Below are 64466 nucleotides of genomic sequence, written 5' to 3' on the forward strand. Positions count from 1 at the left end.
GATAATGCGGGGGCTGGATAGGGTGGAGGCGGAGAGATTCTTTCCACTTAGTAAGGAAGTTAAAACTAGAGGACACAGCCTCAAAATAAAGGGGGGTCGGTTTAAGACAGAGTTGAGGAGGAACTTCTTCTTCCAGAGGGTGGTGAATCTCTGGAATTCTCTGCCCACTGAGGTGGTGGAGGCTACCTCGCTGAATATGTTTAAAGCGCGGATGGATGGATTCCTGATCGGTAGGGGAATTAAGGGTTATGGGGATCAGGCGGGTAAGTGGTACTGATCCACGGCAGATCAGCCATGATCTTATTGAATGGCGGGGCAGGCTCGAGGGGCTAGATGGCCTACTCCTGCTCCTATTTCTTATGTTCTTATATCCCATCTGGCCCAGGGGACTTATCGACTCTCAAGTTTTCCAAAATTGCTAATACATCTTCCCTCAGAACATCTACCTCCTCCAGCCCATCAGCCTGTATCACACTCTCATCCTCAAAAACATGGCCCTTCCCCTTGGTGAACACTGAAAAAAAGTATTCATTCATCGTCTCTCCTATCTCTTCTGATTCCATGCACAAGTTCCCACTACTGTCCTTGACTGGCCCTAACCTCACCCTGGTCATTCTTTTATTTCTCACATAAGAGTAAAAAGCCTTGGGGTTTTCCTTGATCCGACCTGCCAAGGACTTCTCATGCCCCCTCCAAGCTCTCCTAAGTCCTTTTTTTTAGCTCATTCCTTGCTACCTTGTAACCCTCAAGCGACCCAACTGAATCTTATTTTCTCATCCTTACATACTCTTCCTTTTTCCTCTTGACAAGACATTCAACCTCTTTTGTGAACCAGGGTTCCCTCACTCGGCCATTTCCTCCCTGCCTGACAGGGACATACCTATCAAGGACACGCAGTATTTGTTCCTTGAACAAGCTCCTCTTTTCATTTGTGCCTTTCCCTGACAGTTTCTGTTCCCATCTTATGCGCCCTAATTCTTGTTTAATCGCGTCATAATTACCCCTCCCCCAATTATAAACCTTGCCCTGCCGTACGGCCCTATCCCTCTCCATTGCAATAATGAAAGACACCGAATTGTGGTCATTATCCCCAAAGTGCTCTCCCACAAACAAATCTAACACTTGGCCCGGTTCATTACCCAGTACCAAGTCCAACGTGACCCCACCTCTTGTCGGCCTATCCACATATTGTGTCAGGAAACCCTCCTGCGCACACTGTACAAAAACTGCCCCATCCGAACTATTCGACCTATAAAGGTTCCAATCAATATTTGGAAAGTTAAAGTCACCCATGACAACTACCCTGTGACCTCTACACCTATCCACAATCTGCTTTGCAATTTCTTCCTCCACACCTCTATTACTATTTGGGGGCCTATAGAAACCTCCTAGCAACATGCCCGCCCCTTTCCTATTTCTAGTTCTTGTATAGTAATCATAGTTCTTGTATAGCTGAAGGTGACATCAATACTATCGCAAGTTAGTAACTGAATACACACCAGCATTAGCGGATACCTCAATATTTAAACCTGTGTCACACCAGCTGCTATCATCACTTATTGCTGCTCTTCCAGTCACTTGTTGTACTGTCTCAAATCAGAGCAGTGCTCGGAGGAGTGACTGATTCTTGAACGCAACTCTATAAAACATTAATCCCTTCAGTGTCTGTCTGGTAGCCTTGAAGGTAATCTCCTTTTTGTAATTCTTTACAATCCCTGGGCGGCATGGTGGCACAGTGGTTAGCACTGCTGCCTCACAGCACCAGGGACCTGGGTTCGATTCCCAGCTTGGGGCACTGTCTGTGTGGAGTTTGCACATTCTCCCTGTGTTTGCGTGGGTTTCCTCCCACAATCTGAAAGACTTGCTGGTTTGGTGCATTGACCCGAACAGACGCCGGGCTGTGGCGACCAGGGGAATTTCACAGTAAGTTCATTGCAATATTAATGTAAGCCTTACTTGTGACTAATAAATAAACTTTAAAAACTTACTCTAACTAGTTTGTTCTAAACCTCTGTTTCTATTCCCAGTTGGCCAGTTCCTCTAAAACTTGTGTCCGTCTTGGGGATATCCCTATTGATTATTATTTTCCTAGCCTTTCGACTGGTTCCTTTCATTTTGTTTTGCTCCCTCTAATTATTTATTGTTGTGTTAAATTTTATCCCAATTGTTGTGAAACTAGGAATTATATGTTAGTATCTTGATGATTTAAAATGTCCATTTCCATTCCATAACTACCAGATGACTACCGAGAGTAAAAAATTGTATTATCACTTCATTGATACTCCCCAGATTTAACACCATCTGTAGGTTATCTCACTCGATGACATTCAAAGAACAAAGAACAGTACAGCACAGGAAACAGGCCCTTCGGCCCTCCAAGCCTGTGCTGCTCCTTGGTCCAACTAGACCAATCGTTTGTATCCCTCCATTCCCAGGCTGCTCATGTGACTATCCAGGTAAGTCATAAACGATGTCAGCGTGCCTGCCTCCACCACCCTACTTGGCAGCGCATTCCAGGCCCCCACCACCCTCTGTGTAAAAAACATCCCTCTAATATCTGAGTTATACTTCGCCCCTCTCACCTTGAGTCCGTGACCCCTCGTGAACGTCACTTCTGATCTGGGAAAAAGCTTCCCACCGTTCACCCTATCTATCCCCTTCATAATCTTGTACACCTCTATTTGATCTCCCCTCATTCTCCGTCTTTCCAGGGAGAACAACCCCAGTTTACCCAATCTCTCCTCATAGCTAAGACCCTCCATACCAGGCAACATCCTGGTAAACCTTCTCTGCACTCTCTCTAACGCCTCCACGTCCTTCTGGTAGTGCGGCGACCAGAACTGGACGCAGTACTCCAAATGTGGCCTAACCAGCGTTCTATACAGCTGCATCATCAGACTCCAGCTTTTATACTCTATACCCCGTCCTATAAAGGCAAGCATACCATATGCCTTCTTCACCACCTTCTCCACCTGTGTTGCCACCTTCAAGGATTTGTGGACTTGCACACCTAGGTCCCTCTGTGTTTCTATACTCCTGATGACTCTGCCTTTTATTGTATAACTCCTCCCTACATTATTTCTTCCAAAATGCATCACTTCACATTTATCCGGATTAAACTCCATCTGCCACCTCTCCGCCCAATTTTCCAGCCTATCTATATCCTGCTGTATTGCCCGACAATGCTCTTCGCTATCTGCAAGTCCAGCCATCTTCGTGTCATCCGCAAACTTGCTGATTACACCAGTTACACCTTCTTCCAAATCATTTATATATATCACAAATAGCAGAGGTCCCAGTACAGAGCCCTGCGGAACACCACTGGTCACAGACCTCCAGCCAGAAAAAGACCCTTCGACCACTACCCTCTGTCTCCTATGGCCAAGCCAGTTCTCCACCCATCTAGCCACTTCTCCTTGTATCCCATGAGCCTTAACCTTCTTAACCAACCTGCCATGTGGGACTTTGTCAAATGCCTTACTGAAATCCATATAGACGACATCCACGGCCCTTCCTTCATCAACCGTTTTTGTCACTTCCTCAAAAAACTCCACCAAATTTGTAAGGCATGACCTCCCTCTTACAAAACCATGCTGTCTGTCACTAATGAGATTGTTCCTTTCTAAATGCACATACATCCTGTCTCTAAGAATCCTCTCCAACAAGTTCCCTACCACGGACGTCAAGCTCACCGGCCTATAATTTCCTGGGTTATCCCTGCTACCCTTCTTAAACAACGGGACCACATTCGCTATCCTCCAATCCTCAGGGACCTCACCTGGGTCCAAAGAAGCGACAAAGATTTCCGTCAGAGGCCCAGCAATTTCATCTCTTGTCTTCCTGAGCAGTCGAGGATAGATGCCATCAGGCCCTGGGGCTTTGTCAGTTTTAATGTTCCCTAAAAAACCTAACACTTCCTCTCTTGTAATGGAGATTTTCTCTAATGGGTCAACACCTCCCTCCGAGAGACTCCCGGTTAACACGCCCCTCTCCTTCGTGAATACCGATGCAAAGTATTCATTTAGGATCTCCCCTATTCCCTTGGGTTCTAAGCATAATTCCCCTCCTTTGTCCCTGAGAGGTCCGATTTTCTCCCTGACAACTCTTTTGTTCCTAACGTATGAATAGAATGCCTTAGGATTCTCCTTAATCCTGCCTGCCAAGAACATCTCGTGACCTCTTTTTGCCCTTTTAACTCCCCATTTGAGATCTTTCCTACTCTCTCTGTATTCCTCCAGAGCTCCATCTGTTTTCAGTTGCCTGGACTTAACGTACGCCTCCCTTTTCATTTTAATCAGATCCTCAATTTCCCTGGTTATCCACGGCTCTCGAATCCTACCTTTCCTATCTTTCCTTTTTACAGGCACATGCCTATCCTGCAGCCTTATCAATAGTTCCTTAAAAGACTCCCACATGCCAGACGCGGACTTACCCTCGAACATCCTCTCCCAATCAACATCCACCAATTCCTGCCTAATCCGGCTATAGTTAGCCTTCCCCCAATTTAGCACCCTGCCCGTAGGACAGCACTCATCCTTGTCCATTACTATCCTAAAGTTAACAGAGTTGTGGTCACTATTTGCCACATGTTCCCCTACCGAAACTTTGACGACCTGACCGGGCTCATTTCCCAGAACTAGGTCCAGTATAGCCCCCTCTCTGGTCGGGCTATCTACATACTGTTCCAAAGAACCTTCCAGTACGCATTTTACAAATTCCTCCCCGTCCGGACACCCAGCTCTAAGCACTTTCCAGTCTATACCAGGGAAATTAAAGTCCCCCACTACAACAACCTTATTTTTTCTGCACCTATTCAGAATCTCCTGACATATCCGTTCCTCCACTTCCCGTGGGCTGTTGGGTGGTCTGTAGTACACCCCCAGCATAGTGACTGCACCCTTCCTGTTTCTGAGTTCCACCCACAGCGACTCAGTACATGACCCCTCTAAGTTGTCTACCCTCTGCACCGCGGTAATATGCTCCTTAACTAATATCGCTACTCCCCCACCTTTTTTTGCCCCTCCTCTGTCTCGCCTAAAACACTTATACCCCGGAATATTCAGCTGCCAGTCCTGTCCTTCTTTTAACCAAGTTTCCGTCACCGCAACCACATCCAAATTCTGCATAAGCATTAAGACCCTAAGTTCGTCTGTTTTACCCGTTACGCTCCTCGCATTGAAGCAGATGCACTCCAGACTTCCAGGCCCAGTCAGGTCCTCCTCCTCCAGAGTGCTCCTCTTCTTAGCTAGCCTTGCCCTGGCCCCCAGCTCAACCCCAGCCTCAGTATTTACTGACTTACAGTTTTGTTCCCCACCCCCCTGCCACACTTCCTCATTTTTTTTCAGGAGTGCTGTTAATTCTTAAACTAGTAGCACGTAAGCATTTACAATTGAAACAATAGATTATGTATGTTGGCTTATTCTTTCTCTGGATATCATTTTACTATTTATAGGTAACTTGACAAATTATACTGATAGTGGCTGGAATTTCCCGACCACGCCTGCGGCTGGGATTATCCGGTCCCAATACTGTGGACGGAGATTTGGCTGAGTGCCAAATTCACCATTTTCACTGGCAGCACAAGATGGGGACGCGAGATCGGAGAGTTCCAGCCATTGTGTTTATATAAGCCATGTATATTGTCTGAAATCCAAATAGTGGTATCATTGACTGATACCTTAAATTTATAAAAAAATGTCCTCAATACTCAAAAACCAAACAGATTGTCTTCCCGTTAACTTTTTTCTCAATAATTAATATTTGTTTATGTAATTGCATTCCTGCTCACCCATTCCCCCATCTCTCCCCCCCTCCCCCCCTCCCCAGTACACCACCTGACCCCGACCCCACTCACCAATGCTGAGATGAACAATGTACATCCACTTGGAAAAAAGGTCATGAATACAAATTTGGCTGAAGAACATCAAATGCAATGCAGCGATGAACAGCGAATTTTGGAATTGGAGGGGTGTAGGCGGCTGTGTTTACCAGGTTCAGAGGAGGACAACTGTCCTCCCAGAGGCAGAGAGTGGGTATAGATGGGTCTTTTTCTAAATGGACGTCGGTCACCAGTGGTGTGCCCCAGGGATCTGTTCTGGGACCCTTGCTGTTTGTCATTTTCATAAATGACCTGGATAAGGAAGCGGAGGGATGGACTGATAAGTTTGCCGACGACACGAAGGTTGGTGGGGTTGCGGATAGTCTGGAGAGATGTCAGAAGTTACAGAGGGACATAGATAGAATGCAAGACTGGGCGGAGAAGTGGCAGATGGACTTCAACCCAGATAAATGCGTCGTGGTCCATTTTGGTAGGACAAATGGGGTGAAGGAGTACAATATAAAGGGAAAGACTCTTAGTACGGTAGAGGATCAGAAGGACCTTGGGGTCCGGGTCCATAGGACTCTAAAATCGGCCCCGCAGGTGGAGGAGGTGGTTAAGAAGGCGTATGGTGTGCTGGCCTTTATCAATCGAGGGATTGAGTTTAGGAGTCCGGGGATGATGATGCAGCTATATAAGACCCTCGTCAGACCCCACTTGGAGTACTGTGTTCAGTTCTGGTCGCCTCACTATAGGAAGGATGTGGAAAAGATTGAAAGGGTGCAGAGGAGATTTACAAGGATGTTGCCTGGATTGAGTGGCATGCCTTATGAGGATAGGCTGAGGGAGCTCGGTCTTTTCTCCTTGGAGAGACGAAGGATGAGAGGAGACCTAATAGAGGTGTATAAGATGTTGAGAGGCATAGATCAGAGGCTTTTTCCCAGGGTGGAAATGTCTGCTATGAGAGGACACAGGTTTAAGATGCTGTGGGGTAGGTACAGGGGAGATGTTAGGGGTAAGTTTTTCACACAGAGGGTGGTGGGCGAGTGGAATTGGCTGCCGTCAGTGGTGGTGGAGGCGAACTCAATAGGGTCTTTTAAGAGACTCCTTGATGAGTACATGGAGCTTAATAGGATGGAGGGTTATAGGTAGGTCTAGAAGGTAGGGATGTGTTCGGCACAACTTGTGGGCCGAAGGGCCTGTTTGTGCTGTCGTTTTTCTATGTTCTATGTTCTATGTTCTAACTGGCTCAGACTCTAGACTGATGTAGCTCGCCAGACTCACTGAGAAGATAATTGGCTCTGGCACAAGGCAACTCCTGTATCCTGAATGTCACCCCAACCTTCCTCTTACTCCTCCTTCTCCCCTATTCCCCCCTTTCCACCCAGCTCCCCTCCCCCTTCTTCCCCTTCCTCCATTCCTCCCTGCTTCCCCACTCCCCCTCACCGCCTCCTCCCCTTCCCCCACTTTCACTCACCACCTCTCCCCCTCCTCCTCCCCTCCTTCACCCCTTCCTCTCCCTCCCCTCACCCACTCCCCCCTCCCCTTCCAGTTTCACCCCCAAATCCCTCCCAATCTCTCCCCTGCCACCCGTATCCCGGTAAACCTTCAAACCTCACCTACTCCCTTTAACTTGTTCCTTTAGACATCCCCTTTAAGGCAGTTACTCCTGCGATAAAGGGTGTGTCCTACTTCTGCAGGCAAATTACTCCTTGTCGATGCTGTCAGGGGTGCGATTCTCTGCTCCCGACATCTAGTTGAACTGATGAAGGTTGGGTGAGACAGGCGCTTTGGGATTTCAGTGAGGGTAAGTTTGTTCAGAATGACAGTCCCCTGCAGAATGTCATTCTGAGGAAGTGGCGGACATTAACTTTCGATATTTGGATGATTATCAAGTGTAACAACCTTTGGTCACATCCTCTGCGTTCAACTTGTGTTTCCTCATTGTTTAGTCTGTTTTTATTCTGGGTTATCTTCTTTCTTACTTTCCCTAAAGAGTGCATTCAGGTGGTTGCTCTGTAGCCATTCATGCATCATTTGCTGCACTCTATTTTTCCCTTTTTAACCAATCCTTTGGTACTCCTGAGCTGAATTTTAAACTCCTCCCAATCCTCAGGCCTGTTGCTTTTTCTTGCCAATTTGTATGCTTCTTCCTTGATTCTGATACTATCTCTAATTTCACTCAACCTTCTGGTCACCCTATTATAGAAAGGATATTATTAAACTAGAAAGAGTGCAGAAAAGATTTACCAGGATGCTACCGGGACTTAACGGTTTGGGTTATAAGGAGAGGCTGGATAGACTGGGACTTTTTTCTCTGGAGCGTAGGAGGCTGAGGGGTGATCTTATAGAGGTCTATAAAATAATGAGGGGCACAGATCAGCTAGATAGTCAATATCCTTTCCCAAAGGTCAGAGAGTCTAAAACCAGAGGACATCGGTTTAAGGTGAGAGGGGAGCGATACAAAAGGGTCCAGAGGGGCAATTTTTTCACAGACGGTGATGAGTGTCTGGACCAAGCTGCCAGAGGTAGTAGTAGAGGCAGGTACAATTTTGTCTTTTAAAAAGCGTTTATACAGTTACATGGGTAAGATGGCTATCGAGGGATATGGGCCAAATGCGGGCAATTGGGACTAGCTTAGTGGTTAAAAAAAAGGGGCGGTATGGACAAGTTGGGCCAAAGGGCCTGTTTCCATGCTGTAAACCTCTTAGTCATGGTTTGGCCACTATTCCCTTACCACTCTTGTGCCAAACAGGAATAAACAGCTTCTAGGGTTCACCTAAATGCCTACCTTTGTCTGTCCACTATCCTTTCTTTCAGTAACGTTTCCCAGTCCATCATGGCAAATTCATGGCTCATACCATCATAGTTCCTTTTATTAAGATTCAGGACCCTGGATCAAAATCAACTACATTAATGTCCATCTTGACAAAGAATCCTGCCGTATTATGGTCACTCATCACCAAGGGTTTTCTCACAACTGGATTGCCAACTAACCATTTCTCATTGCACAGTACCCAGTCCAAGATGGCCTGCTCCCTTGTTGGTTCCTCAATGTATTGCTCCAGAAAACCATCCCGTACACACTCCAGAAATTCCTCCTCTATTGCACTGTGACTAATTTGACTCTCCAATCGATGTGCAGATTAAAGTCACCCATAATCACAGATGTTCCTTTAACACATGCATCCCTGATTTCCTGTCTAATGCTTTCCCAACATTACCACTACAGTTTGGTTGTCTGTATAACATCCTTACCAATGTATTTTGCCCCTTGTTGTTTCTTAACTCGACCCACACAGATTCCACAGCATCCATGCTAATATTTTTCCTCAATATCGTATCAATATCATCTTTAATCAACAATGCAAGTCCACCACATTTTCCTTTAGGCCTGTCCTTCCTGAACACTGAATAGCCCTCAACGGTTAGTTCCCATCCTTGTTCACCTTGGAACCACATTCTATAATGCCAACTACTTTTACATCTATCTGTGCAGCTAATTCATCCATTTTGTTTCAAATGCTCCAATTATTCAGGTACAAAACCTTAAGGTGGGCATTTTTAACATTTCTTTTCCCTTTCCTACTACCTTCCTGATCTGACTCTGGCCCTTGATTTCTCTGCCTATCACTTTCCTTATTCTCCATATTGCCTTTTCCTCTTGTTCTAAATTCCCCCCGTTTTGAATCCTTGCAAAGATTCCCAGCCCCCTGCCATATTAGTTCAAACCCTCTCCAACCACTCTAGCAATTATCCCCTCCCAAGGACATCAGTCCCGCTCCTGCCCAGGTATAACCCGTCCAGTTTGTACTGGTCCCACCTCCCCCAGAACCAGTCCCAATGCCCTAGGAATCTGAAACCCTCCCCCCTCACATCATCTTTTCAGTCACGTATTCATCCTATGTATCTTGCTGTTTCTACTCTGACCAGCACATGGCACAGATAGTAATCCTGAGATCACTATGTTTGAGGTCCTACTTTTTAGCTTGCTTCCTAGCTCCCTATATTCTGCTTTGAGGACTTCATTCCTTTTTTCACTTATGTCGTTTGTATCAACGTGTACTACGACCACTGGCTGTTCACCCTCCCCCTCCAGAATGTCCTGTACCCGCTCCGAGATATCCTTGACCCTAGCACCAGGGAGGCCACACACTATCCTGGAGTCTCATTTGTGGCCATAGAAACGCCTGTCTATTCCCCTTACAATTGAATCCCCTATAACTATTGCATTCCCATATTTTTTACTCCTCCCTTCTGCAGCGGAACTGTTGTGCAATGGATTTGGCTGTTGCTGTTTTCTCCCAAAAGGCCATTACCTCAACAGTATCCAAAACGGTATATCTGTTTTCATAGAAGAAGAAATCATAGAAACCCTACAGTACAGAAAGAGGCCATTCGGCCCATCGAGTCTGCACCGACCATAATCCCACCCAGGCCCTACCCCCATATTCCGACACATTTTACCCACTAACCCACACATCTCAGGACACTAGGGGCAATTTTAGCATGGCCAATCAACCTAACCCACACATCTTTGGACTGTGGGAGGAAACTGGAGCACCCGGAGGAAACCCACGCAGACACGAGGAGAATGTGCAAACTCCACACAGACAGTGACCCAAGCCGGGAATCGAACCCAGGTCCCTGGAGCTGTGAAGCAGCAGTGCTAACCACTGTGCCACCGTGCCGCCCGTCTCTTTTGAAGGGGAATAGCTGCAGGAGATTCCTGCACTGCCTGTCTAGCTCTCTTGCTCTGCCGGGTGCTCACCCATTCCCTTCCTGAGCCTGTGTTGTGACCACCTCTCTATACACGCTATCCACGATACTCTCTGCCGCGCAGATGTTCCTTGACACCAATTCTTCCTCTTGCCACTATACAGTCAGGGTGACTGCAGCAACTTCTCGCAGAATGCTCCTGGGTGAAGTCTCTTTGCTGCCTCTGCTGGATAAAATCTAGTGTTGCTTAAACTCTCCTGCTCTCCGCCCAATCATAGAGCTTCTCTTATGTTCATCTACTGTTGCCAACTCTGGACAGTCATGTTCCAGGAGAGGTGAGCAGAGGAAGTGCCATCATGGAAAGCTAGAAGCGTGACGCGAGCATGTTCTTGTTTCTAAGTTGGCGGCACAAAGAGAGATGGTCTAGTACACAGCCTGTGCATCCTCCTCTTACTGCCGTCAGTGCACAATAACTGGCTGCTTACCTTGTCCCAGCTGTATCCAGCCATTACCCTCAACTTCATGTCAACACTCCCACCCCACCCTCCCCAACTCCGGCTGCAGTGTCCTCAGGCAGTTGGAGTCTGCTCTCCACCCAGTTCTTGTTCTCTGCCACGTAGAGCCTCTGGGCCCTCCTCCTTATTTCTGGGTGGGGTGACAAACCTTGTCGACCAAACTGCCAATTGCGGGGCGGAAGAGGTGGTAAAATTCTGGCCGTCTGTTACTCTTCACGGATGCTGCCCGTCCTGTATTATATGTTTTCACAACAGAACTCTCTCTTTCCTCTCCCAGAACCAGATGGATGAGCATCTACCCCCTGTAATTGCATTCCTCCTCACTCATTCCCCATCTCTCCCCCCCTCTCCTCCCCCCTCCCCCCCTCAGTACACCACCTGACCCCTACCCCACTCACCAATGCTGAGATGAACAATGCATATCTAACTGAACACAGACTCTAGACCGATGTAGCTCTCCAGACTCACTGAGAAGGCCATTGGCTCTGGCACAAGGCAACTCCTGTATCCTGAATGTCACCCAAACCTTCCTCTTACTCCTCCTTCTCCCCTATTCCCCACCAGCCCCCCATCTCCATCCAGCTCCACTCCCCTTCCCACCACTCCACTTGTCTCCTCTGCCCCCAGAAGTAGAAAACAGTACAACGGGAAAATAAGAATACTGGTCCAAAAATGTATTTTCCTTCTGGGCCCCCTATCTAGGATAAAGAAAACAATGGTGCTTGAATTACTCTCAATCCCCAACACAGAGTCAAAAGGAAACCATTTCATCATACCCCGACTGGCAAGATCCACAGTCCCTCTTCTCGTCCTCCTCCTCCCCTTCTTACTTCTCCTTCCGATCTCTGCAACTGCCACATCTGTCAACTCTCTCTCCATTTGCTTTCCTCTAATCAGTGATTACTGGGGCTGCTCGCCTGTATTTCTCTGTGATTATAGGATAGTAATTTACTAATAGCTGGAGTAAGACTGACTGGCCTTTAATGAACTGCCTTATCCCCGTCTCTTTTTTAACAGGGACGCCACGGTTGCCAGTCTTCAGTTCTCCAGCACAGTTTTACATGCCGGGGAATTCTGCGGACTTAGAGTCTGTAAGAGTTTTTACCCCAGTCCAACGCCGGCATCTCCACATCATGACTCAGAGTCTGCCAGGGTTCTCGACTGAAAGCTGTCAAGTTCCAGTGACTCCTTGATAATAAATGTACTTTTTTTGTGTGTGGCAGGTTTACAAAGCAAAAGTGGGAAACGGACTGATTATGGACTAGTGCACAGTGACGTTCTGGTATGGATGAACAAGTGAAAAAAAAACTTGTTCTTCCCTTCACCATAAATCGGTCCCATTTCATATTGTTGCTTCTATTGACATTGCTGCTACTGATTCTAAACTTGTACAATATAAAGGTATGTTGAGTGGTAAAAGCAACATTTTTAGAGTAAAATGAGAATATTCACCGAGGTTCAAAGTAGTGCTCTTTAAACATGTGCTGGTTTGTCACTCGTAGTGCACTTGCATCACTTGCCAATTATCAATATGATGGATGGGATTCTTCCCCCCAAAAAACTAAGTGCCCATCAGGGGAGATTTTCCTGCCCATTTTTTTGGATATACTTACATCAACACGGAATCAGCCCTGCCCCAGAAATCAGCGCGGAACTGATTACCAAATGGAAATAGCCGTTTCCATCTGATTAGCGAGACCCGGAGGGTAGTCTCCAGGCCCATTAGTGTCTCCCCTCCCACTCCCTCCCGCCAGTGGGGTTTACAAACTGCTCCCCACCAATGGGACCAGGCATGCTCACCCCACTGGTGGAGGACAGAGGTCATTGAAGCCCCTCCAGGAGGTCAAGGGAGGGGTGGGGGTGAGGGGGGGGGGGGGGTGCCCCTTGGGCACTGCCATTTGTCTCCCAGGCTATCTCTGACATTCTGTGCACCACAGAGTGCTTCAGAGAGATTCACGTATGTGGGAGGGGGTGGGGTGGGGGCTCATCCCACCCGACAGGCCATAATCAGCGCATTGAGTGGGCCACTGCACCAATCTGTCAATGGGGATATTGGCGCATGTGCACTGCCCCCCTCCCCACTCCCGCATCCCCATCACCGGCCTCCTGACTTATGGCCTCCAAATTGTTTCTCAAATCAACCCCTCCCTCATCGCCAACTTCCGCAGTCCCAACCCGCTCCTCCAATGTACAGCCCTGACACCCCCCCCCCCCCCCCCCGCTATGGCCAGCCCTGATCTCCCCCCGCACCACAACCCTCCACATATGCAGCCCCCATCTCTTCCCTCTCTCTCTCTTACTGATCCCATTGAAGAGTGTGCAGTGGATCCCCCACCATCAGCGCCTCCAGCAATAATCTCACCCCGCCCCTCCTTGGCACTGCCTGGTGCCAGATGGGCAGTGCAAGGGTGCCAGGCTGGCACTGCCCAAGAAGCACCCCCTGTCCCCGACCTCCTGGGGAGGCCTCAATGACTTCTGTCCCTACCAGCGGTGTGAACATGCCTGGTCCCCATTGGTGGGGAATAGTTGTAAATTCCATTGGAGGGAACTTTTCCCAGCAGTTAGGGAGACACCAGAGGGCACGGAGACTACCATACCGGGCTCGCTAATCATATAGAAATAGCTATTTCCATTTGGTAATCAGCTCCGTGCTGATTTCTGGCACGGGGCTGGTTACATGGAAAACATAGCCTGGGAGATTAATCCCACTACAGGCCCCCCACTGATGTCTCCCGGCCCATAAGAGCATAAGTACTAAGAGCAGGAGTAGGCCATCTTGCCCCTCGAGCCTGCTCCGCCATTCAATAAGATCATGGCTGATCTTTTCATGGACTCAGCTCCACTTACCCACCCGCTCACCATAACCTTTAATTCCTTTATTGTTCAAAAATTTATCTATCCTTGCCTTAAAAACATTCAATGAGGTAGCCTCAACTGCTTCACTGGGCAGGGAATTCCACAGATTCACAACCCTTTATGTGAAGAAGTTCCTCCTCAACTCAGTCCTAAATCTGCCCCTCCTTATTTGAGGCCATGCTCCCTAGTTTCACCCACCAGTGGAAACAACTTCCCTGCTTCTATCTGATCTATTCTCTTCATAATCTTATATGCTTCTATAAGATCTCGCCTCATTCTTCTGAATTCCAGTGAGTATAGCCCCAGTCTACTCAGCCTCTCCTCATAAGCCAACCCTCTCAACTCCGGAATCAACCTAGTGAATGTCCTCTGCACCCCCTCCAGTGCCAGTATATCCTTTCTCAAGTAAGGAGACCAAAACTGCACACAGTACTCCAGGTGTGGCCTCACCAGCACCTTATACAGCTGCAACATGACCTCGCTGTTTTTAAACTCCATCCCTCTAGCTGCGCTACGGGCGTTTGCTTGCTGTCTCGGTAAACAAGAGCTGAGTTTTCTCCCAGTTCGGGTCCTGCTGGGTTATACATTCTCACTATATGGTGAGCATTGTATTCCAGAGCTCTATCCGTGTTCTCTTTGATCATTTGTTAGGCGGTGCACAATAGTTGTCTGGTGAGGATGTTTTCTCCTTTTCCTTGCCTCTACCTTCCCCCAAAACCTCTCTGCAGGTAGACAGTGTAGTTTCAATTGCACCCCGTTGAGTTACATTCAATTTCTGTCTTCCCAGCTACAAAAGCAATAAGAAGTGATGGATTCAATTCAATGTCCTTTTAGAACCATAGAAAATTACAGCTCAGAAACAGGCCTTTTGGCCCTTCTTGTCTGTGCCGAACCATTTTTTGCCTAGTCCCACTGACCTGCACTTGGACCATATCCCTCCACACCCCTCTCATCCATGAACCCGTCCAAGTTTTTCTTAAATGTTAAAAGTTTAAGTAAAAGTGTTAAATGTTAAAAGCATTTACCACTTTATCCGGCAGCTCATTCCACACTCCCACCACTCTCTGCGTGAAGAAGCCCCCCCCAATATTCCCTTTAAACTTTTCTCCTTTCACCCTTAACCCATGCCCTCTGGTTTATTTCTCCCCTAGCCTCAGCGGAAAAAGCCTGCTTGCATTCATTCTATCTATACCCATCAAAATCTTATACAACTCTATCAAATCTCCCCTCAATCTTCTACACTCCAGGGAATAAAGTCCCAACCTATTCAATCTCTCTCTGTAACTCAGCTTCTCAAGTCCCGGCAACATCCTTGTGAACCTTCTCTGCACTCTTTCAACCTTATTTACATCCTTCCTGTAACTAGGTGACCAAAACTGTACACAAAACTCCAAATTCGGCCTCACCAATGCCTTATATAACCTTACCATAACACTCCAACGTTTATACTCGATACTCCGATTTATAAAGGCCAATGTACCAAAGGCACTCTTTACGACCCTATTCACCTGTGACGTCACTTTTAGGGAATTCTGTACCTGTATTCCCAGATCCCTCTGTTCAACTGCACTCTTCAGAGTCCTTCCATTTACCCTGTACGTTCTACATTGGCTTGTCCTTCCAATGTGCAATACCTCACACTTGTCTGCGTTAAATTCCATTTGCCATTTTTCAGCCCATTTTTCTAGTTGGTCCAAATCCCTCTGCAAGCTTTGAAAACCTTCCTCACTGTCCACTACACCTCCAATCTTTGTATCATCAGCAAACTTGCTGATCCAATTTACCACATTATCATCCAGATCATTGATATAGATGACAAACAACAATGGACCCAACACCGATCCCTGCGGCACACCACTAGTCACAGGCCTCCACTCAGAGAAGCCACAACCACTCTCTGGCTTCTTCCATTGAGCCAGTGTCTAATCCAATTTACTACCTCCCCGTGTATACCTAGCGACTGAACCTTCCTAACTAACCTCCCATGAGGGACCTTGTCAAAGGCCTTGCTGAAATCCAGGTAGACAACATCCACCGCCTTCCCTCCATCCACTTTCCTGGTAACCTCCTCGAAAAACTCTAATAGATTGGTCAAACATGACCTACCACACACAAAGCCATGTTGACTCTCCCTAATAAGTCCCTGTCTATCCAAATATTTGTAGATCCTATCCCTTATCACACCTTCCAATAACTTGCCCACCACCGACGTCAAACTTACTGGCCTATAATTTCCCGGATTTCTTTTGGAACCTTTTTTAAACAACGGAACAACATGAGCCACCCTCCAATCATCCGGCACCTCCCCCGTGAATACTGACATTTTAAATATGTCTGCCAGGGCCCCTGCAAGTTCAACACTAGCTTCCCTCAAGGTCCGTGGGAATACCCTGTCCGGTCCTGGGGATTTATCCACTCTGATTTGCCTCAAGACAGTGAGCAGACCCCTTTAATCTGTAAAGGTTCCATGACCTCCCTACCTGTTTGCCCTATTTCCGTAGACTCCATGCCCGTTTCCTCAGTAAATACGGATGCAAAAAAAACCATTTAGTAGCTCCCCCATCTCTTTTGGTTCCATACACAGTCTACCACTCTGGTCTTCAAGAGGACCAATTTTATCCCTCACTATCCTTTTGCTCCTAACATACCTATAGAAGCTCTTTGGATTTTCCTTCACTCTGTCTGCCAAAGCAACCTCATGTCTTCTTTTAGCCCTCCTGATTTCCCTCTTAAGTAGCTTCTTGTACTTTTTATACTCCTCGAGCATCTGATCTGTTCCTTGCTGCCTGTACATTTCATACAACTCTCTCTTCCTCTTAATCAGTGTTACAATCTCCCTCGAGAACCAAGGTTCCTTATTCCTATTTACTTTGCCTTTAATCCTGACAGGAACATACAAACTCTGCACTCTCAAAATTTCTCCTTTGAAGGCCTCCCACTTTCCATTTACATCCTTACCAGAGAACAGCCTGTGCCAATCCACACTTCCCAGATCCCTTCTCATTTCATCAAATTTGGCCTTTTTCCAGTTCAGAACTTCAACCCGAGGACCAGATCTATCCTTATCCATGATCAGGTTGAAACTAATGGCATTATGATCACTGGATCCAAAGTGTTCCCTCACACTCACATCCATCACCTGCCCTAACTCATTTCCCAATAGGAGATCCAATATCGCATCCAATTTCCAATTTCTGCTGCAATTAAATAGCAACGACCTAATTCTTTAAAATTCATTCATTGGATGTGGGTGTCAATGTTAAGGCCAACAATTTATTTCCCATGTCTAATTGCTCTTGAGAAGATGGAGGTGATCCACACTCCTGAAGTGCTGCAGTCCATGTGATGTAGGTGTACCCTCTGTAGCACGTTAGCTAGGCAGTTCCAGGAGTTTGACCCAGTGAATTCGGCTTGGGGCGTGACTTTGAGGAGAACTTGCAGGTGGTGGTGTTCCCAATGCTCTCGTCCTATCTGGTGGTAGAGATCGCAGGCTTGGGAGGGGGTAGTGATGAAGCCCTGGCAAGTTGGTGCTGTGCATCATGTAACCACAAGGTAGGACAAAGTATACAGGAAGAAACATTGGGCGTTTGTGATGAAAGGACAGCAACAATCATGGGTGATTTCAAACTACATAGAAACCGGAAAAATCAGATTGGCTGTACTAGCCAGGATGAGGAGTTTATTAAATGCTTTCGAGATCGTTTCTTAAAGAAGAATATTCTGGAACCATCCAGAATGCATGTAATATCAGACTTGGTATAATGTCATGTGATAGGATTAATAATGACCTCAGGGTAAAGCTGTCCCTAGGTAGCAGCGGCCAGAGGTAGCACAGTGGTTAGCACTACTGCCTCACAGCGCCAGGGACCTGGGTTCAATTCCCGGCTTGGGTCACTGAATGTGTGGAGTTTGCACATTCTCCCCATGTCTGCGTGGGTTTCCTCCGGGTGCTCCAGTTTCCTCCCACAATCTAAAGATGTGCTGATTAGTTGGATTGGCCATGCTAAATTCTCCCTCAGTGTGCCCGAACAGGAGTGTGGTGACTAGGAGATTTTCACAGTAATTTCATTCCAGTGTGAATGCAAGCCTACTTGTGAGTGATAAATAAACTTTACTTTGCCGAATGATTGAATTTTACATCCAGTTTGAAAATGAAAAGAGTTGGTCTCAGACTGGTATTTTAAACTTAAATCAGGGCAGCTACGTGGGCACGAAAGCTGAGCTAGCTAAATTAAACTGGGACATCCCATTAAACTGGGATATTAAACCGGGCACATCAATTGAGAGGCAGAGATTAAGGGGCTATTTCAGAATACTCGGAAGTATATTCCCACTATAAAGAAAAACTCTAAGTGGAGGACCTACCGTCTGTGATTGACAAAAGAAGTTAAGGAAAGCATCAAGCTTGAGGAAAAAGCATTTCACTGCACAAAGACGATTGGTAGGTCAGATGATTGTTCAGAATATAAAGAATAGCAGAGAATGACTGAACGGTTAATGAGGAAAAACAAATTAGAGCGTGAGTGGAAGCTAGCTAAAAATGTAGATAATGGATAGCAAGAATTCTGACAGATGTTTAAAAAGGAAAACGGAAGGTAAAGTGAGTGTTGCTTCTCTAGAGAGTGACAGTGGGGAGTAGATAATTATGAAATGGCAGTGAAATGAACAAATATTTTGCTCCTTCTTCCCTATGGAGAATACAAAAATAATTCCAGTAATAGCGGTAAATCAAGAGGTGGAAGGAAGTGGGGAGCTTGGTGAAATTGCAATCACAAAGGCAGCTATACTAAGCTAAGTGATAGAGCTGCGGGCTGACAAGTCTTCGGGTCCTAATGGATAGCATCCCAGGGGGCGATGCTCCCATCCCGCTGTGCTAATTTTAGTGCACAGCGGGCTGGGAGAATCACGTGTCGGCCAATTCGTGGGATTCCCGCGAGCATTCGCGCCACGCTTGCATCTCCCAGGCCGGGATATCGGCTGGGAGGCAGGGCTAGCATTTAAATAGGATTTTACATAATATTTAAATGCTATTATTGGGCCCGGGACTGAATTCTCTCGGCTAGCCTCTCTCACCCCACCAGAGTGTTTCACTCCAGCGGGGTTCAGAGTAGCTCCCCACCTTCGGGGAACTAGCGGGACAACCCCGTTGGAGTGAAGTGGGGGGCAATCGGGACTGCCCTGGGGGTTGGGCAGTGGGGGGGGGATGGTGCCCCCTGGCAGCACCAGCCTGTGCCCCCAGCACTACCCAAGTGGCAAAGTGCCCATGTCCAGCGGGCACCTTGGCACTGCGCACCCAGACATGGGGCAGTGCCAAGGGGGTGGGGCCTAGGGGGCTGGGTCCGCTGGGGTCGGGGCCCGGGGGACGGGGCCTGCTGGGGGCAGGGCCTACAGGGTGACCGGTGAGGCTGGGGGGTCCAACTGCCACTCTGCATTGGGATCAAGTCTGGGCTGGAGGGGGGCCCGCGATCGGAGCGGGCTGGGGGACGTGTGGTCAGCCCCCCGGGGGGGGAGTCAGCTCACGGGTGTCTGCCGGGGGGGCTGCGATTGAGCCGTTTAGCGGGTTGGGGGGTGCAGCACTGAGTGGATCCCGGGCTGGCCAGCGATCGAGCTGACCTGCAAACCAGATGTTGATATTTCGGGACCACTGCGCATGCACAGGGGCCCGTTCTTGTGGATGAGTCAAAAACTAAGTGGCACTGTTTCAAAAATTAGGAGTCGCATTTTTAGGACAGAGATGAAGAGAATTATTTTCTCTCGAAGAATGGTGTGACTTTGGAACCCCTTGCCTCAGATCACAGAATATTTTTAAGGTTGAAGTAGAACAACTCTTGTTAGGCAAAGGAATCAAAGGTTATAGAGGGTTGATCGGAATTTAGATCTTGAAACACAGAGAGATCAGCCATGATCTTATCAAATAACGGAGCAGGCTCGAGGGGCTGAATGGCCTACGTCTGGTCTTCTTTTGCATGCTCGTATACAGATGTATACATTTCTGCCACTGTGTGTCGGTGGTGGGGGGATAGAATGTTTGAGGTGAAGGATAGGGTATGATCAGGCGTGCTGCCTTGTCCTGAATGGTGTTGAGCTGTTTGAGTGACGTCGGAGCTGCACTCATCCAGGAGAATTTTCCACCACAATCCTCATTTGTACCTTTTAGATGGTGGGCAGGCTTTGGGGAGTCAGGCGGTGAAATGCTTGCCACATAATTTTAATCATAGAATCCCTACAGTGCAAAAGGAGGCCATTCGGCCCATCGGGTCTGCACCGATCACAATCCCACCCATGCCCTATCCTCATAACCCCAATGCTGGCGTTGGACTGGGGTGGGCACAGTCAGTATTCTCACAACACCAGGTTAAAGTCCAACAGGCTTGTTTGGTAGCATGAGCTTTTGGAGCATTGCCCCTTCATCACTCACCTGATGAAGGAGCAGCGCTCCGAAAGCTCGTGCTACCAAATAAACCTGTTGGACTTTAACCCGGTGTTGTGAGACTACTTGCTGCTCATAACCGTACTTATTTACCCTACTAACCCCCTGACACTGAGGGGCAATTTAGCATGGCCAATCAACCTAACCCGCACATCTTTGAAGTGTGGGAGGAAACCGGAGCACCCGGGGGTATCCCACGCAGACATGGGGAGAATGTGCAAACTCCACACAGACAGTGACCCAAGCCGGGAATCGAACCCGGGTCCCTGGTGCTGGGAGGCAGCAGCGCTAACCACTGTGCCACCGTGCCATCCCAAATTTTAATGGAGTGACATTATCCGGTTTTAAAACTCTGAAGTTGAATACGTTGCTTATGACTCTTTTAAAAAATGTAAAGAGCTAGGCAGATGTGCATTGTATCAAACCACTGATGTGCCTCTTGACTGGAATCTGCCTGCCTGCCTTTGTGTTTTTGGCACAGTTAAGCTGCTATTATTCATTGATAGCAAAGCACTCGGTGCTCATTGAACATGACAGACTGAGAATGTCCAGGATGTTCATTAAATGAGAACAGAACTAATTAGCTCTCAAGATTATGAATGGGGCTCTGAACATGTATCCTGCTGAGATACTGTTCTACAAGCAACCATGCCATTTAGTACATCCATCAGGTTTACTTACTGATGTGAAAAAAGGGTATCATACTGAAGTTCAACTCTGTCCCTCGCCCTATTGCACACACAATCTTCTCACAGGGGTCTTTAGACAGGAATCAGAAGTAGGAACATTGACCCATAAATGTTTCCCTTTGCTAAGTCAGCAGTGTTGAGGCTAACTAGCTCTATGCACTCACTGGGGATGAAATCTGGAACCTGCCTGGTCTGGTCAGCTTTAGGCACTGACTGGATAATTTTACTGAGTAGGGAGTCAGTGGTTAAACTTTCTATAGATATGTTTCATCTCCTGTTCTGAGATGCAGTCTATGAATATAACACACCAAATGCAACCTGCTTCATTGAAATTAATAATCCTTTCATCATTATGTCATAATTCTAATGAAATCTGTGTTCTGAAATACATTTGCGAAGTTCCTTTTTGTCTAAAGGAGGATGTGTGTTGGGAAGTAACGGCGGCAATGGAAAAGATACTCATTAAAAATGTTCTTCTTTTTCATAGTATGATAAATATTCAATTTATGGAACAGAGTCCAAATGGAGGAGTTATCCAACTCCAAAGTTTTATTCTGCAATAAGGCAGGAAGTGGAGACAAGGAACTTCCCGTGGACACACAAACTGTTGCAATGTGGCTACCAGAATCACAGCTTCACCCCCGAAGAAAGGTCAGAGGGGACGTTCCTTATGAAAATGATCCAATGGCCAAGTCCACCTGACCCTGCCGTGACCTTTCTGAAAAGCAGCGACCCAGCACATGTTCGCTTTGTAATTTTAAATTCTACAAAGACTTTCTATGTTGGAGATCAGTTGCAAGTGATGCTGCAAATGAATGATTTTGAAGGACGCCCAAAGCAATATGGGGGTGACTATCTCCAAGGCCGGATCCACAGCCCAGATTTAAAAGCTGGTTCAGCCGGAACAGTTATAGATAACCAAAATGGATTTTACTATATAAACTTTCATTTATCTTGGCCAGGGAAAGTGGAAGTGTCTGTTTCCCTGGTTCATCCCAGTGAAGGAATCCAAGCACTTGAAAGGCTACGCAAGGAACGGCCACAGAGAGTGTATTTAACAAGTGGCTTCAAATATCGGGGTATTTCAGAGACTACTGTGTGTAATCTCTGTTTGCCTCGAACTAAACCGCTGTGTAACTTTACTGATCCCAGGACTGGGGAGCCCTGGTTCTGTTACAAACCAAAGAAGCTTCCCTGCTCTGTGCGAATTAACCATGCTAAAGGAGGATATGAGAAAGATCTCTTAGTTGGAGAAGAGAAGCGTTATTTCCGAAGGTATGTCACTTAAGGTCATTTTATTTGTGTTTTTTCTTCTCAACCCTCATTCTGGCCCAGATTAAAAACACAAAGTATAAAAATAGACTTTCCAACACTGGAAAGCCAAATAAACTTGCGGCGTGATCTTACAAAAAGAGGGCAATCTTGCCAAATAAGTACTGAAGTACTGACCAAGCTTGAAAATGGAAGAGAATCCGCACCCATTTTTTGGGCCAGCTCCCAGACACAATCATATGGCACTTAGAAAAAAAGAGGCAAAATATGATTCTCACCAGCAGGGAGAGTGGGTGGAGCCTATTCACACTGGGAAGCCCGTTTCTGAGCTGTGGGGCACCATTGGGCAGGCGCCCTGTTTTCCCAGTGCACTGTGTAGAGTGTGTACTGGGAAATGTGTCACCCCCCTCACCCTGGACATTGCCCCTCCCACTCCCATGTAACTCCCCACCTCCATGTCATGGGCCCGCCCCCTTCAGGCCTAAACCCCTCGCCTTGAGCCCCGCCACTATGGCACTCTCAGTGTGCCTGGTGAGCAGTGCCAGGGTACCAGGCTGGCAGTGCCAGGCTGGCACTGCCCAAGGGGCACTGCCCACTCCTGCCCCTGTTGACCCAGAGTCCTCAATAGCCTCCTGAGCGACCAGCGAGGCCACCACGTCAGGACTGTACATCATCCTTCACTGGCGAGTAGGTAAGGGAACCTGTCCACTGAATTCTTGGGGCACCATTGTGCGGGCATTGGGACCCTCACCCCCCCACTGCCAATCGCTACTCCTGCAGAGTTTCTCCCTCCCTTGATCACCCCCTTCTGCAGAGATTCCTCCCTGCTCAATTCCCGCCCCTGCAGAATTCCCTCACTCCCTGATCACCACCCCTGCAAACTTCCCCACTTCCCTGATCGCCCGATCTGCTAGTAGAGTTAACCAAGGAGAACCAGCGGATGTGGTTAATTTAGTCAGAAGGCTTTCGACAAAGTATTGCATAACAGACTATTACGTTAAGTTAAAGCGCATGGGATTGCAGGTATTGCCTTGAGATGGATAGAAAGCTGGTTAGCAGATAGAAAGCAAGGAGTTGACATAAACGGGTCTTTTTCTGATTGCGAGGCAGTGACTAGGGGGGTACCGCATGCATCTGTGCTAGGACCCCAACTGTTCACATTATATGTTCATGATTTGAGAGTAGGAGCAAAATGTATTATCTCCAAATTTGCAGAGGATACAAAGTTGGGTGGGAGGGTGAGCTGTGAAGGAGGACGCAGAGTTGCTTCAGTGTGATTTGTGTGTGTGGTGTGTGTTTACTTGTTACATTAATACAACAATCTTATCTATGATATATCTACTTTTATAGTGGAGTCAACATCAAGAAACTCATATTACCCAGTACCCCAGGATATATGATGGTGGAGCCTTCACCTCGACCAAGTAAGATAATTATATATCCACGATGAACAAATTTGAGGGTTTGGTACATTAGAGAAGGAAGAGTGATGGAGTAATTTCTTGATGTGAATAGGCAGAAATTGGCATCCTTTTCAAATGAAGTGCAATTTAATGCCCCATTTCCTGAAATAGATTAGCATTTTGATTTTGAGCTAGTTTACAGCAAGTAGGACTGAGTAACTAAAAATGGTGAATTCAGATATGATTAATACCGATCTTGGACATTATACAAAAAAAATTTATGGATAACACTGGAGTCTTGGCATATTTAACTATTTCAGTTTGTGGTTTGAGAATGGGATTTAGAATGGAATCCTACTATTCCTCAAAACAGCCTGAGTGCCAATGTTTCATTCTGGGTGTTTAGATTTTGAATGCCTGAACTTTTGTTGCAACTTCAGTATAGAATCATAGAATCCTACAGTATAGAAGACGACCACTCAGGACTGACAACAATCTCACCCAGGCCCTATCCCCGTAACCCTATGTATTTACCCTGACACTCAGGGGCAATTGAACATGCCCAATCCACCTTTCCCGCACATCTTTGGACTGTGGGAGGAAACCAAAGCACCCGGAGGAAACCCACACAGACACGGGGAGAACGTGCAAACGCCACACAGACGGTCACCCGAGGCCAGAATTGAACCCAGGTCCCTGGCGCTGTGAGGCAGCACTGCTAACCACTGTGCTACCATGCCGCCTAGCTAAGGCTATCAGGTGGGAATAGGAGACTGACCATCCATTATATCCTACCAGCTGAGCTTTCCTCCCTTTGACTTCACCTAAGCAGATCTCTATTGATTTACATTGCTGCAATGCTTTTCCATGACTATTGAATACCTCCAAGTGCTTTACAGCCAATGAAATACTTTGAGACAACCAAAAGCTGACAGTTGGATGGGGAAAATTGGATGGGGAGTTTAACTAGTGGCTAATCCACTCCCATCAGTTTAAAACTCCCGCTGGAGATGCAAGTTCAGGTGAAGTCTTAGCAGGAGTGAAGTCATCTGTCAGGAAGAACATCAACACCCTCTTGTTATCCAAAATGGTGAGTTGCACAAATACTTAATGCTGTTGGCCACGTTGTGGAGAATTGTCCTATGCTGTTGATGCTGGAACCCTGCTGCAGTTAATAAGATGATTGACCTTTGCTGATTGATCAGTGACAGAGCGAGGGAGACCAGTGATCAGGGATGGCCATTAGGTTGGGGGTTTGGGGGCACAGTCAGCCTGCCGGGGGGGTTTGGGCTTGCGGAGTGGGGTAGATCAGGACTGCTGCAGTGTGGGGGTGGGGTGAGTGGGGGTGGGGGTGGTATGGAGGCTGGCCCGGACACTTTCTCGTTAGGAATACCACTTGGATTATTTTTCTCATGGTGTATGTATGTGGTACTTCCTGTACCAAAAGCCAATGGTGCTGCTGGAATTTGTCACTGCCATGGAAACAGTGGTTGATTAATTGAAAATGTATTGGTAACCTACATTACAATGTATTACTATTTGGACATCCTGTTTCCCTTTGTTTCCAGCCACAGATCTCGGAGAGTGTGTCCCGGGAAAGCCCATGGTGTCACCGTCTGGCTTTTATTATAAGGACCAGTGGATATCAACAACCTGCAATATTCACCACTTTGACACTCCTGCAAGCATTACAAACTGTCTTCGTAGGAAAAATGTTTACCTGTTTGGCGATTCCACCTTGCGTCAGTGGTTTGAATATTTAATTGAATTTGTGCCAGGTTAGTCTGGTTAGTTTGTCTGTCTGCATTTGGATCAATTTCTTGATCTATCCGTTTGCCTGTCTGATCATCTACCTATTAGATCAGCGGTCTCCAAACTCTGATATGGATGCAGCCCGCTGCGGACCGGATGTGGCCCGCGGGCCATAGTTTGGAGACCCCTGTATTAGATGATTCCGCGCTTGGAATAGTGTTCAATTCTGGTCGCCACACTACCAGAAGGATGTGGAGACTTTGGAGAGGGTACAGAAAAGATTTACCAGGATGTTGCCTAATATAGAGGGCATTAGCTATGAGGAGAGGTTGGAGAAACTTGGCTTGTTCTCACTGGAATGACGGAGGTTGAGGGGTGACCTGATAGAAGTTACAAGATTACGAAAGTGGATAGTCAGAAGCTTTTTCCCAGGGTGGAAGAGTCAATTACTAGGGAGCATAGGTTTAAGGTGCGAATGGCAAGGTTTAAAGGAGATCTACAAGGCAGGTTTTGGGAGGCGGGTGTCGGGAACTTGCTGGCGGGGGAAGCGGGGGAAGCAGTGGAAGTGGATATGATAGCGACTTTTAACAGGCGTCTGGACAAATACATGAATAGGATGGGAATGGAGGGATATGGTCCCCGGAAGGGTAGGCGGCTTTAGTTCAGTCGGGCAGCATGGTTGGTGCAGGCTTGGAGGGCCGAAGGGCCTGTTCCTGTGCTGTAATTTCCTTTCTTCTTTGTTCTTTATTTCTCTTTATCATCTTGCATGTAACATAAATCACACATTAACTGTATTTGTGACACTTGAACTTTGCCAGTTTTATGCAAAAGATAATGCTTCAGAGTGATTAATGTTACTAATGTATACATTGGTCAGCAACTTTAGTCCCACTGCACTGTTAGCTTTGTGAATGTAACATCTCATCTTTCATTTGTGTGAATACTTTCCGCAAATTTAAATCCACCTTTTATTTTGGTAGGAAGATGTGTGTGTTTTAGTTCGCCGCTCCCTCCACCGCTAAATCTTCTTTCCTCTCCCCCAGACGGATTGGCCGCACTCCACTAACACTTACTCTTACTGTGTTAGCTTAAATGGTGAGGGTGGAGAAATGAATAACTGTGATTGATATGTAGTGGGAGGGAGGCAGGATTATTGAATTGCAATTGGATATATGAAAGTTATTTTCACCTTCCTTCTGTAGCCCTAAGGCATCGAGGCTAATTGTAATTCCCCACTCACTCCCTCCATCAGGAATTCCAACTTGGAAAACCTCCTGATCCAAGACCACAAGGAACTACAAAAGGTCGTGAATCCATGGGCAAATCCATCACGCAAACCAGCCTCCCATCCATTCACTCTGTCTACACTTCCCACTGCCTCGGCAAAGCAGCCAGCATAATTAAAGACCCCACACACCCCGGACATTCTCTCTTCCACCTTCTTCCGTCAGGAAAAAGATACAAAAGTCTGAGGTCACGCACCAACCGACTCAAGAACAGCTTCTTCCCTGCTGCCATCAGACTTTTGAATGGATCTACCTTTCATTAAATTGATCTTTCTCTACACCCTAAAAATGACTGTAACACCACATTCTGCACTCGTTTCCTTCTCTATGAACGGTATGCTTTGTCTGAATAGCACGCAAGGAACAATACTTTTCACTGTATGCTAATACATGTGACAATAATAAATCGAATCAAAGTCAAAAAATGACCAGCAGAACACCAGGTGGTGCTTGTTCTCACTGAAACATTAAGGAACCGTTACAAATAATTCTAATATTTGAGGCAAAAACGAATGAATATGTGAATATTGTAAAATTAATTGAAATACTATCTGTCTATTCATACAAAATATTTGTTAGTTGGAATATACATGACAGCTTTTCCGTTCCATATCTCAGATGATCTCCTCACTTCTGCTCTGTTGCTGTCTCAAGTTCCAGACGCTGGACTCCAACCTCACTCCCATTAACAGGCCCTGAGTTGTTTTTCTTTTACTTGCGTGTTTTGAAGCATTTCCCACATGTCAGAGGTGGTTGAGACCATTGCTGTGGAGGTTCAAGCTTCTCAACCTTCCCAGCTCACACTTCCAATTTATCTCATTCACACATGTTGCTGTAGCTCTCAGGCTACAGCAGGCTGTGTTATAAGCCTTCATGCCAATGTAGTGTACAGGTGCTCGGCAGAGCAAAGGTTAATGTGAGACTGGAGAATAGCACCAACCGTTTTCTTTATTCATTCATGGGACATGGGCGTCGCTGGCTGGCCAGCATTTATTGCCCATCTCTAGTTGCCCTTGGAGGGAAATTGAGAGTCAACCACATTGCTGTGGTTCTGTAGTCACATGTAGGCCAGACCAGGTAAGGATGGCAGGCTCCCTTCCCTAAATGACATTAGTGACCAGATGGGTTTTTTCCGACAATGGTTTCATGGTCATCAGTAGATTCTTAATTCCAGATTTTATTCTATTGAATTCAAATTCCACCATCTGCCATGACGGGATTCGAACCCTAGTCCCCAGAACATTAGTTAAGTTTCTGGATTAATAGTCTAGCAATAATACCGCTAGGCCATCGCTTCCCATGGTCTGATGTAAAGAGTCACACGGTAATTGACTCAGAGAACAGCTTAGAGAGAACACTCTGGAAGCAGCCTATCTGCATGGAAGCAGCATCATGCAAACCAGTAATATAAGACCCGTAAATAGTTCAAAACTAACAATAAATGTTTACGCATCCAAGTCTCAAGATCACCTCATTGAGACACCTAAAGAACTGTGTTCCAACAACATCACCATCCAGTTTTGCCCTCATTGTGATTGGTCTTTGTATCAACGCTGGATGTCGTTAACAATTTTGGAATTCAAAAAAGTTAAAATAAGTCAGAAAACGAGAAGTATGGAAAAGTTATGGGAGAGACTTAACAGAGGGAATAGAGAAAGCTTTCAGGAAATGATTGGTCTGTTAAAGAAAGACAAAGGGTGAAATTCTGAGGGAAATCTTAGCAGGAAATACAGAAAGAGAGAGATAAGGGGGATCGAGACAGCAGAACGCCAGGCGGTATTTGTTCTCATTGAAGCATTAAGCAACCATTACAAATAATTCAAATAAGCAAAAACAAATGAATATGTGGATATTGTAAAATTAATTGAAATTCCATAATCTATTTATATAAAATAGTTTCTGTGGACAAATAGATAAACAGACTCAGGAAATGAAAGGACTGCGCAGTGGAGAAGAAGAGTTCTAGCTACAGAAAGAAATGCTTTGGGCAGGAGTTTACAAACTTGCTCGCCCCAAAACTGTAAAGTCCTGCCCGAGGTCAATGGGTGGGAGCGAAGACTGGCACGGAGTGCAATTGGCAGGGGAGTGGGGGGGGGGTCCCGAAGTCCGTGATGGGGGGTGTGGGGAAACAGGAGATCTCCCAGTATAGCTGGAGACCGGGGCACCTGTGTAATGGCGCCCCCAAGAGCTCAGCAGCCGGCTTCACTGGTGAGATTAGGCTCTGCCCCTCCCCCTACAATCGCATCTGGCCTTTTATTTAACTGAGTGCTGAATGATTGCGGCTGGGAGCTCACCCCAAAAAATCGGTGCGATTCCCATTTTCGCCAAGGTTTGGCACTTCGAATGTTTTCCATAAATTTCGGCCCAATTTATTTTAAAAGGAGGTGGAAGCCAACTAATATGATACAGGAAGTATATGCTTATTTACTCCCTTTCTGTGCTTGGTTCAAGAAACAACTGTGTGATTTATATCTCAAACTCATCTATTACGAAATGATGTACCCTCCCAGTTTCATATCTGCTAACATCGGTAACTTTGCAGCTTAGAAGCTTAAATATCTTCTCTGTTTTAGGTCTCAAAAGACTGGATCTTGGCAACCCTATAAAGGTTGGTCCTCACCTTGCTGTGAACTTACAAAACGACATTGTGGTAGAATATCGTCCACATGGCCCACCGATCCAATTCAGCACCATTTCGAGCCAGCATCTGCACTATATTTCAAATCAACTGGACGAAGTTAAAGGAGGTAAAAACACAGTCATCGCCATTGCCTTAACGGCCCACTTCACTCCTTTCCCAGTGGAAGTGTACATCCGAAGACTACAGAATGTTAGGAGGTCAATTCTGCTGTTATTAGACAGGAGTCCAGATACGGTGGTTGTAATAAAGACTGCCAATGTCCGAGAGCATCCAGAAAATGTCATTCCCTACTACAGCGACTGGTACGCATACCAGCTTGATTTAGTGATGAGAAAGATGTTCACAGGCATCAAAGTGGCGTTTGTGGATGCCTGGGATATGACAATAGCACATTACCTGCCACACAATATACACCCCAAACCCATCATTATAAAGAATGAAATTGATGTTTTTCTCTCATATGTGTGTCCTTCTGTGCAAAGATAAGGACCGGGATTCTCCCAAAAAAATTCGAAGTCCTCAATTCACGTGAATGCTGGTTTTTTAGCAGATTTTCCAGGTTGCATCTTCGACACTGCAGAGCGCCCTAGTGGGATTACCTCTGAAAATCAGTGGGCGTGGCCTATTCCCGCTGGAGAGGCCGGCACATAGCGCTGAGCGGGCCATTGCACATCACCGATCTGTCAGCACCGCGATAGGCACATGCGCAGTGGCCCCGCATTGCCGGCCTCCTGATTGCTGACCAGCCCCGCAACCCCGACTCCGGGACAGCCCCAATGTCCCCCCCCCCCCACCCCCCGCCCCAACCTGGATGGCCAGCCCCAATCTCCTCTCCCTCCCTCTGCCTGCAATCCTCTAACAGAGTGGCAATGGGACTCCCTACCCTCACCAAACAGTCCCCCAATAGACCCCGCCCCCTCTGGCCGCACCCCATTGGCACTGCCCGATGCCCGGTGGGCTGTGCCAAGGTGCCACTTGGGCATGCCAGTTTGCCCCTTGGGCAGTGCCAGGGAGCCAGGCTGTCACTGCCTTGTCGGGGAGGGGGGACTTGCCCTGTACCCTGACCTCCTGGGAGGGTCTCGATGGCCTCTTTTCACTCCAGTGGTGTTGGGCTGCCTGTTCCCTGATAGTGGGGAGCAGTTGTAAACCCGCTGCACTGAACCACTCCTGGCAGCAAGGAGGGGGTGGAGGTGATGCCAGTGAGTCCCAGGCCCACTGATGATATGGAAATGCTCATTTCCACATGGTAATCAACTCCATACCGATTTCTGACGCAGAGCTGATTACATCAGACATCTTTACCGTGGAGGCCCAGGTGCCCAGTGAGAAGCCCGCGAAACAGCCACCACTGATGTCTCCTGGCCTGTTGCACTGCTGTAGCAGCACAGAGGATGGGAGAATCGCCCCCAAGTACTGCATTAGACATTTGATTCAAAATTATAAAAACACCACAGGTCCTCTTTGGGCACAAAGTTGGGGTCTATAGCGTCACTGTTGCCGGCACTGTGGAAGCCTTGAAGGCAAAAAAGGCATGGTCATAGTTGGCATGAGCCATGTCAGACATGACCCACATTGGGACCCATGTTGAGAAGGGTATTAGCACAAGTGTGTGCACTAGACATCTCAGGAGAATAGCGATCATGATGATGCACAACATGGGCGGCATGGTGGCACGGTGGTTAGCATTTGCTGCCTCACAGCTCCAGGGACGCAAGTTCAATTGCCGGCTTGGGTCATCGTCTGTGTGGAGTTTGCACGTTCTCCCCGTGTCTGCGTGGGTTTCCTCCAGGTGCTCCGGTTTCCTCCCACAGTCCAAAGATGTGTGGGTTAGGTGCATTGGCCATGCTAAAATTGCCCTTTAGTGTCCCAGGATGTGTAGGTTAGTGGGGTAAATATGTGGGGTTGTGGGGATAGGGTCTGGGGTGGGATTGCTGGCAGTGCAGACTCGATGGGCAAATGGTCTCCTTCTGTGCTGTAAAGTTTCTAATATTCTATGACAACCATTCTGGTTGATCCGACATTTGTTTTACAGTCTTGGTCTGCCCATGCCCACTGAATACTGAGTAGTTTGCTCCCAATACAACAAGCATTCAGCAAGATGATCTGCCCCAATTCCTCTGGACCCCACACTGATCCCACAAATATAAAACCAGCTACCAACTTTCAAGCAAGATGCTTTTGACTTGGTTCTACCTAGCTGTTGTACATTCTGTAGACTGTTTTCCACAGCTGCTGCATACTTTCAAGGAGGCACCAGGATTTGGTTAGCGTTGTGGTTGCAAGCATCTCTGAGTCTGCAATGTGAAGAGAGAAATTGAGTTCAGGCTGCAGATAGGGAAGCTCTATGAAGAGGGTGGGGAAAGTGGGCTCACCAAGGGGCTTTTCATCAACGTCTGTCCTGCTTTCACCTCATTCTGAAGCAGTGCCTGAGTTGCCTCAGGGTTCAATGAGAAGGTTAGTGACAGAACAGTGGTACCTGCAACCCAACTTGAAGGCTTGCACCAGGGTAAGGACGGGGGCCGTCCATGGCTGTAGAAATTACTGGCAGTGGACTTTTACGTGCCTGGATTTTTCTAGTTGGGAGCGGGTGACATTTTCAAAAACTCCAACTATTCACTCTATCTGGGAGGAGATAGTGGCTACCTGTACCAGGAAAGCCACATTCTGTCCCTCAGGAGGGCAAAGCAGGGTTAGAGGGCATTGTCACAATCATGGGGTTTCCAGTGGTGTAGGCTGCTAATGACTATAAACATATGGAACCCCATGACAGTGGGGAGAGGTATGGAAGCACAATGGTGACCATTCTATCAGTATATAATTGTGTGACCATGTGCATCATGCCCGCTATCCTGGCAGCAGCCATCCTCCTCATCTTCGTGTTTCATGGAGAACCAGGGTATTTCCTCAGAACAATGACCACCCCCTAGTGTCAGCTGGCTAATGACACCAGAGATGTTGCACGGGGATTTTGGATGCCCTTTGCTTGGGCTGTAATGGAAGCCGAGACAGCAGCCACGAAACTCTGCCTCACAGCTGGGATCGCTAAAGTAAAGTTTATTTATTAGTCACAAGTAGGCTTACATTAACACTGCACTGAAGTTACTATGAAATTCCCCTAGTTGTCACAGTCCGACGTCTGTTCGGGTCAATGCACCTAACCAGCACGTCTTTCAAAATGTGGGAGGAAACCGGAGCACCTGGAGGAAACTCACGCGGACACGGGGAGAATATGCAAACTCCACACAGACAGTGACCCAAGCCGGGAATCGAACCCGGGGTCCCTGGCGCTGTGAAGCAGCGGTGCTAACCACTGTGCTATCATGCTGTCCCTAGTGTCACCGCTAGTGCTGTGACAAAGTTGGCCACCATTTTCACAGGGGAAAGGAGGTGCCCCAAGCTCTACATGACACCCTCTGCCACCGCCTGGCTCCTTGATCATGACAGGAGGCTAGTACATCAACTATCTTGGTGTGTATGCTTGTCAGAGTTCTCTGTAAGCTTCCCTATCAATGTTCTCATAAGAACCCTCTGCAGCGGAACTCGCCTGTGACTCTGCCCTGGAGTGTTGTTAATATACATGTTACCCTTTCCCCTTGTCCTGGCTGGAACCCACTCATGCCCGATGTCACGCCAAGCTCTGATCCGAAATCTGGATTTGCGTTTCAGTGTATCTGAGCTGATGCCTGTGATTGTCAGGTTAACTGATGGTGCTTCCTTGTCACAGGTGTGTGCTTGCTGTCCCACTCTTCCTCCTGGGTACACTGTCGCTGGGATGGTCACAGTTATTGGGTATTTGAAATCAGGACATGAGGCGAGGAAGGTGGATGACACGGATGGTCACACAATCAGCAGCTTGCACATCGTACCAGATAGCAGGATTAGGGTGAGGTGGCAATTGAGAAGGAGCATAAGGCAGCAACATGAATTACTTTCATGATGCTAGGTGCTGAAGCGTTTGTTTCAGCCGCCCCATGATGGGGAGAACAATCTCCTCCATCAGGCTCAGAAGATGAGCTTGTATCTGGCGCTTGCTGCTTCTCTGCTGTGTCCTTCTGTTGTATGTGACCTGTTCTGCAAGAAAGGGAAGGATTGCAGTGATTGTACTGCACTGTTTGGATGTTGAACCTGCTATAGGTGAATAGCTGAAGGTTTGTAGAGACAGAGAGGTGGATGTGAGGTTGGAATCTATGAAAGGTGGGTGAGTTTTATGCAAATATTGGCATGGGTTCTGAGTGCTGGGTGAGTCGAGATGCCGGCGTTGGACTGGGGTAAACTCAGTAAGAAGTCTAACAACACCAGGTTAAAGTCCAACAGGTTTATTTGGTGGCAAAAGCCACTAGCTTTCGGAACAGGCTGTTCCTTCGTCAGGTGGGTGGGAGTTCTGATCACAAACAGGGCACAAAGACACAAACTCAATTTACATGAATAATGACTGGAATGTGAGTCTTTACAGCTAATCAAGTCTTAAAGGTACAGACAATGTGAATGGAGGGAGCATTAAGCACAGGTTAAAGAGATGTGTATTGTCTCCAGACAGGACAGCTAGTGAGATTTTGCACATCCAGGCAAGTTGTGGGGGTTACAGATAGTGTGACATGAACCCAATATCCCGGTTGAGGCTGTCCTCATGTGTGCGGAACCTGGCTATCAGTCTCTGCTCAGCGACTCTGCGCTGTCGTGTGTCGTGAAGACCGCCTTGGAGAACGCTTACCCGGAGATCAGAGGCTGAATGCCCGTGACCGCTGAAGTGTTCCCCAACAGGAAGAGGACAGTCTTGCCTGATGATTGTTGAGCGGTGTTCATTCATCCATTGTCGTAGCGTCTGCATGGTTTCCCCAATGTACCATGCCTCGGGACATCCTTTCCTGCAGCGTAACAGGTAGACAACGTTGGCCGAGTTGCAAGAGTATGTACTGTGTACCTGGTGGATGGTGTTCCCCCGTGAGATGATGGCATCCGTGTCGATGATCCGGCATGTCTTGCAGAGGTTGCTGTGGCAGGGTTGTGTGGTGTCGTGGTCACTGTTCTCCTGAAGGCTGGGTAGTTTGCTGCAGACAATGGTCTGTTTAAGGTTGTGCAGTTGTTTGAAGGCAAGAAGTGGGAATGTGGGGATGGCCTTGGCGAGATGTTCGTCTTCATCAATGACATGTTGAAGGCTCCGGAGGAGGTGTCGTAGCTTCTCCGCTCCGGGGAAGTACTGGACGACGAAGGGTACTCTGTCCACCCTGTCCCGTGTTTGTCTTCTGAGGAGGTCGGTGCGGTTTTTCACTGTGGTGTGTTGGAACTGGCGATCGATGAGTCGAGCGCCATATCCTGTTCTTATGAGGGCATCTTTCAGCGTCTGGACATGTCTGTTGCGATCCTCCTCATCCGCGCAGATCCTGTTTATACTGAGGGCTTGTCCGTAGGGGATGGCTTCTTTAACATGTTTAGGGTGGAAGCTGGAGAAGTGGAGCATCGTGAGGTTATCCGTGGGCTTGCGGTACAGTGAGGTGCTGAGGTGACTGTCCTTAATGGAGATGCGTGTGTCCAAGAATGCAACCAATTCTGGAGAGTAGTCCATGGTGAGTCTGATGGTGGGATGGAACTTGTTGATGTCATCATAGAGTTGTTTCAGTGATTGTTCACCATGAGTCCAAAGGAAGAAAATGTCATTGATGTATCTTGTGTATAGCATCGGTTGAAGGTCCTGTGCGGTGAAGAAGTCTTGTTCGAACCTGTGCATGAAGATATTGGCATATTGAGGTGCGAATTTGGTCTCCATGGCTGTTCCGTGTGTCTGGATGAAGAACTGGTTGTTGAAGGTGAAGACATTGTGGACCAGGATGAAGCGGATGAGTTGTAAAATTGCATCTGGAAACTGGCAGTTGTCAGCGCTAAGTACTGAGGCAGTTGCAGCAATGCCATCATCGTGGGGGATGCTGGTGTAGAGTGCCGAGACATCCATTGTGACGAGGAGTGCTCCTGGTTCAACTGCTCCATGTATGCCGAGTTTCTGTAGGAAGTCCGTCGTGTCGCGACAAAACCTGGGGTTCTTTGTACAATGGGTTTCAGGATGCCCTCGACATAGCCGGAGAGGTTCTCGCACAGGGTCCCATTGCCCGATACGATGGGACGGCCGGGTGTGTTTGCCTTGTGTATCTTCGGGAGGCAGTAGAGATCTCCAACGCGGGGAGTACGTGGGATGAGAGCACGGAGGGTGCTCTGAAGGTCCGGATCAAAGGTCTTGATCAGAGTGTTGAGTTGACGGGTGTGTTCTTTGGTCGGATCTGCGGGTAACTGTCTGTAGTGTTCCTCCTCGTTGTTCAGTTGTCGGTACACTTTTTTGCAATAATCCGTTCTGTTCAGTATGACGATGGCCCCTCCTTTGTCTGCTGGTTTGATGACAATGTTGCGGTTGATCTTGAGAGCGTGGATGGCGTTACGTTGTGCTTGGGTGATGTTTGGGGCTGTCTTGTGAGTGCGGCTGATGAATTTGGTGTTGACGCACCTCCTGATGGCTTGGGCATACATGTCAAGTCGAGGGCAGCAGCCTTCCGGAGGAGTCCAATTCGACTCTTTCCTCTTCGGATGCACTGTGGATCTCTCTGTCGGCTGTTCTGGTTCATTAGCTGTCTCATTGTATTCGCTGTTGGCCTCTTGGGGTTTGTGGAAGAACTCCCACAGCCTCATTCGTCTGATGAATTCCTCTGTGTCTCCTGTGAGACTGATGGGGTCCATTTTGGTGGTGGGGCAAAAATTGAGCCCTCGGCTGAGAACTTCGATTTCATCTGGTTGAAGTGTGTAGTCGGACAAGTTGACAATGGACTTCCCTGCAGTGGTACTGTTTTCTACTGTGGTACCGGGGGAGGCTTGGTTGCTGCTGGTGGTGATGCCGAGTTTCTCAAGTTTCCTGTTCTTGGTGTGCATCTAGATGATGTAGTTCCTTTGTCTCATCTGCTTGGCAAGGTTTTGCAGCTGGTCTGCGTCCTGAGCGCAAGTTGAGAATATGGATTCTATCTTGGTTTCCAGGATGCGGCGTTTGCTGTAGAGCTGGTGTATCAGGTGCTTGAGGAATGTGACAGAGGTGCGACAGCAAAGTCTCTCAGCGTAGTCTGTGTTATAGGTTGACCTGAGTGGGTTCGTGATCTGTAGTCCTTTCGGTATCTTGTCTGCTTTCTTGCATCTTTGTAGAAACTTGATGTCTGTGTCGATATGCGCGATCTTCTTGCAGATCCTCTCCACTTGGAGCCGACAGTTTGCGGTGTCGATGGTAGTCATGATGTGGAGATACCGGCGTTGGACTGGGGTAAACACAGTAAGAAGTCTAACAACACCAGGTTAAAGTCCAACAGGTTTATTTGGTAGCAAAAGCCACTAGCTTTTGGAACAAGCTGTTCCTTCGTCAGGTGGGTGGGAGTTCTGATCACAAACAGGGCACGAAGACACAAACTCAATTTACATGAATAATGATTGGAATGTGAGTCTTTACAGCTAATCAAGTCTTAAAGGTACAGACAATGTGAGTGGAGGGAGCATTAAGCACAGGTTAAAGAGATGTGTATTGTCTCCAGACAGGACAGCTAGTGAGATTTTGCACATCCAGGCAAGTTGTGGGGGTTACAGATAGTGTGACATGAACCCAATATCCCGGTTGAGGCCGTCCTCGTGTGTGTGCAACCTGGCTATCAGTTTCTGCTCAGCGACTCTGCGCTGTAGTGTGTCGTGAAGGCCGCCTTGGAGAACGCTTACCTGGAGATCAGAAACTGAATGCCCGTGACCGCTGAAGTGTTCCCCAACAGGAAGAGAACAGTCTTGCCTGGTGATTGTTGAGCGGTGTTCATTCATCCGTTGTCGTAGCGTCTGCATGGTTTCCCCAATGTACCATGCCTCAGGACATCCTTTCCTGCAGCGTATCAGGTAGACAATGTTGGCTGAGTTGCAAGAGTATGTACCGTGTACCTTTAAGACTTGATCAGCTGTAAAGACTCACATTCTATTAATTATTCATGTAAATTGAGTTTGTGTCTTTGTGCCCTGTTTGTGATCAGAACTCCCACTCACCTGACGAAGGAACAGCCTGTTCCGAAACTTAGTGGCTTTTGCTACCAAATACACCTGTTGGATTTTAACCTGGTGTTGTTAGACCTCTTATTGCCCAAACAGAGCATACAGAGACACAAACTCAATTTACAGAATAATGATTGGAATGCGATTCTTTGCAGCTAATCAAGTCTTGAAGGTACAGACAATGTGAGTGGAGAGAGCATTAAGCACAGGTTAAAGAGATGTATATTGTCTCCAGACAGGACAGCGAGTGAGATTTTGCAAGTCCAGGCAAGTTGTGGGGGTTACAGATAGTGTGACATGAACCCAAGATCACGAACGCATGAGGACGGCGTCAACCGGGATCTTGGGTTCATGTCATACTATCTGTTATTGCAACACATCAGGGAGGGGGAGTGTTACCTGGTCGCTGTGTTTCTGGAAACAGTCACCACCCACCCCTTGGATTAACTACCTTCAATTCGGTCAGTGATCAGGGACAGGAGGTTGTGACTGCGAATGAGGCAGGTAGAGAGATCCAAAAGGTAGGACTTGCAGGAGTCTCAACCCCTGCCCTTGTCCAACAGATTTGAGATTCTTGCTCCATGTGTGGCTGAGAGCAGGGACTGTAGGAAAAGGTTAAGAAAACTGACCAAAGCATTGTGGGAAGTTTAACAACACCAGGTTAAAGTCCAACAGGTTTATTTGGTAGCAAAAGCCACACAAGCTTTCGAAGCTCTAAGCCCCTTCTTCAGGTGAGTGGGAATTCTGTTCACAAACAGAGTTTATAAAGACACAGACTCAATTTACATGAATAATGGTTGGAATGCGAATACTTACAACTAATCAAGTCTTTAAGAAACAAAACAATGGGAGTGGAGAGAGCATCAAGACAGGCTAAAAAGATGTGTATTGTCTCCAGACAAGACAGCCAGTGAAACTCTGCAGGTCCACGCAACTGTGGGCGTTACAAATAGTGTGACATGAACCCAATATCCCGGTTGAGGCCGTCCGCGTGTGTGCGGAACTTGGCTATCAGTTTCTGCTCAGCGACTCTGCGCTGTCGTGTGTCGCGAAGGCCGCCTTGGAGAACGCTTACCCGAATATCAGAGGCCGAATGCCCGTGACCGCTGAAGTGCTCCCCAACAGGAAGAGAACAGTCTTGCCTGGTGATTGTCGAGCCGTGTTCATTCATCCGTTGTCGCAGCGTCTGCATAGTTTCCCCAATGTACCATGCCTCGGGACATCCTTTCTTGCAGCGTATCAGGTAGACAACGTTGGCCGAGTTGCAAGAGTATGTACCATGTACCTGGTGGATGGTGTTCTCATGTGAGATGATGGCATCTGTGTCGATGATCCGGTACGTCTTGCAGAGGTTGCTGTGGCAGGGTTGTGTGGTGTCTTGGTCACTGTTCTCCTGAAGGCTGGGTAGTTTGCTGCGGACAATGGTCTGTTTGAGGTTGTACGGTTGTTTGAAGGCAAGAAGTGGGGGTGTGGGGATGGCCCACACTCTAAACTCTGTTTGTGAACAGAATTCCCACTCACCTGAAGAAGGGGCTTAGAGCTTCGAAAGCTTGTGTGGCTTTTGCTACCAAATAAACCTGTTGGACTTTAACCTGGTGTTGTTAAACTTCTTACTGTGTTTACCCCAGTCCAACGCCGGCATCTCCACATCAAAGCATTGTGGTACAGGGAATCATTGAAAGGGGGGGAGAAATGAGAAATGTAGGTATATTCGGGAATAATATAGTTAGGGGAAAAGAAACTCTTCTCTGTAGCCCGGATCGAGAGTCCTGAAGGCTGTGTTGTACCTGGTGCCAGAGTTAAGGATATCTCATCTGGGTTGCAGAAGAATTTCTCGTGGTCCATGTAGGTACCAACTATATCGGTTGAACAAGGAAAGAGGTTCTGTGGAGGGAAAATGAGCTGCTAGGTGTTAAATTAGAAAACAGAACCACAAAGGTAATAATCTCCGGATTACTACCTAAGCCACGAGCTAATTGGCACAGGGTCAATAAGATTAAACAGGTAAATGTGTGACTTAAAGACTGAAGTGGGAGAAATGGGTTTGTGTTCATGAGACATTAGCACCAATACTGGGGAAAGGTGGAGCTGGGACGGGATCCACTTGAGTCACACTGGGACCAGTTTTCTGGCAGATTGAATAACTAGGGCTGTGGCTAAGGCTTTAAACTAAATACTTAGCGGGGCGGGGGGAGGTTCAGCTGCATGGAGATTTTTAAAAATCAAATGTAAGGAGAAGGTAGGAGTACAGGTTAATGGTGAGGCGAATTGTTAGCAGATATTGAAAGGAAGGGAAAGGGTGTGTGAACATCAAATTCCACCAGGGAATCATACAAGGGTAGGGAAAATTAATAATAGGACAAACACAAATGCTTTGTATCTGAATGTGCGTAGCATTTTAAATAGAATTAATGAGTTAACAATGGAAATAAAGACAAAAAGGGGTATGATTTGGTGGTGATTAATGAGACATGGGGGATGATTCTCCCAAAAGTGCTGAATTCGTGGGAAAACAGTTCTAGATCACAACTATTTTTTTCAGTGTGGCTTTAGACCTGAATCTCTGCACTCTGTGCAATGCAGAGGTCCCAATCGTGAATCTCATTAAAAACCCGGGGGGGGGGGCTATTCGCGCCAGAGTCTGACGGTTCTGGAACTCTACGCATGCGCAGTGGTCCTGATCTGTCAGCCCGATCGCTGGCTAGCCTGGGACCCCCGCAGTGCTGCCTCTCTAGCCTCCCCCTCATGGCCCAATTAATATTGGGTTCGCTGATCCCAATATTATGGTTAATGGTTAATACAGAGTGTGTTAATCTCAGTAGTTGGTGATAACAGTGTTCTGCTCTCTAGCCAGTATGAGGGAACTCATCCCCCAGTCTTCTCCCTCTTTCTCTAGTCCCTCTTCCATCTGATGAAGGCTGTTGCCTTATAAGCACTGTCACCCAAGCAGGACTGCTCCCCCCCCCCGCACCTCCCCAAACACCTATTATTGTGCCTTTTATCTGGGGGCTTTAGTTTCATCCAGTGCCAATCATCCATTTAAACCCTCATGAACAATGGGTGCAGGACAAGTACCCAAAATGTCAGGGTGGTCACCTTGCACAAGGTCAGCGTTTTAGTTTATGTCGTGCCTGGGAGGAAAGTGAGGCTCAGAGGCAAAGGTAGGAAGCATGGTCAGGAAGCATGGGCAGGAAGCAAAGGCAGGAAGCAAGGGCAGGAAGCAAGGGCAGGAAGCATGGGCAGGAAGCATGGGCAGGAAGCAAGCAAGGGCAGGAGCGGTGGGAAGAAGGACTGTGGGCGGGAGGGAAATGTCACATGTTCATGCCACAGAAAAGCAAATCTGTGATGTTAAAGTGGAACTGAACAATATTAAACATATATATTTTCACTACTTTATTTGTGACGTTAAAGTGAAAAGGAGTCACCATTTCATGGGGACCTATTGTAGTTGATGCAACAAAGATCTGCCTCACATTGTTACAAGAATTCACATCACCTCCCAATGCAATCTAATCGTCTTTCCAACTCAGCCTCTGGTATGTAGGATTTCTCACTTCCCACCAGCAGCCTTATTCTATCCAATGTTCCTGACAATGCACATATCTACAACTCTCCCGTGCCCAGGTTATGCCAGCTCTAATAGCACAGAATCTGCAGAGAATCCCTTCCCTACTTTGAATCCCTTCTTTGAATGATTGGACTGGCGCCAGCAAATCCGAAACAGTAGCAATGAGTCTTCTTCAATCCACAATCCTCTGCTCTCTCTGTCTTCAGTTCTCTGCCCTTTCGACCTGTATAACACACCCAATAATGATGTTTCTTCACTCTCCTCTGATCTCTGCTTCAACGATGTGGAGATGCCGGCGTTGGACTGGGGTAAACACAGTAAGAAGTTTAACAACACCAGGTTAAAGCCCAAGCTTCGAAAGCTTGTGTGGCTTTTGCTACCAAATAAACCTGTTGGACTTTAACCTGGTGTTGTTAAACTTCTTACTCTGCTTCAACACCAGGATCTGTTCTGAACTGTGGACTCTGAGGCAGGTTGTAATCTCTTCTTACTGCTGATTAGAAAACAAATCCATTTATAGGAAAGGATCAGTGTTGTAGTGAGGAATGGTATAAGCACTGGAGATCAAGATGTGGAATCAGTCCAGGTAGAAATAAGATATAGCAAAGGAAACAAAGTCCCTGGTGGGAGTAATCTACAGGTCATCAAACAGTAGTTCCGCAGTGGGGCACAGTATAAATCAGGAAATTCATGGGGTTTGTAAGTAGCCTGGGTGATTTTAATATGATGTGGAGATGCCGGCGTTGGACTGGAGTAAATACAGTAAGACGTTTAACAACACCAGGTTAAAGTCCAAATAAACCTGTTGGACTTTAACCTGGTGTTGTTAAACTTCTAACAGATTTTAATATGCACATAGACTGGATTATTCAAATTGGCAAGGGTACCCTCGAGGGAGAGTTTATTGAATGTATTGATGATTCTTTATTAGAGTAATATGTTGTGGAACCAACCAGGGAGCAGGCTATTCTGGATTTAATATTGTGTAATGAGCAGGAATTAATTAATGACTTCAAAGTTAAGGATCCTCCAGGGAATGTGCTAGATCTTCTAAAATAAAAGCAAAATACTGCGGATGCTGGAACCTGAAACAAAAACAGAAAATTCTGGAAAATCTCAGCAGGTCTGACAGCATCTGTGGGGAGAGAATAGAGCCAACTTTTCAAGCCTGGATGATCCTTTGTCAGAGTGTTTTAGTCTAGACTCGAAACGTTGGCTCAATTCCCTCCCCTCAGATGCTGTCAGACCTGCTGAGGTTTTCCAGCATTTTCTGTTTCTGTTTGTGTTTGATCCTCTAGCATGCCTGAGTGGGGGTGAGTCCGAGTGGGAATCATAAAGGTGGGGGGCTCTGCAGGTGGGGTTATGACAGGGGATTTTGATGGGAGGGGTTGTGAAGGGGTGGGTCATGAAGGGGGGCTTGTTAGGAGGGGAGGTCAGATGTCAGCGATCCATGTCGGGGAGGAGGCTGAGAAACATGTCACCACCGATGAGGGGGAGGGAGTCTCCCAGTGCACTGTGAGATAGGACAGCCTTTCAAAACATCACCCAATCGCTTTGCAGTCGGGCTCACCTGCATGCTTAGGCCCTGCCACCACACCCAGAACCGGTGCACAACTCACCACTCACCCAAAAACTGACTAAACGTGGGATTATTGCGGTTGAGTCTGCACCAAACATACTGGCTCAGATTTTCTTGCTGTTATGATACTTTTTTGGAAAAAATCCACCCATTAACTCTTGTTTCTCACTCCACAGATATTGCCAAACCTGCATTCAAGCATTTTCTGTTTTAACTTATTCCACTTCATATAAGCTCTCGAGTGTGGGGCATTATTGAATAGCAATTGAACATGGCTGTTTTATTATTCCCTCCCCCGCTCTGCAGCCCAAGGCCTAGAAGCTAATTGGAGTGTCCATTTTCTCCCTTATGAACCTGGTGTGGAGATGCTGGCGTTGGACTGGGGTGGGCACAGTAAGAAGTCTCACAACACCAGGTTAAAGTCCAACAGGTTCATTTGGTAGCACGAGCTTTCAGAGCACTGCCTCTTCATCAGGTGAGTGAAGAGTTGGGTTCACAAATAGGGCATATATAGACACAGACTCAATTCCAAGATAATGGTTGGAATGCGAGTCTTAACAAGTAATCAAGTCTTTACCGTTGCAGGCAATGTGAGTGGAGAGAGGGTTAAGCACAGCTTAAAGAGGTGTGAATTATCTCAAGCCATGCAGACGCTACGACAATGGATGAATGGACACTGCTCAACAATCTCCAGGCGGAGTGTACCCTTCCTGTCGGGGAACACTTTAGCAGTCAAGGGCATTTAGCCTCTGATCTTTGGGTAAGCGTTCTCCAAGGTAGCCTTCAAGGCACACGACAATGCAGAATCGGCGAGCAGAAACTGATAGCCAAGTTCCGCACGCGTGAGGACGGCCTCAACCGGGATCTTGGGTTCTTGTCACACTATCTGTAACCCCCATGACTTGCCTGGTCTTGCAAAATCTCACTAACTGTCCTGGCTTGAGACAATTCACACCTCTACACACCTGATGAAGGGGCAGCGCTCCGAAAGCTCGTGCTACCAAATAAACCTGTTGGACTTTAACCTAATGCTGAGACTTCTTATGAACCTGAGAAATTTCCAGATCCAAATGACTCAGTATTCCACCAGGTGGTGCTGTTTCTCAGTGAAACATCACAAGGCACTTCCAAATATTTTTTTGAGGTAAAAAGGAAGGAATATCTCTGCAGTTTGTAAAATTAATTGAAATCCTAACTATCCATTCAAGTAAAAATGTTTCTGCCCTTTTGTCAAACACACGATACGATGGATATAGAGGGATATGGGCCAAATGTGGGCAATTGGGATTAGTTTAGGGGTTTAAAAAAAATAAGGACGGCATGGACAAGTTGGGCCGAAGGGCCTGTTTCCATGCTGTAAACCTCTATGACTCTATGACGTGATTTGTTATTGGGGACACACTCAGCAGCTTTATTGTGGGGTACAGTTCCAGCTTCCAGTCTCTGTCTCCAACCTCTCTCCCAGCCACAGGAAACAAATAATTATTTTCTTCCCTTGTATGTGGGCACTGCCAGGTGAGCACTGCCAAATGGGTACTGCCCATCCATGTCCCCTGACCATCCAGGGGGCTTCCATGGCCTCCGAGTCCTGAATCAGTGCGGTCCTCCCTCATATATTTGCATCAGCAAAATTACAGCTGAGTGTGTTAAATACTGACATCTTTTCTGTTTCATTAATCTTGGAAATTCTGATTTCCTCATCTTGCTGTGAATGTGGGAAACGTCATCACAACGGATTTTCATCTTTATGGTCTTTCAATTAAACCAAATTTCCAACTTGGAGACTGTACATTTCTAATAAACTGGATGAAGTGAACGGAAGAAAGGACACAGTTATAGCCATTGGCACATGGCCCCATTTTGGTAATATTGCAGCAGAGGATTATATCGGGAGAGTATTGAGTATTCGGAGGAATTCGCAGGGTCAATACGTGATGTATTCGCAGGAATCCGGACACAGTGGTGGCAATGAAGACTGCCAAGGCCCAGGACATTCACAAGATGTCAGTTTGTACAACAGCGACTGGTACCCCTGCCATAGAATCATAGAGTCCCTCCAGTGCAGAAGCCTGCACTGGCAACAGTCCCACCCAGGCCCTATCCCCGTAACCCCACGTACTTACCCTGCTAAACCCCCTGACACTAGGGGGCATTGCCAATCAATCAACCCATCCGGCAGATCTTTGGAGTGTGGGAGGAAACTGCAGCAATAGAGGAAACCCACGCAGACACGAGGAGAAGATGTAAACTCATGTAAAGTCCATTAGTCTTTTTGATTAATTTTTTGCACCTGTCCAAAGCATTTTAATGGTCTATTATTTGAGCGTCCAAGTCTCTTTGGACCACCATTGTTTTGAGCTTTTCATTATTTCTATTCTATTTTTTATGGATTCAAAGTGGGTGACCACATATTTGCCTGTATTGAAATCCATTTGCTGTAATTTGTCTATCCACTTTACCTATTAATAGTGATTTGCAATGTTATGCTTCCGTCAATGCCGATTACAATGCCACATGTCATGCTGCCAACAGTAAATTTGGATATGTGACTTCCTGTTGCGCGATCTAGTCTCCAATTAAAATGGTGAATATGGTAGTTGAGACCCCAACTCAGATCCTATTAGAACGTCACGTGTCACATTCCGCCAATTAGATTACCTGCTCATTCTCCTGACTAGGTCTCTTTCTCCACAGTCTATTTCCTGACCAGGTAGAGATTCTATGATGATTCAAGGTGAAGCTGCCTTCAATTCCATGAACCTCAATTTGATTTTTGGACTTTGGGATCAAAACACAATTTCTAAATCACACTGAGGGGCTCGTCAACAATGAGGAGCAGCGCAACAGATTACAGGAGGACATTAATAAACTTGCTGGTTGGGCAAATATTTGGCAAATTAAATTCAGCCCAGATAAATGTGAGGTGGTACATTTTGGTCGGAAGAATAGGGAAGTCAGTTATTACTCGGAAGATGCAAGTCTCGGTGGGGTAGAGGAACAAAGGGATCTCAGAGTAGAAATACAATAATCACCAAAGTTTATGCCACAGGTTTGCAAGGCAATAAAGAAAGAAAAACCAGGTCCCATTCCTCATTTCTAGATTGATAGAATTGAAAAGTCGGGATAAACCTGTATTGGACTTCGATTAAACCGGACTTCCAAGTACTGCATACATTTCTGTCACCACATTATAAAGAAATTACAGAGGCACTGAAGGGGATACCAGTAATCTATGGGTATACATGGACTCCCTACAGAAGGAGGCCATTTGGCCCATCAAGTCTGCACCAACAACAATCCCACCCAGGCCCTTCCCCTGTAACCCCACGTATTGACCCTGCTAGTCCCTCCGACACTAAGGGGCAATTTAGCATGGCCAATCAACCTAACCCACACATCATTGAGTGTGTGAGGATAGTGGACATGGGGAGAACATGCAAACTCCACACAGACAGTGGCCCGAGGCCAGAATCGAACCCGGGTCCCTGGTGCTGTGAGGCAGCGGTGCTAACCACTGTGCCATCGTGCCGCCATATTGGTGGAAGGATTGACAGTTTGGTTTTTTTTCTCTCTTGAAAAAAGAAGGCTGAGGATCGAGTGAACTGATAGAGATACCATGTGGATGCAGAGAGAATGTTACCTTTTGTGGGGAAGAGAATAACTAGAGGCCATCAGTTTGAGATAATTACCGAGAGGAAATTCAGGAGAAACGTCTTTACCCAAAGAGTGGTGAGAATTGGAGCTCGCTACAACAGGGAGTGCTTGAAGGAAATTGCACAATTATATTTAAGGCGAATCTGGACAAGTGTGTAAGGAAGAATGGAAATATAAGGTTATGATTATAGATTTAGGTGATGAGACATAGGAGGAGTGTATTTCATGCTCGCTCAATACATAGACTCACAGATTTATGGAAAATTGACACTACTTTTAAACAAAATGTATAATGGACACCTTGCTTTTGAAATAAAATGGAGTCAAGAGGTCAGATGACTTTTTCCCTTTTCTGTCAAATACGTGGAACTATATAAGACCCTGGTAGCTAGCCTGCGTGCCAGGGCAACAGGTTAAAATCTGAATAACATTTTGGGACACTTCATTGAGAAGGCGGCAAAATGCAATGGATCGTTGCCGGTGGAATAATGGCTGCCATTGTCTGAATAATTTCAGAAGCTAGTTCAAAATGGACCTACAGACTTCTTGTCTTTGGAATGGAATTCCACGGAATGGGTGTGAAGAAAATCCATTCTATCACAGTGTGTGTAAATGGGTGAATGTGGAACACTATTGTCTGTCAATGCCCAGGTCATTTGAGACCATTAATAAGACAATGGAAAAAAACAGATTCGATGCTCATGTGACAGAAAGCAGGGGCCCGATTTTACCATCGCGTTGCGCCCGTTTTCGGGCACGAAAACTTGGTATTGTCGGGCGTGAGGCGAGTAGCGCGATCCGTGCCCTCCTCCGCGCCGGTTCCCCCTTTACCTTGGCTCAAAAATGGCTGCGAGTGGGACCGCGCCCGAAATGGGCGTGACGGCCATTTAAGTGCATGTGCATGACAAAAATCGACTGGAAGCAGAGCCTAGTGGGAAAGACAGTAGAACAGCAATGGCAGGAGTTTCTGGGAGTAATTGAGGACACAGTGCAGAGGTTCATCCCAAACAAAAGAAAGGTTATCAGAGGGGGGATTAGGCAGCCATGGCTGACAAAGGAAGTCAGGGAATGCATCAAGGCAAAAGAGAGAGCCTATAATGTGGCAAAGAGTAGTGGGAAGTCAGAAGATTGGGAAGGCTATAAAAACAAACAGAGGATAACAAAGAGAGAAATAAGGAAGGAGAGGATCAAATATGAAGGTAGGCTAGCCAGTAACATTAGGAATGATAGTAAAAGTTTCTTTAAATACATTAAAAACAAACGGGAGGCAAAAGTAGACATTGGGCCGCTCCAAAATGACGCTGGTAATCTAGTGATGGGAGACAAGGAAATAGCTGAGGAACTTAATAAGTACTTTGCGTCAGTCTTCACAGTAGAAGACATGAGTAATATCCCAACAATTCAGGAAAGTCAGGGGGCAGAGTTGAATATGGTTGCCATCACAAAGGAGAAAGTGCTAGAGAAACTAAAAGGTCTGAAAATTGATAAATCTCCGGGCCCAGATGGGCTACATCCTAGAGTTCTAAAGGAGATAGCTGAAGAAATAGTGGAGGCGTTAGTTATGATCTTTCAAAAGTCACTGGAGTCAGGGAAAGTCCCAGAGGATTGGAAAATCGCTGTTGTAACCCCACTGTTCAAGAAGGGAACAAGAAAAAAGATGGAAAATTATAGGCCAATTAGCCTAACCTCAGTTGTTGGCAAAATTCTAGAATCCATCGTTAAGGATGAGATTTCTAAATTCTTGGAAGTGCAGGGTCGGATTAAGACAAGTCAGCATGGATTTAGTAAGGGGAGGTCGTGCCTGACAAACCTGTTAGAGTTCTTTGAAGAGATAACAAATAGGTTAGACCAAGGAGAGCCAATGGATGTTATCTATCTTGACTTCCAAAAGGCCTTTGACAAGGTGCCTCACGGGAGACTGCTGAGTAAAATAAGGGCCCATGGTATTCGAGGCAAGGTACTAACATGGATTGACGATTGGCTGTCAGACAGAAGGCAGAGAGTTGGGATAAAAGGTTCTTTCTCAGAATGGCAACCGGTGACAAGTGGTGTCCCGCAGGGTTCAGTGTTGGGGCCACAGCTGTTCTCTTTATATATTAACGATCTAGATGACGGGACTGGGAGCATTCTGGCCAAGTTTGCCGATGATACAAAGATAGGTGGAGGGGCAGGTAGTATTGAGGAGGTGGGGAGGCTGCAGAAAGATTTAGACAGTTTAGGAGAGTGGTCCAAGAAGTGGCTGATGAAATTCAACGTGGGCAAGTGCGAGGTCGTACACTTTGGAAAAAAGAATAGAGGCATGGACTATTTTCTAAACGGTGACAAAATTCATAATGCTAAAGTGCAAAGGGACTTGGGAGTCCTAGTCCAGGATTCTCTAAAGGTAAACTTGCAGGTTGAGTCCGTAATTAGGAAAGCAAATGTAATGTTGTCATTTATCTCAAGAGGCTTGGAATACAAAAGCAGGGATGTACTTCTGAGGCTTTATAAAGCACTGGTTAGGCCCCATTTGGAGTACTGTGAGCAATTTTGGGCCCCACACCTCAGGAAGGACATACTGGCACTGGAGCGGGTCCAGCGGAGATTCACACGGATGATCCCAGGAATGGTAGGCCTGACATACGATGAACGTCTGAGGATCGTGGGATTATATTCATTGGAGTTTAGGAGGTTGAGGGGAGATCTGATAGAAACTTACAAGATAATGAACGGCTTAGATAGGATGGACGTAGGGAAGTTGTTTCCATTAACAGGGGAGACTAGGACGCGGGGGCACAGCCTTAGAATAAAAGGGAGTCACTTTAGAACAGAGATGAGGAGAAATTTCTTCAGCCAGAGAGTGGTGGGTCTGTGGAATTCATTGCCACAGAGGGCTGTGGAGGCCGAGACGTTGAGCGTCTTCAAGACAGAAATTGATAAATTCTTGATTTCTCGAGGAATTAAGGGCTATGGGGAGAGAGCGGGTAAATGGAGTTGAAATCAACCATGATTGAATGGTGGAGTGGACTCGATGGGCCGAATGGCCTTACTTCCGCTCCTATGTCTTATGGTCTTATGGTCTTATGTAAATTGACTTAATGGGCTGCGCGCCTAACCTTATCAGCACTTCCCCTGTTACCACTGCATTCGCCCATCCAGAATCAGCACGAAATAGACAGGCTCCATAGAAGTCCGATTCAGGCGCTCCAGCTAGTGAGGAGGTAGGTCCCTAATGTCTGCAGCCACTCTGCCTGAGATCGGTGGGGGTAAGGGGGGAGGGGTCCGTGATCGGTCTGGGTGGTGGGGGAGTGGGGGGGATAAGGGGGTCAGTAATGTTGTGGGGGTGGGGCAATGTCTATGGGGGCCAGGGGGAGGCATTATCCGGGAGCGATGTGGCAGGGGAGCGGCATTCTATCATTTTCTTTTTCTGCACATGCGCAATTGGAGGTGCCGATTGGAGCTGCAGGATTTTGGGTGCGTTAAGCCCCGGCCACAGGCTTGTGCAGCGTGATTCGGAATCGCTGATATTCTTTCAGGCAGATTACACATGGGGGCGCCTGAGAACGGGCCTAAAAGTCGGATCTGAAACACTCCCAGTTTCAAGTCCGCCCAGCACTTAGAATCAAAATGGTAAAATAGGGCCCCAAGTTTTTAATAACGGACGTTTAATAAGACACATTTATTGGAGAGAAAGGAAGATGAGGAGTTTCAAACCCTGCCTAAAATCTATTGGGAGGTACAGAGTTTAGGTTGGCCTTTACCTACTTATTTCAATAAACAGAACAGGTTTTCACTGTGGGGGTTTGACTACTACTTGAGTGAAGCCAGAGAATAAAATAAAAGAAAAATACTGCGGATGCTGGAACCTGAAACAAAAACAGAAAATGCTGGAAAATCTCAGCAGGTCTGACAGCATCCATGGAGAGAGAATAGAGCCAACATTTCCAGTCTAGATGACTCTTCATCAGAGCCAGAGCCAGAGAAACCTGACACTGCAGATAGCAAGCCACTGCAGGGCTATCTCCAAAAACCTCCAATCGCCATTTCTTTAGTGGACCAAAATGGATCTGAAACATGGGTTTGAATCATGGATCTGAAACATTTCAACCTTTCATCTTAAAAGAAACAAGTATCACAGTGAATTGTTGGATTTTTAAGATCTAAGTGACCGTTATGTTTCTATGTTACCCCTTTTGAAATCATCTTTGCTTGTGGGTGTGCGTGTGTGTATGTGCCTGTGTTAATATGTTTGTTTTGGGTTTCGAGTAATAAACATTTATCCTTCTTTTTAAAGACCTACAAGAAAGTTTGACATTTGTCTGTCCTTGAGAGTTAACAGCCCTCCAACAATCGAGAGGTGGGAAAAGGAGAGAGACATTCTATCATCTCTCTCCTGCCCTCAGCAGTAAATACTGGCATGGACTGTTAGGCTGAATGGTCTGTTTCTGTGCTGTCTGTCCTATGCAACTTTAGCTAATAATCTCTTATGAGAGACTTTAATCAAACGCCTCTGGAAGTGCATATAAATAACAAGCATTGACTTTCTATTTTACCTGGGCTTCCCCAACTCTGGGTCATCAGCTCCAAGTAGGGTTGCATGACACAATTTTGGGGTCGCAAGCTCCATGGCAGTAATGGTTGACATGGGACTGATTTCTATTAGCTGCAAGGTCTCTTTAAGTACCTGTGTTTGTTTTTGTTGGTGGTTATGGCTAATGGATTGCTCTCTGAGGCTCAATTGTTGCTGGAACACAAGAAAGAAAGGTAGGTATAACATGTAATCCCCATTCTGTCTACATCAACGGGGCTGAAGTGGAAATGGTCAAGAGCTTCAAGTTTCTAGGCGTTCAGATCACCAACAACCTGTCCTGTTCCCTCCATGCCAATGCTATAGTTAAGAAAGCCCACCAATGCCCCTCCTTTCTCAGGAGGCTAATGAAATTTGGCATGCCCACTATGGTTATCACCAGTTTTTACAGATGTACCATAGAAAGCATTCTTTCTGGGTTGTATCACAGCTTGGTACAGCTCCTGCTCTGACCAAAACTGCAAGAAACTACAAAGGGTTGTAAATGTAGCCCAATCCATCATGCAAACCAGCCTCCTATCCATTGACTCCATTTACACTTCCTGCTGCCTCGGAAAAGCAGCCAGCATAATCAAGGACCCCATACAGCCTGGACATTCTCTCTTCCACCTTCTTCTGTCAGGAAAAAGACACAAAAGTCTGAAAACAAGTACCAACCGACTCAAGAACAGCTTCTTCCCTGCTGCCTTCAGACTTTTGAATGGTCCCATCACATATTAAGCTGATCTTTCTCCTTACCCAATCGGTAACTGCAAGCTATATTCTGCACCCTCTCCTTTCCTTCTCCACTATGAACAGTATGTTTTGTCCGTATACATGCAAGAAACAATACTTTTCACTGTATGCTAATACATGTGACAATAATAAATCAAATCAAATCAAAATTGAAGTTTCACCCTTCATGCTTCGATGTTACTCAGAATTACAGGCACCTCCGAGACACACAACATTTCCCAGGCTGCTTTTCTTGTCACATCCTGAGGTCCACACTAAGTGCCACGTGCTGCCATGTGTTCGGACTTGAGCTCTCACTCCAGCAGCACCCACTCAAACCTATCTCAAAGCTGTCCTTGGCCCCAGGTCCAGGTCATTCTTCATACAACGCTTAGACAACAAGCATTTTTCCTTCCTTCCAGGTGTTAATGAACACAAGCTCCAACAACTTAATGGTAGCAATGCGCCCCCCCAGATCCTTCATCACCTTTCCTTCTCTCTGACCCCATCCCTTCTCCTAATCCCAGCTCTTGCCATGTATTCACTATTGCTACAACCAGGTAAGGAGAAATGAACCCATTCCCCGTTATTCAGATTCCTTGGCTATCATAACAGAGTTTTTAAAAAATGTATTTTCCCTTCCAATCCAAATATATTTCCTGTTTTAATAAGGAGCCAATCCAACCAAGTTTCCCTAGAATGCCTACAGTGCAGAAGGAGGCTATTCGGCCCATCGGGTTTGTACTCACCACATCCCACCCAGGCCCTATTCTCGTAAACCCACACATTTACCCTGCTAATCCCCCTGACACTAGGGTCAATTTATCATGGCCAATCAACTGAACCTGCACACCTTTGGAGTGTGGGAGGAAACCGGAGCACCCGGAGGAAACCCACGCAGACACGGGGAGAACGTGCAAACTCCAAACATACAGTGACCCAAGGCTAGAATTGAACCCGGGTCCCTGGAGCTGTGAGGCAGCAATGCTGACCACTGTGCCACTGTGCCTTTTGAGTCAAGAAAAGTTTATTAGTTTACCAAACTGATTTATTAGTTACTAAACTTGAGAAGCAATCTTAAAAGACACGATGACACACATGCACATATATATTTCTGAAGTAAGAAAAGTCAGAGTCCAAATAAAAGTTAAATCATGGAATCATAAAATCCCGACAGTGCAGAAAGAGGGGCCATTCGGCTCATCGCATCTGCACCGATGACAATCCCACCTTTACCTATTCTTGAGACATAGATGGTTGAACATTGCAGCCATTTGAGTTAGCTAGCATCCTTTAAAATCCTGGGGCACAATCTTACCTGCCGTTCTCACCACACTCCCGCTGCAGCAAAGTCGGACAATTTGGCGAGCAACCAAATCTCTGTTCACTGCGACGGGATGGGAAAATCCCTCCGGCGTGAACACTGGTAAAGTTATGGCCTTAGAGTTGAATTTAAGTATAGGCATAGGGGTGTTTTACTGCAATTGTATATAGCATTGGTGAAGCCACACCTGGAGGATTGTGTGCAATTTTGGTGCCCTTATCTGAGGAAATATGTCCTTGCTATAGAGGGAGTGCAGTGAAGGTTTACCAGGCTGATTCCTGGGGTGGCAGGTCTCTCATATGAGGAGAGTCTAAGTCGGTTCGGACTGTATTCATTGGAGTTTGGAAGAGTGAGAGGGGATCTCGTAGAAACTTATAAAATTCTAACAGGAGTAGACAGGTTAGATTCAGAAAGATTTTTCCCAATGGTGGGGGAGTCCAGAACTAGGGGTCATAGTTTGAGGATAAGGGGTAAACCTTTTAGACTGAGGTGAGGAGAAATTTCTTCACCCAGAGGGTGGTGAATGTATGGAATTCACCACCACAGAAAGTAGTTGAGGCCAAAATATTATCTGATTTCAAGAAGAAATTATATATATAGCTCTTGGGGCTAAAGGGATCAAGGGATATGTAGGGAAGAGGGGAATCAGGATATTGAATTTGATGATCAGCCATGATCAAAATGAATGATGGTGCAGGTTCGAAGGGCTGAATGGCCTACTCCTGTTTCTAGTTTCTGTGAATTGAAGTTCAGGTAACTGTACTTTCCTGATGATAATGCTAGCTTCAGAGAGAAAGAAAAAAAAATTCTTAGTACTTCCTTCGGCAATTTTCCTGGTGACTTCAATGACTTCTGTGTGTGGCTTAGAAAAAAACAGTTCTTAAACATCCTGTCTGCATGTACCAAGAAATGAATTTGATTAAGATGTCTTATAGTCATTGTTGTAGAACAAGTAATCTAAATTTTGATTCTTTATCTCAGAATCTTTTGATACATTTCAGGATAGTGGAAACCCAGAGGGAAGCGGGTTATTTTGTCCTCTGGGGGTTTTGAGTGTCTGTTGGGTACATCTAGGTGGTTAGCAGTTCCCAATGTCTTCACAGAATCACTGTTGATTAAACTTCAGCACTTTGCATGTTTAAGGCCTCCCTTTGAAGAATCCCTTTTTGAAATAGACCTTGACATCCCCCAGGTGTGAAATTCCATGCAATATGTCAGAGTGGCACGTTGGCACAACGGTTAGCACTGCTGCCTCACAGTGCCAGGGGCCTGGGTTCGATTGCCGGCTTTGGCTACTGTCTGTGTGGGGTTTGCACGTTCTCCCCGTGTCTGCGTGGGTTTCCTCCGGGTGCTCTAGTTTCCTCCCACAGTCTGAAAGCCGTGCTGGTTAGATGCATTGACCCGAACAGGCGCCGGAGTGTGGTGACTAGGGGAATTTCCCAGTAAAGTAAAGTTTATTTATTAGTCACAAGTAAGGCTTACATTAACACTTCAATGAAGTTACTGTGAAATTCTCCTAGTCGCCACACTTCGGCACCTGTTCGGATCAATGCACCCTAACCAGCACATCTTTCAGACTGTGGGAGAAAACCGGAGCACCCGGAGAAAACCCACGCAGACACGGGGAGAACGCGCAAACTCCGCAGTGCTAACCACTGTGCCACTGTGCTGCCCACGTGCCACCGTGCCGCCCAACTTCATTGCAGTGTTAATGTAAGCCTTACTTGTGACTAACAAATAAACTTTGTGCTGTAGCAGATCTGCAGTATAATCCATATAGAAACTTGCCAGAAAAATGGTAACTTACTATACCTGACATCAGGTAGCCATCTTTGGTTGGTGTTTTCTTTAAACAGTTCAGTATGTTTTTGGTTAGCTGGTGACGTTATAGTTGATCTCATTCAGTCACAATTTCCCATTATTGCGACACCACTCTCTCACGGCGAAGTGCAATGAGATACACTTTCCTTTCAGCACAAATGTTACAAAATATATAAATATGTAATGACTTTAGTGAGATCCTCGAGGTGGACATGTTCGAATGTGAATTCCCTGATTGAGACAGTTAATGCTGTCTAACCCATGATCCCTGCAGAGATACATATATAATGTGGATTGTCTGGGTTACTGACACTCAGGGTATATACTCTGTATGCGAAGTATCTGTCTGAGTCTTACTAAATAACCCTGGATTTGGGGAAAGGTTATCGGTCTCGTGGGAGCTATTTCAAAAACAACAAACACATTCACTCCCGATCATTCTCTTAACCAAGGTCTGGTTTACCCCATAGGTTGTAACTGAGTCTTGATACTCAGATGGCTCTGACTGTGTCAGGGCCTGGATAACCTGATTGTACATTTTCTTTCAGGTGGTTAGCTACCTTCATTTGAAACAGGTTTCTGAAGTTGTTTTATCTCTGGTGGTATGGGTGACATGGTGGCACAGCGATTAGCACTGCTGCCTTACAGCGCCAGGAACCCGGGTTCGATTCCCGGCTTGGGTCACTGTCTGTGTGGAGTCTGCACGTTCTCCCCGTGTCTGCGTGGGTTTCCTCCGGTTTCTTCCCATAGTCTGAAAGATGTGCTGGTTAGGTGCATTGGCCATGCTAAATTCTCCCTCAGTGTACCCGAACAGGTGCCAGAGTGTGGCGACTAGGAGATTTTCACAGTAACTTCATTGCAGTGTTAATGTAAGCCCACTTGTGACTAATAAATAAACTTTAAAACTTTAGTCATGATTGTCAGTAACTCTGTGCCTGTCTTTTGTTGTAACTGTGAGTTAAGTATCAGTTAAGTGGGTTGGTGGGTTTACCTAACAGTTAGCTCCAGATTATTGATAACAGACAAATTGTTCTGGGGTTACCTGTAGGGGGGTTCTGTGCTTCTCCCTGGCCCTACCTTCATGCTGTTTCGCACAAAGACTTTCACTATGCAAATGCATTCAACTGTAGGGCTGAGCTGTTCTTGTCAGACTTAACACTTCCTTGTTTACCTGTGTAACCCATGACTTTATTTGTTCAACCTCAGGCACTTTTACAAATCTCATCACTCGGTAGTTGGTGGGGTGTGCTTGGATTTTCAGCTCTTGACGAGCTTCTGTTTTTGTGTCTGGTACCTCACTTTAAGTGAATTTTCCATCAACACAGTTCTGGTTGAGTTTGTCTTTTGCTGCCATGCCCTTGTGACCTCCACAACTATTGCCTGCTTTGAAGTGGGTTACCCCTCGCCCTCTTTAACAAACCTGATTCCTGTGGCGGGAGTAGGCGGTACCTTAAATTTGAGCCCTGATACGGTGTCAAACTCACTTCTCTATCACCTTTTGTGCAATCAGCCTCTGCACTGTTGAGTTTGTTACGGTTTAGTATTTGAACTTGGTCAGTTGATTTACCAGTGGATAAATCTGAATAGACATCACATGGTGTATCCCTTGTGGTTTCCACAAGTGTTGCCTGCTTTGGGATTGGGTCTCCTCTCTTCCTCTTTTGTTTTAGAAAGGGCCATTCCAGTAACCTGCCCCTGTCCTCTGGAACATTACTGCCCTCAGATGGATGTGTAGCTTCTGCTGTGCACTCCTGGTGCTCTTTAACTAAGTGGGGAATCATTCTCACTCTATATGGGGTACTATATGGGAACTTCCCAGGTTCTCTTTTAAATCGCTCATGGTGCTGTCTGCTAGACAGATCTATTTCTCTCCTTTTTAAACCTTTACAGGCCCTTCCTGGACCTCTTTAACTTCCACTGGTTCAGCTTTGGTCTTTTTAACTTCCTCAGTTTCTTTCTTGGCTTTTTATTCTTCTGCAGGCCTATATTTTTGGCCCTGTTAATTTCAAGTAGCCCTCCAGCTGTCTTTTTACAAGCTTTGAGATTTTCCTGGTCCCTATTTAAGTCTGAGAAAGGCATAACCACCAACCCTACAGTCCGAAAGACGTGTTGGTTAAGGTGCATTGGCCAGGCTAAATTCTCCCCCTGCGTACCCAAACAGGTGCCGAAGTGTGGCGACTAGGGGATTTTCAGTAACTTCATTGCAGTGTTAATGTAAGCCTACTTGCGACACTAATAAAAAAAAACTCTGTAAAACTTTGCCCCTCCATAAACTGCCTCCTCTTCACCATCGATGTTCAATCCCTCTATTTTGCCATTTCTACCCCAATGGTTGGGAGGCCCTCGACTTCTTCCTTGAATGGAGACTTGAGCAGTCCCCATCTATCACCCACTCCCACCCCTCCTCTGCCTGCCTGAATCTGTTCTCTTATTGAAAGGTTTCTCCCCTTTAACTTGTCTCATGTCTTCCAAGTAAAAGGTGTGGCTATGGGTACCCACACATGGGTCTTGGTTTTGCCTGTCTTTTGTGAGGTATGTGGAACATTCTTTGCTCCAGTGCCACATAGGTCCCCCTCCCACAATTCTTTTCCTGTTCTTTTGATGACAGTGTCAGTATTAATTCGTGCTGTCGTCAATAACAGGGAAAAATACTCAACTTTGCTTCCAATTTCCTCCCCTGGCTCTCCTTCACATGCTTCATCTCTGACACTTCCCTTCCCTTCCTTGAGTTCTCTGTTTCTGGTGAAAGACTATCTTTCAATATTCATTACAAACCCACTGAGTCCCTCAGCTACCTCAACCACACCTCCTCAAAGCCCCCTTCCTGGCGGAAGGACACCATTCCATTCTCCCAGTTTCTCTGTCTCTGTCACATCTATTCTGATGATGCTACGTTTTAGAATGGACATAACTTCCTTTCTCCTCAGCTGCGGTTAACCACACCCCTCCCCACCCCATGGTTGACAAGATACAAGATCCTCAAACCTGTCCAACCCATTTCCCGCACTTCTGTCTTCACCCGCTTCCCTCATTGCCAGAACTACAAAAGGGTTCCCTTGTCCTCACTTTCCACCTCACCAGCCTCCATATTCAAAGGATTGTCCTCTGCCATTTCTGCCAACTCCAGCATGATGCTGCAACCAAATGCATCTTCCCTTCCTCTCCCTGGTCAGCATTCCAAAGGGACATTCCCTCCGTGACAACCTAGTCCATTTCTCCATCACCCTAACAACCCATTCCCTTCCCACAGCACCTCCCCATGCAATTGCAGGAGGTGTCCCACCCGTCCCTTTATCTCCTTCTTTCTCACTGACTAAGGCCCCAGATACTCCTTCCTGGTGAAACAGAGATTCACTTGCACTTCTTTCAATTTGGTCTACTGGTTTTGCTGCTCCCAAGTGGTCTCCTTCACATTGCGGGGACTAAACGCAGACTGGCTGACTGCTTTATGGAACACCTTCACTCAGTGTGAGGGGGAGACTTTAGGGTGAGGTGATGGCTTAGTGGTATTATCACTATTAATCACTAGACTATTAACCCAGAAGCTCAACTAATGTTCTGGGGACCCAGGTTCATATTAAAATTCAGTAGAAAGTATCTGGAATGAAGAATCTACTGATGACCATAAAAACAATTGTCAATTATTGGAAAAACCCATCTGGTTCACTCATGCCCTTTAGGGAAGGAAATCTGCCACCCTCTCCTGGTCTGGCCCACATGAGACTCCACAGCCACAGCAATGTGGTTGACTCTCAACTGCCCTCCAAGGGCAATTAGTGATGGGCAGCCAGCGACGCCCATGTCCCACGAATGAATAGAAAAACAAAGTCCGCAAGCTTGACCCTGACCTTCCTGCCACTTGCCATTTCACCTTCCCACCTTGCTCTCATGCTTTCCTCAGCCTGTTAGAATGTTTCGGTGAAGCTTCACTTGCACTGGGGGAACAACACCTCATCTCCTGATCATTCACTTTACAGCCTTGTGGACTCAACATTGAAATCAACAACTTCAGACCATGAACTCCATCCTCCATTATGAATTGTTTCCATGAAGTGTCAATCTGTATCTTGTTCTCATGTTTTTGCTTTCAGACAATGCTGACTTTCATTCTGTTATTGACACATTCTGCTAGTTTGCATTCAGAGAGTGTTGGTGTTTATTTTATTATTCACATCTACTGGAGACCAATGCTTTGTTTAATACTATCATTACCACCTCCTTTACCTTTTGTTCCATAACATCTTTATAATTTAATTTCCCTTGCCCTCTAACCAATCCCCGGCCTGTTCTTTTGTCCCACCTGCCCCTCCCCGCTTTTCAAAGACTAAAACCAATCACATTCCTATCTCTCCAGTTCCAAAAAGTCGCACTACACTTGTGACATCAACTCTCTTTCTCTCTCCACAGATGCTGCCAAATGTGCTGAGTTTTTCCAGCTCTTTGATTTTAATTCAGACCTCCGGTATTTTGCTTTCATTTCCATAAATAAAACATTAGCGTTTGATTTTTGTAGAAAGCCTTTTGCTTCAATAATCAGGATTATAATGCATTAATAATCATGATCTTATTAGATGAATGATCAAAATACTATTGCATCAATCATAAGAGTGATATTACATTAATAATCAGGTCCTTATTGCATTCACAATCAAAATCCAAATGCATCAATAATTAGGATTTTATTAAAGTTGTTTTCCAATTGTGTCAATTCTTTGAAGATGTAACTAGTAGAGTTGATAAGGGGGAACCAGTCGGTGTGGTATATTTGGACTTTCAGAAAGCATTTGACAAAGTCCCACATAAGAGATTATCATGCAAGATTAAAGCGCATGGCATTGGGGGAAGTGGCATTGAGATGGATAGAAAATTGGTTGGCAGGGGGGGAAACAAAGAGTAGGAATTAATGGGTCCTTTTCAAATTGGCAGGCAGTAATGAGTGGGGCGCCACGGGATTGGTGCTGGGACCCCAGCTATTCACAATATATATTAATGATTTGGTTGAGGGAACAAAATGTAACATCTCAAAGTTTGCAGATGATACCAAGTTGGGTGGGAGGGTGAACTGTGACGAGGACGCAGAGATCCTTCAAAATGATCTGGACAGGTTGGGTGAGTGGGCAAATCAATGGCAGGTGCAGTATAATTTGGATAAATGTGAGGTTATTCACTTTGGAAGCAAAAACAAGAAGGCAGATTTCTGCCTGAATGGCTGTAAATTGGGAGAGGGGAGTGGCAGCGGGACCTGGGTGTCCTTGTGCACCAGTCGCTGAAGGTAAGCATGCAGGTGCAGCAGGCGGTAAAGAAGGCAAATGGCATGTTGGCCTTCATTGCGAGAGGTTTCGAGTACAGGAGCAGGGATGTTTCGTTGCAACCGCAGTAAGAGTTTTAACAACACCAGGTTCAAGTCCAACAGGTTTATTTGGTAGCAAATGCCATTAGCTTTCGGAGCGCTGCTCCTTCGTCAAATGGAGTGGATATCGAGGCCACACCTAGAATATTGTGTGCAGTTTTGGTCTCCTTTTCTGAGGAAGGAAGTTCTTGCTCTCGAAGGAGTGCAGTAAAGGTTTACCAGGCTGATTCCGGGGATGGCGGGACTGATGTATGAGGAGAGATTGACTATGTTAGGATTGTTTTCGCTGGAGTTCAGATGCATGGGGGAGAATTTCATAGAGATTCTAACAGGACTAGACAGGGTAGCTGCAGGGAGGATATTCCCAATGGTGGGTGTGTCCAGAACCAGGGATCACAGTCTGAGGATTCGGGGTAGGCCTTTTAGGAGGGTGATGAGGAGACATTTCTTCACCCAAAGAATAGTGAGCCTGTGGAATTCATTATCACAGGAAGTAGTTGATGCCAAAACATTGAATGAATTCAAGAGGCGGCTGGATATAGCCGGTGAAAGGGATCAAATGTTATGGGGAGAAAGCAGGATTAGCCTATTGGGTTGGACAATCAGCCATGATCGTGATGAATGGTGGGGCAGACTCGAAGGGCTGAATGGCCTCCTCCTGCTCCTATCTCCTATGTTTCTATAATCATTATCCTACAGGATTAATAATCAGGGTGTTATTACATTAGTAATATTGGTCTAATAACCATTAATAATCTTTTTTTATTCATCAATTGTCTATTGCATCAATAATATGGATCATATTACATTAATCAGAGTCCTTTAATAGCCAGGATTCTCCCCATAACCTTTGATCCCGTTCGCCCAATTACTATATCTAGTCACCTCTTGAATACATTCAATGTTTTGGCACCAACTACTTCCTGTGATAATGAATTCCACAGGCTCACCACTCTTTGGGTGAAGAAATGTCTCCATGTTAGCTGACTAATGGCTGGAGCATGGGGCAAGGTATCCCCCTCCTCACCCTCCACAAACAACACTGGTATCCCCCAAACTTCCACTCTGGGGGTCACACCAAAGTCTGAAGCATTAAAATGGCACCACACCAGTGGGAAACACTGCAATACATATTACATTAAACACCTCTAATATCACTAAAGACGGCTACACAATCCACACAGATCCTGGTCCAGGTAACGGCCTGCTAAGTTGCGAGAACTGTCATAAGTCAGTGCAATTCTCGGCACGGTGGCATGGTGGCTGGCACTGCTGTCTCACAGCACCAGGGACCCAGGTTCAATTCTGACTTTGGGGTCACTGTCTGTGTCTCTCTGTGTTTGTGTGGGTTTCCTCTGGGAACTCTGCTTTCCTCCCAGATTCCAAGGATGTGCAGGTTAGGTGGACTGGCCTTTCATGCCAGGGGGCCTGGAGGGGTGCATATGTGGGGTTACGGGAATAGGGCCTGGGTGGGATTGTTGTCGATGCAGGCTCACTGGGTTGAATGGCCTCCTTCCGCACTGTAAGGATGATTCTATTCTATAACATCCCCCCATTCCTTCTTGGTAATAAAATGCAAGTTTGAGTCCTGTAAATGAGTATTTATACAAATTAAACACAGCATATTTACAGAAATGTGATTGTGAAAAACTTACATTTTAATGTAACTCACTTTGAGCACACAAAACCACATTTGAAAATATTGAGAAGTGTTGCAATACTTTTTTAAAAATGTCATAAAACAAGGGAATTTTTATTACATAAATGTACCTTATTTGCCAAGTATCTGAAAGAACATTACACACATTTCAAAATGGCCATCACACAAAGTGCAATAAAATTCAGGTTTTCTACATACATTGAGTTACACTCTGAGATGCTTCAATACAGTAAAAACATTATCATAGAATCACTATAGTATAGAAGGAGGCCATTCAGCCATTTAGTCTGCACCAACCACAATCTCACCCAGCCTCTATTCCCATAACCCCACATATTTACCCTGCTAATCCCCCGAAACTAGGGTCAATTTAGCATGGCCAATCAGCCTCATAGAGAAGGAAACAAGAGAGTGCAGAATGTAGTGTCACAGTCATAGCTAGGGTGTAGAGAAAGATCAACTTAAATCAACATGAACATCTAAGGCCTGTTGCTCATGTTTTACCCAAGTTTCCTCCCTCTTTCCTGTGAGAGATTCTGCAAAAACCTCCACTGAGGTTGAGAGCTCCACCCCATGTAAGAGAGCAGCTCATGTGAATTTGCTGCATTTTGTCTACAGGCCATGTAAATTTAAGCCCAAAATTGTAGCAGCAGCAAACCCTCGAGTAAGATTTCCCTTGTTGTTTAATACATTCAAAGAAAATGACAGACATTAGAAAATGGTTGTTACAAATGGAGCAATGGTATTTAAATTGTCGTAGTAAGAAGTCTCACAACACCAGGTTAAAGTCCAACAGGTTTATTTGGTAGCAAATACCATAAGCTTTCGGAGCGCTGCCCCTTCGTCAGATGGAGTGAAAATCTGTTCTCCAACAGTGCACAGAGACACAACATCAAGTTACAGAATACTAATTAGAATGCAAATCTCTACAGCCAGCCAGGTCTTAAAGGTACAGATCGATCAGTTAAACTCTCAGGTGCTTCAATGCAATTGTGACACATATAATATTCACCCTATACATTCAGTGTCAGTCATAGGGGCGAATCTTCCCGTTCCCCCCGCCACGGGAATCATAGTGGGCAAGGGGCGGATCATGGAGAGACCTCGAGTGGGATTTTCCAGTTTCGGGACGAGCGCAATCGGAAAACCCTTCCCATGGTGGGATAGTGATTAGCCCTGCTGCCACACAGCGCCAGGGACCCAGGTTCGATTCCCGGCTTGGGTCATGTCTGTGTGGAGTTTGCACATTCTCCACATGTCTGTGTGAGTTTCCTCTGGGTGCTCTGGTTTCCTCCCATAGTCCAAAGATGTGCTTTGTCTGTATAGCGTGCAAGAAACACTACTTTTCACTGTATGCTAATACATGTGACAATAATAGATCAAATCAGGTCAAATGACAGATCGATTGCACCGAGAGTGGGCATTGCCGCATTACATCGTTGTTTCGGTGCGAGTTTCTAGGCAATTCCACACCAACAGTCTGGCGGATTGTAAATCCCCGATCAGTAACCACACACAGTGAGAACAGCCCAGAGCAGCAGACTGAGCACCAAGCAGCGGATCTAAGCTGTCACCTGTTGTAAATCCCCAATCAGTAACCACACACTGTGAGAACAGCCCAGAGCAGCGGACTGAGCATCAAGCAGGGGATCTAAGCTGTCACCTTCGTCACTATCCCTTCCACATCTGTTTAAAGTCAATTTCAGAGCCTGCAGTCAGTGAAGCTGCTCTCTGCATTAAAACCTTATTTTTAAACGTACGGGTCATTTCCTGATTTTGCGATCTTGGTTGCATTAGAGAGTGTTTGGTCTGAAACGCTGTGGGCTATCTTGTCCAATTTCCACTCAATGAAAGATGCAAGGAGGGAAGATCAGACGGGAGCATTGATCCCTCTCCTCCATTTACTGCCCAATGAAGCCTAACAACATCGAAGCAAGCCGTGTAGGACTTTTACATTCCTATGAACGTCTAAATGTCGAATTGGACGGGCTAGCATTTATTTATTTTTAAATAAAAGACTGAAATCGGGCTCTTAAAAGAGTTGAATCCGCTTTTTTTCAGTGCCTGGGAGCAGCGTGTGTGTGTGTGTGTGTGTGTGTCTGAGTGACACTCCTGTTAAATCATTTGGGAATTTCCAAAACGTCAGCGCTGGAGGCTCACTCGCACACACCCACAGGAGTTTTTATTTCTTAGACGTAATGTGAGGAGTACGTGATCAGAGCAGAGAGGTGACCCGCCAGTCAGATCAAAGATCCTGTTTATTTCAGATGACATTAGGGTCGAACCCAAGTCCGGGTCGGGGTTAAAGGGAGGTACAGATTCTACCACACTGATGCCAAACAGTCTCGCCCTTTGTCCTCGGTGAAAAAGGTAAGGCTCTGATTACTTTAATAAGTATCTGTCTGTGTGTGTTTAAACTTATCTGATGAAGGACACTTGGTGTTCCTCCAAAGGCTCATTTCTCCCCCCCCCCACACCTCCCCAAAACAGCCAGTTTGAACTATAGAAAGTCAATCAATAGACAAAGAACCAATTTATCCGAATATTATTAAATCCATTTAAGGCAATGTTCGTCATTTAATTCGGACTTCCAATTAAGTATTAGTGTTCCAATTATCCATCGCTGTTTGATGTTTCAAGACAAACATTTCATGTCTCAAGGTTTTAAAATGAACCTCAACTTCCTGATAGGCGGTGATCAGAGAGACTGCGAATGGGCCATTACATTCTAATAAAGCAATGTTTTTTTTCCAGAAAAAAGTTTCCTGCTAATATTAGCACAGGTGCTGAGATCTTCTG

General features: G+C 46.3%; 1 protein-coding gene across 6 annotated transcripts; it reads left to right on the top strand.

Annotated features, from left to right (window-relative positions):
* Nucleotides 1-1576: 1576 nt before the first annotated feature.
* Nucleotides 1577-46710, top strand: LOC144506591 (NXPE family member 3-like). 6 transcript variants are annotated; one of them, XM_078232922.1, is made up of 8 exons: nucleotides 1607-1684; nucleotides 7519-7625; nucleotides 12276-12453; nucleotides 21515-22302; nucleotides 23650-23723; nucleotides 25271-25480; nucleotides 29314-29487; nucleotides 42884-46710. In XM_078232922.1, the coding sequence occupies exons 3-8, from the start codon at nucleotides 12337-12339 to the stop codon at nucleotides 43018-43020; spliced, it is 1500 nt and encodes a 499-aa protein (XP_078089048.1). In that variant the 5' UTR covers nucleotides 1607-1684; nucleotides 7519-7625; nucleotides 12276-12336; the 3' UTR covers nucleotides 43021-46710. The 6 variants fall into 6 exon arrangements, with proteins under 6 accessions (XP_078089051.1, XP_078089050.1, XP_078089048.1 ...); XM_078232926.1 differs by having other exon boundaries at nucleotides 42754-43015; XM_078232921.1 differs by lacking the exon at nucleotides 42884-46710 and having other exon boundaries at nucleotides 29314-30161.
* The last annotated feature ends 17756 nt before the right edge of the window (nucleotides 46711-64466 follow it).

The sequence above is a fragment of the Mustelus asterias genome, chromosome 17, assembly GCF_964213995.1.
Source record: "Mustelus asterias chromosome 17, sMusAst1.hap1.1, whole genome shotgun sequence".
NCBI classification, from domain to species: domain Eukaryota; kingdom Metazoa; phylum Chordata; class Chondrichthyes; order Carcharhiniformes; family Triakidae; genus Mustelus; species Mustelus asterias.

Excerpts from the sequence above, each read along its gene's own strand:
- LOC144506591 (XM_078232921.1), top strand. The coding sequence starts at position 12,337 with ATGGATGAACAAGTGAAAAAAAAACTTGTTCTTCCCTTCACCATAAAT. Across the intron at positions 12,454-21,514 it reads TAAACTTGTACAATATAAAG|TATGATAAATATTCAATTTA; the intron begins GTATGTTGAGTG and ends TCTTTTTCATAG. Across the intron at positions 23,724-25,270 it reads GGAGCCTTCACCTCGACCAA|CCACAGATCTCGGAGAGTGT; the intron begins GTAAGATAATTA and ends CTTTGTTTCCAG.